The sequence below is a fragment of the Carlito syrichta genome, unplaced genomic scaffold (assembly GCF_000164805.1).
Source record: "Carlito syrichta isolate Samal-C Ts95f unplaced genomic scaffold, Tarsius_syrichta-2.0.1 Scaffold303736, whole genome shotgun sequence".
Taxonomy (NCBI): Eukaryota; Metazoa; Chordata; class Mammalia; order Primates; family Tarsiidae; genus Carlito; species Carlito syrichta.
This window is the reverse complement of record NW_007247832.1, coordinates 1,536,837-1,608,925: the sequence shown is the minus strand read 5'-3', so window position 1 is coordinate 1,608,925 and position 72,089 is coordinate 1,536,837. Positions and strand designations below refer to the sequence as shown.

The 72,089-nt window shown below is 42.4% G+C and overlaps 2 protein-coding genes across 2 annotated transcripts; one reads left to right on the top strand and one right to left on the bottom strand.

Moving 5' to 3' along the window:
* Positions 1-2,798: 2,798 nt before the first annotated feature.
* On the top strand, positions 2,799-3,435 carry SAP25 (Sin3A associated protein 25). The gene is given in 3 exon segments (XM_021712930.1): positions 2,799-3,060; positions 3,117-3,178; positions 3,181-3,435. Coding segments are annotated over 3 exon segments (549 nt in total). The 5' UTR covers positions 2,799-2,828.
* A 20,120-nt stretch (positions 3,436-23,555) lies between these two features.
* LOC103261544 (RNA polymerase I subunit D) lies at positions 23,556-49,609 on the bottom strand. Its single transcript, XM_021712929.1, is given in 4 exon segments — positions 23,556-24,753; positions 24,756-24,844; positions 46,266-46,340; positions 49,368-49,609. Coding segments are annotated over 4 exon segments (747 nt in total). The 3' UTR covers positions 23,556-24,412.
* Between the last annotated feature and the right edge of the window lie 22,480 nt (positions 49,610-72,089).

Below are 72,089 nucleotides of genomic sequence, written 5' to 3'. Positions count from 1 at the left end.
AGTATTAATATTCATAGTATCTATCTCTGGCTATATGAATTTCTGGGCAAAATTCACTAATAGTTCCATTAAAGACTAAATTATCAAGTTAACTTCCAATACCTTGCATATAAAATGAAAATAGGGAGGAAAAAGAAAAGTTAGTATATATAAATTAACCATGCATATAACAAGAAAATATGCAAAGCTACTACAGTCTGCTTTTCCACAGTTAGGCATGAAGTTGGAATTGATATCCATAGTTTCCTTCCTCAACGACTCATTCCATATTTCTCTTGCTTTAAGTCAGAATCTCATTTGCTCTGTGTTCTTTACTTGGCAAAACAAGCCAAATAAGTATTCCTGAAAGTCCCAAGCTCTCAGTCATCCTCCCTTGTGGTTCCTGTAGTGTCCACTAACCTTTACCATTAGACATGGAAATATGAGGAGGCACCCCAGAGAGTTTTCTGGGTTCCACACGTAGTCTTCCTTGCCTCTAATTTCAGACTGGTCATCAGAATCAACCACTTCAACCATTAAGCTAATACCACCACCCCTTCCTTTCATGTATGTTGTTTCACAGGCAAAAGAAGCCCCATATGGCTCTATGGCAGTCTCATCTTCCAATTCAGTGGAACCATTTTTGTCTTCCACTTCTCAGGCGGAAGCATTCTCCCACTTCCTGACCACTACACCATGGAGACTAAAATCTTCAAACAAACAAACTGAAAGCTGACAGGATGGGAAACAAAAATTCCATGAGAAGGTGGGGTGTAAAAGTGAGAGGATTCACCATCACTTCCACTTCTTACTTTCATTTCCAAACCTGTGCCTGCTGTCTTGGGAGCAGTGGGGAAGGTGGTGGGGGAGGGCAGAATGGTACCACATAGTGGTCTCTAATTCAAAGCATAAACCACATTCTATAAAAATAGGACCCCACTCTTTTAGGGTATTTTCTCCCAGCTAGTGTCATCCCTAAAGCAACAATTCCTGTTTATTTATGTATTTATTAGACTTCATATGTACTTTAGCCAAGGACCAGGGATTCTTTCTAGACTTTTAAGAAAGAGGAAGTATTAACACATTTGTAGGAGAAGTAACCAATGAAAAGGTTGAGACAAGAGAAATTGACCTTAGAGGAACTCACCTTAATTTGATCTCAAATTAAACATTTCTAAAGCCAGGCTATTAATTGTCAACTCCTTTCTGTTTTCTAGTCTTCTGGTTCTCAGCATCCATTTACCTAGCTGCTCAGGTCAACATCTTAGAAATCATTCTGAATTCCTTTTTTCCTTTAGCCTCATATCTAATACATAAGAAAATTTAGTTAATTTTACCTCCAAACTACATTCTGGTCCCTGAAGCTCTGTTCATCTTTTCAACGTTTTCTCTCTATTTTTCATATTGGGTGGTTTGTATTGTTCTATCTTCTGGTTCACTGATTTTTTTTTCATCTGGCTCCTCCATTCTGTTATCAAATTCATCTATTAATTTTAAATATTAGTTATTATATTTTTCATTTTTAAAATTTCCATTTGGTTCCTATTGATATCTTTTATTTCCTTGCTGAGACATCATATTTTTTCATTTGCTTCAAGTTTACAATTGTATTTTGAGGCTTTTAGGATGGCTGCTTAAAAGTCTTCGTAAAATGATTCGAATACCTATGTTGGTGTTGGCATTAATTGAAGTGGTTTGTTTTTTTTTTCATTTAGTTTGAGATTTCCCTGGTTCTTGGTACAATGAACAATAGTTTAGTAAAACCTGGAAATTTAGGATATTGGTTATACAACTCTAACTTATTTAAACCCTCTATTTTAGCTGGTTTCATCTGATACCATTCTGTCAAAGGAGGGTGCTTCCTCATTACTGCAGGTGAGGGTCGAAGTCCAGGTTCCTCACTCCACTTCCATTGACATCCAATATTACTGTGGCATAGGTGGGGGTGGGGATTGTGGCATCACACTAGGCCTCCATTTTGATACCATCTCAATAGGGAAAAGGAAAGTTGCCTCATACTAGGAGATGATGGCAGAAGTCCAGACTCCCCATATGGTCTCCAATGACACTACCAGGAGTGAAGAGCTCATTGCCACCCAGTGGGGATAAATGTCTCAGCTCCTTGGTCTTCTTTGACATCTGAAGCTGGATAGAGAGCAGTAAATATGATGAGTTTTCATGGCAGCTTTATTATAAAACTTGGAGAATGACATTTTAAAAATACTGAATATTCCAGTTCTTTATCATGGTAAGTTTCCATTTAAATCTTTGAGATTTGAGAAATCTCAATCATATTTTGTAGTTTTCAGTGTACACATCTTGCATATCTTCTATCAGCTTTATCCCCATATGTTTCAAATTTTGATGCTATTTAATTTTTTAAAAATTTCTTTTTCTGATTGTTCATTGTCAGTATTAACAATATAAATAATCTTGTGTATTAGTATTATATTCTACAACACCTTGCTAAGCTTGTTCAATAGTTCTGGTACATATTCATAGATTATAAAGGATATTCTACATAGAAAAGCATGCCAATTGAAAATCAAGAGACTTAGCTGGGGAGATTTGCCAGGCATCGGTGTCTCTGTGAGGCTCTCAGAGGTAGGCTCGGGGCACTGAGGGAGCCCAAGGCGCACCTGGAAAGGCGGTGGGGACACAGCGGCACTGCCCTGCACCCTAGACATGGCATGTTGCCCTGGCTGCCAGGCCCCACAGTGAGCTGTGACCCTGGGGAGGCCTGGAGCTCAGGAGAGGAAGCCTGGTGGGGGGGCAGGAACACCTCCACAGGAAAATGTCTCCCCAGGTTCCCTTCACCTCAGTTGGCATGGGAAGTAGCCCCTTCAAGAATGACCCTGCTAGCACCCTGGGATCCCAACTACCAGGTCAAAACAGGACCTTGGCTGGCATGCAGGGCCAGCTGTGGCTCTGGCACCTCCTTCTCAGGCTGGACACTGTGTCATCCCTCGTTCTGGCCTCTGTACAAGGCAGCCTCAGGCAGGGGCTTCAGGACCCTGGTCCCTGCAGCAGGGCATCAGAATAGAGGGCAGGAGCCCAGGGACACACCAGCTCCACAAGGAAGTAGCATCGAGGTGTGGGAAACCCGGGCCGCTGTCCTCGTGGTGTCTTCTCCCCAGGGGCCCTGATGATATGCTGGGAAAGTGTCTTTCTCTTGGACCCTCTGCTGCCCCTTGGGGGTAGCGTGTTTCCCTGTACCTGTCCAAGGCCTCCCAGCAGGTGATGGGTTCCTTGAAGCTGCTGCTCCCACCCCCTGCCATGTCCCCCTGGGTGGTTCCCAGCCCGTCCCTGGGCAGCTCCACAGTCATGCTCACAGGGCCCAAGTTTATTGCCCTCACTGGCCTGCTATAGATGAGCCGGGGGAGCCCAAGCCCAGCTCCTCAGCCTCCATGGCTTCCATGCCCTTGGCTGACCCCCCCCCCCAGACCCTATCTCTGACCACCCAGGCCCTGGTGGTAGCCCCAGCTGTCCCCTCTCTTCCATGGACCCCAGACACCCATTGTCCATAGCCCCCTGAGACAGAGTGGGCATGTTGAGTTGACAATGAAACTGTTGGTTGGCAAGAAAGAAAGAAAGAAAGATCAAGAGAGTTTTAATTCTTCTGTTCTGCTATATATATACTATTTATTTCTCTTTCTTAAGTTACTGCATTTGGCTACACCCTTCAGGATAGAAGTAGTAAGAATTAACATCCTTGCCTTACTTATAATCTTAAGGGGAGAATATTTAGGCTTTCGCCATTAAGTAAAAGTAAGGGAAGATGTAGTTTAGATATTGCTTTTCCTTTTTGTACATTTTCTTAAGAAATACAAAGTGGATTGCCTTACTTGACTCTGGTATGGCCATGTGCTCTTTGAGCTTTAGCTGTTGCCATGTTTCCTGGCTTTGGCCCCCCTCCCCTACCTTGGGGAAGTGAATCTCTCTCTTACTTTCTAAATAAACTATATTTCCTAATCTAAAAAAAAAAAAAAAAGAGAAAATAAATACAAAGTGTGTAACCTTGTACCAGAAAATATATCTAGAAAAACTTCAAAATAATATGCAAAAACAACAGTGCCTCATCGTGACCCTAGTCAGTTCTTTTCCCTCACAAGGGGTTCAAGGTAGTGGTGATTACAGCAGGGGACTCAGGTTCCATAGCTGGGAAACTCTCCCTAGAGGACCCTGTGTGCAAGGAAGGGCATGGCTGGTGAGGTTGCTGGGAATATGAAGATGAAAACCTTGGCAAGGATATTTCATTTTCAAGATATTTTAGCTGGGTAAAGAAACGGGTTGAAAATTGTGTTTTTCTTTCTGTACTTAAAGATGCTGTTTCACTGTCTTTTGGCTTCCATTGTTTGTGATGAGATCTGCTTTTAACCTTACTGTTGTTTCTCCGAATGTACTGTCTTTTTTTAATTTGACTGCTTTTAATATTGTCTCTTCATCATTGGTTTAAAGCAATTTATTTTTATGTGTCTTGATGTAGTTTTCTTTTATGCCTTTATGTTTTCAATTCTTGGAATTCTAGTTTTCATTCTATTTGGAAAATTTATGATCATTACATCTTCAAATATTTTTCTCTACCCTTCCCCGTTTTTTGGGAACCCCAATTGCAAGTGTATTTGGTTACTTGAATTTGTTCCAGAGCTCACTACTGTTCTATTTTTACTCTGTGTAGTTCATTTTGAATAGTTTCTATCGCTATGTCTTAAAGTTCATCAATATTTTCTTTTGCAATACCTAATATACCATTAATCCCATCCAATGGAGTTTTCATTTCAGACATTGTAGTTTCACCTCTATCTACTTGTTTTGGGTCTTTTGTATGCTTTCCATGTCTCTACTTAACATATTCAATCTTTCCTCTAGTTATGAGCATATGGAATAATATTTATTGTACTTAGCTACTAGTTCTGTCGTCTCTGACATTACTGGGTCCTTTTTTACCAATTCATCTTTCTCCTCACGATGGCTTGTATTTTTCCACTTTTTTGCATGTGATCTAATTTTTGATTGAGTGCCAGACATTGTGAATTTTATCTGGTGGTGCTGTGCATCATTTGATTCCTGTGATCACTGTTGAATTTTGTTCTAAAATGTGATTAGGTTGCTTGGAAACAGTGTGTTCCTTCTGGGTCTTGTTTTAAATCTTTGTTGGATTCAGAGTGCTATTTAGTCTAGGGTTAAATTTGCCCTTCTACTGAGGCAAAAGGCTTTTAAGTACTCTGTCTGATGTTTTGTGAATTGTTGGCTTTTCCATGGTGGCTAGAAAAAAAGGCACAGGTGTGTGAGCTCTGAAGAAGGTTTCATTTCACCCTCTCATGGACTGCTTGTCCTAGCCTTGAGTAGTTTACTTACAAACATTCACTGATCTGTATTCAACTGAATATTTGATAGTGACCCTCTCCTTTATGAACTCTCCTCTCCAGTACTTTCCCTTGTAAACTCTAGCTGCCTTGACCTCCTCAGACTCCCAAGCAGTTTTGTCTCCCCAGCTCATGAGAACTTCAGAGGCTCTGCCTGGATTCCCATTTCCTATACTGTGGCCTAGAAACTTCCTCCATGCATGGTACAGTTATAGGGTTGACCTCGTTTTTCTATCACTCAGGGGTCATTATCCTTTGTTGCCTGCTGTCCAGTATCTTGAGAACTGTTCTTTCACATGTGTCTTTGTATTGCTGTTGTGTATATGGGAAGGTAAATCTGGTCCCTATGACTCTATTTGCCCAGAAGCAGAAGTTCACCTCAGTTTTTAATATATTAATTTCACAGTTCTCTTTCACACTTGAGTACAACCCAAAAAACCACATCCTCACCGTAACTTTCAATAAGTAAACTAGCTTATATGTAAGTAAACTGGTAGCATAAACTTGAAAAGCAAATGAGGTTATATTTTTAAAAGCAGAGGGTATGGTAGTAAATCAGGTAAAGTGTACACATACAAAGATAGGTAATGCAATATTCTTTCAGAGTTTTCAGAATATCTGACATAAAAGTTATTTTCCCTCATCATTCCTTCCCTGTCCACATATACATACATCTACACTACACAATATTCCTTGACTATAATTATACGACGGGGGACTCAAAAAAAACCCCTGAAATCTATTTATTTTTAAAATGTGTATTTATTCTCACATGTTTAAACTTCCATCACCTTCAAAGTATACGTCATTGGATGTAATATGCCTATCAAAATGCTTTTTCCACTGCTCAAAACAGTTTTTGAACTAGTTATTTTTGATGCTTTTTAGTGCTTCTGCCATTTTTTATTTCACCTCTTTCACATTGGCAAAATGTTTCCCTTTGAGGACCTTTTTCATCTGGGGACATTTTTTAAAAAGTCACTCAGGTGAGATCAGGTGAATAGGGAGGGTGAGTTTTTTCTCAAAAACTTCTGAACACTCCGTGTGGTGTGCACAAGTGTGTTATCAAGGTGGAAGAACAAGTTGCCACAACTGGGAACGTTTCTTCCGCAAATTGTGACACAACCTTCTCAAAACTTCCAGATAAAAACTTTGGTTGACTGTTTAATCCAGAGGAACAAATTCCAAGTGTCTTGCCCTCCAAAAGAGAATTCTTGTTTTTGCAGGGGAGGGGGCTCCCCCTCGTACCTTTACACAGAGTATAGTTGCTCTTCCTCAGTATAAGAAAAAACTCGGGGAGGTGGACAAGTTGAGTAGGAGGAAAATAAGACCTTTTTATCAGGCAGCAACAAAATTCAACCATAAGTAAGAGAAGGACTTTCACATCTCATAGCTGATATTGATTGGCTGAGTGATTTTCCAGTTCATACAAGTAGTCCTGAGGCTATTTGTCCTGCATCTCACCCAGTTCTTCAACACTTCATATTAGTTTTTCCTCAGTCACAGATGCCATTGGGTAACTGTCTTTACCCTTCCCACACTGACGCTGCATTTGTCTTTGAAAGGGTGAAAAGTCTGAAGACATTCCTTGTTGGCTTTTCGCCCTTTCAGTCTTAATGCAGGAGAAAACCTTGAGCCATGGAGAGAATAGTCAGACTATAATTAAAACTTTAACATAGTGCATCAACTGGGTAATGCAATAATTTGCACTCCCTTACAAAAATCAAGACAAAATCAAAATGCTTGGTGGACTTCTTTGAATCTTGGAGACAATATGCATACATATATATCTAGAATGACTAATTTGCCTGGAACTGTGCAAGGTTATGCCTGTTGTCTTGATTTTTGATGTAATCTTAAAGAGTGCCCCTTTCACTTAAAAGTTCCTGGACTTGGACAATAAACAACACTGTTCCCTACTCTACCATACTTGAGTGTACTTCTCTACCCATTTACCAATAAATCTGTAAAACTGGCACTTCTGAGTGGCACCAAGAACAAGAGCAGGTTTTCCTGCTAGTTCAGGGTGCAATGTGGCCATCACCCTCAGGTCTAGTCAAGAGGTGTATGAATAAATCTCTTAGAGTGCACAGAGTATAAGAAATTGGTGTCCCATATGAGTGTTTGCCAGAGGGAGCCCATGGCAGAAGAGGTTCCCAATAACCAGGTGGAAAATTTGACTCACTGTGTAGACCTCTGTGAGCACCTGTCTCCTACCTCTCAGTGGACTTGTGTAGAAAATGACCATGATAGCTGGAATGGAGGTTAGGCAAGCATGGACATTGCCATAAATGCTGATCTGGCTGCCAGTACCACTACCACTGTGGAATGTCCAGCCTGCTCACCATAGAGGTCAATATGCAGCCCCAACTGAGCGCCACGCCTTGAAGGGAGCAGCCAACCTCCTAGCAGCTGGTTGATTGCACTGGACTCCTTCCATAATGCAGAGGGCAGGAGTTTGTCCTCATTGGAGTAGACACTTATTCTAGGTATAGATATGCCTTTTATGTCCACCACTCTTCTGGTGTCTCTCCTCATGGACTCACTGCACATCTTATTCATCACCATGTTATTCTTTACAAGTTTGCTTCTGGCAGAAATTTATTTTACAGCAAAAAAGGTGAGACGATATGCTCAAGGGATTCACTATTCTTACAACAGACCCCATCAGCTAGAAGTCACTGGTCTTGGAGAATGGCGGAGTGACCTTTTGAAGACTCTTTAGGATACCAGTTGGGAGAGTCACAAGTGAAGTTAGAATTTTCTTCTTTAGAAGAATAGCCAATCTGTGGTGTAGTTTCTCCCAGAAGCAGAAACAAATGGGTTCAAGACTGAAGGGGAGAAAATAGAAGTGGGAACTACCACTGTGGCAGATGATGACCCGCTTGCCACTTGTTGCTTCCTGTCCTGTGTGGTAGGTCCTGCTTCTTTAGAGGCCTGGCAATGAAAGAAAGCAGGTTTCCAGAGGGGGGTCAGTCATGGAGTCAGTGACACGGCCACATGGCCACTGTTGCTGCTGAACCAACTGCCGTGACGTGGAGGAGCTGTGTTGGCCGAGATGTTGCTACTAGTTAGCAGGGGAACTAAGACTACTGCTGAGCTTCAGGGCAGAGAGGAGATCTTCCCCTGAAAACCTGGAACTTGAGTTCTTTCCTCATACAGCTAAGACCAGCTGGAAAAGTTCCTGAAAGACCCACTATCCCATAAGGGCATTTCAGCTTACTCCCATGAACCATTGCTCCTCCCAGACTTCCCAGAAGCCATTTCAGCACAGGCAACAGCCATAGAACACCCGATCCTTATCTCTACTACTTCTTCCAGAAGACTCAAACACAGGACATGATGCACCCCTAATGCAGCCCCTTCCATGAGCCCACCCTCCTGACCTACCACCAGCGAACGTTTTAACAATAGAAACATCAACTGCAAGAGATGTCCACATTGCCAGCTGGGCAGTGAGGGAGGTAGCTCCCAAATCCTGTCCAATCGCCTACTTGTTCAGACCTTTCCCTGACACAACTGGATTGTCTATGAACAGGTGATGAGATCAAGTTTTGGGTGCAGGAAACTTACTAGGGATCATCACCCATGAAAGGAAGCAGGTATAAGGAGGCTTGAAGTAGAAAAAGAGGAAGAAGCTGAACGCCACGCAGGCCAGTCAGAGCCCCTGCCAACTCAGTGGGGAACTCAGAGGAAGAACTGTCCACCACCAGGGGCAGAAATAGTTGCTCAGCCACCAGACACAGGCCACACCCGGAGGGACATGTCTTTCTCTGTAGCGCAGGTGAACCCTGTGGAGTGGGAGGTGGAAGTTACTTGCAGATTGCCGGCCAGCCTGTCCTTCTTGGGGACTTCTGGATGGCATCTCCATCAGGTCTACAATTTTATGTCCACACCAAGGTCTTCTATTGATGGACTAATGGACTTTTCCTACTACGAAGCAATTATAAATTATGAACCTTAGGAACACTTTTGTACAAGTTTTACTGTGGACAAATGCTTTTGTTTCTCTTGGGTAAATATTTAGGATTGGAATTACTGGATCATAAGGTAGGTGTATGTTTAGTTTTGTAAGAAACTGCTAGGCTGGCCATGGTGGCTCATGTCTGTAAACCCAGCATTTTGAGAGGCTGAGGTGGGAAGATTGCTTGAGTCCAGGAGTCTGAGACCAGTCTGGGCAACATAGCAAGACCTCGCCTCTACAAAATAATTTTTTAAAAAAATAGCTGGGCTTGGTGATGTGGGCCTGTAGTCCCAGCTACTTGGGAGGCTGAGGTGGAAGGATTACCTGAGCCCAGGAGTTTGAGACCAGCTTGGGCAACATAGAAACCTCAACTCTACAAAATAATTTTTTTTTTTTAGTTGGAGTCTCACTCTGTCACCCAGACTGGAGTGCAGTGGCACGCTCCTGGCCACCACAGCCTCGACCCGCTGGGCTCCGGTGATCCTTCTGCCTCAGCCTTCCAAGTAGCTGGAACTACAGGTGCAATAATTTTTTTTTTTAGTTGGGATTCTCATTCTGTCACCCAGGTTGGAGTGCAGTCGTATGCTCACTACCACCACAGCCTTGACCTGCTGGGCTCAGGCGATGCCTCTGCCTCAGCCTTCCAGGTAGCTGGAACTGCAGATGTGCACCACCATGCCTGGCTAAGTTTTTGACTTATTGTAGAGGCGAGGTCTCGCCATGTTGCTCGGGCTGGTCTTGAACCCCTGAATTCAGGCAATCCTCTCATCTCTGCCTCCCAATATGCTGTCATTACAGGTGTGAGCCACCATGCCCAGCTTACAAAATAATTTTTTTAAAAATAGCTGGGAGTGGCAGTGTGGACCTGTAGTCCCAGCTACTCAGGAGGCTGAGGTGGAAGGATTGCCTGATCCCAGGACGTCGAGGCTGTGATGAGCTGTATTCATGCCACTGCACTCCAGTCTGGTGACAGAGTAAGACTTGCACTAACACCAAAAAAAAAAAAAAAAAAAGAAAGAAAGAAAAAAGAAGGAAAAAGAAAAAGAAAGAGAGAGAAAAAGAAAAAGTGTGCTAAAGTGGTTTTGCCATTTTATCATTTTATGCTCCCACCAACAATATATAATAATTCTGCTTGGGCTACCTCTTCACTACAATTTGGAGTTGACACTTTCGTTTTAGCTCTTCCAGTGGGTGTGCAGTATCTCATTTTTACTCTAATTTGCAATTCCTTGATGACTAATGATGTTGAGCACTTTAGTTAAAAGAGTCATGCATTACTTGACATCAGGGATTTGTTCTGAGAAATGCATTGTTATGCAATTTTGTCACTGTGTGAACATCACAAAATACTTACACAAACCTAGATTTTCCAGCCTGCTACACACGACGTTTTATGGTCTAGCTGATCGGTCCTAGGCTGCACACCTCTACTCAATACTGTAGGTAGTTGTAAGACAATGGTAAGTATTGTATGTCTAGACATAGAAAATTTAAGGCGAAAATACAGTATAAAATATAAAAACAGGTTCACTCCTACAGGATACTTACCCGGAATGGAGCTTGCAGGACTAACTGGAAGTTGCTTTGGGCGAGTTGTGTGTGAGTGGTGTGTGACTGTGAAGGCCTAAGACATTATCGTGCACTAATGTAGATTTTATAAACACTACATACTTAGGTGGCACCAAATGTATTTTTTAAAAAGAGTTTTCTTTCTTCAGTATAATAAATTAACCTTAGGGTACTGTAACTTTTTTACATTATAAACTTTTTGTTTTAACTTTTTGACTCTGTTTTGTAATAACACAGCTTAAAACTCACATTGTACAGTTGTATAAAACTCTTTCTTTTTTTTATAGCTTTATTCCTAAAAAGCTTTTTTCTTTTGCTTTTGAAACTTTTAGAATCAGAACTAAGACACAGACACACACATCAGCCTGGGCCTACATAGTGCTGGGATCATCAATATCACTGTCTTCCATATCTTGTCCCCTGGGAAGGTCTTCAGGGGCAATGACATGCATGGAGCTGCCATCGCATATGACAACAATGCCTCCTTCTGGGACACCTCCTTCTGAAAAACGGAGGCTGTCGTACACAACTTTTTTTTATAAGTAGAAATACACTCTAAAATAATGGTTAAAAATGTAGTGTAGTAAATACATAAACCAGCAATACAGTCATTTATTATCACTTCAAGTATTATATGTGGTATACACACAGTTGTATGTGCCATGCTTTTATATGACTGGCAGTGAGGTAGGTGTCTTCCCACCAGCATTGCCACAAACACGTGAGTAATTCCACCACTTTGAGCCCTTGTGAGCATGTGAGAGGAAAAAGAACGGAGTGGGTGGGGATACGTCACAGTATTTGCTCCCTATATATTGTTTGCTTTTTTACAGATTGTTTTTTGTTACAAAGTCTTACACTTTTATATTTCAAGAGTACGTACAGGTTGAACTAACTTGTACTCCCACCAACAGTGTAGAAGTGTTCCCTTTTCTTCACACCCATGCCAGCATCTGTTGTTATTTGATTTATTAATGATGGCCATTCTTACTGGAGTTAGGTGGTATCTCATTGTCATTTCGATTTGCATTTCTCTGATGGTTAGTGAGGCTGAGCATTTTTTCTTGTATCTCTTGGCTGCTTGTATGTCTTCTTTTGACAAGTGTCTATTCATGTCCTCTGCCCATTTTTTAATAGGGTTGTTTGTTTGTTTCCTTTCAGCTCATTTGAGTTCCTTGTAGATCCTGGATGTTAGGCCTTGCCAGATACAAAATTAGCAAATACTTTTTTCCCATTCTGTGGCTTGTCTCCCTACTCTCTTGATGGTTTATTTTGCTATGCAAAAGCTTTTCCATTTTATGAGGTCCCAGCAGTGTGGCAACTCCTAATAGAACTAAAAATTGACCTTCCATACAATCCAACAATACCTGAAGGAACATTTTAAATCATTGTACAAAAAAGACACCTGCACACACATGTTTATAGCTGCACTATTCACAATAGCAAAAATATGGAACCGACCCACTGCCCATCAAAAGTGGACTGGATAAAGAAAATGTGGTTCATATACATGATGGAATACTGTGCAGTCATAAAAAAGGACAAAATCACGGACTTTGAGAAAATTGGATGGAGTTGGAGACAATCCTACTTAATGATCTATCACAGAAACAAATAACTGAATACCACATGTTCTCACTCATAAGTGGGACCTGAACATTAATCACATTAGCACAAGGGAGGGATCAGCAGTCTCTGGACACTGTCAGGGAAGGGGAAGGGGGGGCGGATGTAACAACACAAAGGATACCTGGTCTTAACCAGGGAAAGTGAGGGCCAGCTGGAGGCGCAAACTTCACCTGCATGCAGCCTACTTGTGTGGTTAATCCTTACTTGTACCCCACATCTTATAATAAAATTAAAATTTAAAAGGGGTATGAGCCAGACTCACTGGCTCAGCCTGTAATCCTGTGCCTTTGGGAGGCTGAGGTGAGTGGATTGCCTGAGTCTGCGGGTTCGAGACCCGCCTGGGCAACTTGGCAAGACCTCATCTCTACAATAAATCAAAATGAGCCGGGCGTGGTAGCACACGCCTGTAGTTCCAGCTACTTGGAAGGCTGAGGCGGAAGGATCGCCGGAGCCCAGCGGGTCGAGGCTGCGGTGGCCGGGAGTGGTCACTGCACTCCAGTCTGGGCGACAGAGTGAGGCTCCAACTCAAAAATAGAAAAAAAAAAAAAAGGAGTATGTACAAAAAGAAATGTATTAATTATACCCTCCCATCTCCATCCCAGAGACAACCACTGCTACCACCAGTCTGATAGCTAGTTCCAGATGGTGTTTTATGTACTCACACCTACACCATGCCCTTCCACACACACAAGTACACACATGAATACTTGAGAAATCACACACCAATGCCGTTGTATTTTGCTTAGTTTCCCAGTTTGCTTTTTTCATAAGACAATACATCATTTGTATATGAATGCATGTCTTAGTTCATTGTATGTTACTATAAAGGAATACCTGAGGCTGGGTAATTTATAAAGAAAAAGGGTTTACTTGACTCATGGTTCTGCAGGCTGTGCCAGAAGTGTGGTGCCAGAATTAGCTTCTGGTGAGTGCCTCAAGCTGCTTCCATTCATGATGGAAGTTCAAGGGGAGCTGGAGTGTGCAGAGATCACATAGTGAGAGGGGAAGTGAGAGAGAGAGAGAGAGAGAGAGAGAGAGAGAGAGAGAGAGAGAGAGGAAGGAGGTGCCAGGTTCTTTTGAACACCCAGCTCTCACAGTAGCTAAGAGAGTAAGAACTCACTTACTCACTTACCCTTCTTTCTCTGGGAGGGCATTCATCTATTCATGAGGGATCTGCCCCCGTGATCCTAACACTTCCTATTAGATCCCACCTCTAATACTGGGGATCAAATTTCAGCATGAGGTTTGAAGAATCAAATATCCAAACTACAGCAGCATATACAAGGGGGGACCGAAAAAAACCCTGGAATTATTTTTTGGAGGGCTGGCCACTTGTAATACAGGCTTCCTCTGCTAAGCAAGTGCTCTAGGAACCCAATTGGCATCAGTGTACCAGCCAGATTTGCTAGTAGAGGTTGAGTTTGGCTTCAGTGAATTTTTTTGGGAGATTTCTTCAACATGTCTGCCCGTGTCATGATGGATAATTATACATGCACCTGCCCACACTGTGCTGAGTATTCAGCATTTTTTGACCGAAAATGGCATAATAGGCATTTTTTGACCGAAAATGGCAAATAGGCACCCTCCCTATTCACCTGATCTTATCCCGAGGAACTTTTTTCCCCCCAGTGTGAAAAAAGTCCTCAAAGGGAAATATTTTGCTGATGGTGAAACAAGAAACAACAGAAACACTAAAAGGCATCAAAATTGATGAATTAAAAAATGGTTTTGAGCAGTGGAAAAAGTGTCTCAAGAGGTGTATTGCATCAAATGGAGAGTACTTTGTAGGTGACTGAAGCTTAAACATGTAAGAATAAACACAATTTCTTATAGATAAATTTCATTTTGGGGGTCCCCGCTTACATATCTACTTAATTCATTTATTTAAAAACCTTTACTTTCAGAATAATGGCCATGTTCAAAATTCAGATAGGAACAGCAAAAAAGGAGGCCTGTCTCCCACCCCCAACCCTCCCCCACTCTATTTACAGTTTCTTGAGTATTGGGCTAGAGGTATTCTACGCTTATGCAAGAATGCTCCATTTTATTTTCCTACACAAATGGTAATATACACACCATTCTGTATCTTGCTATTTTTCTTAAAGTATCTAGGAGCTTCTTTTTTTTTTCTTTGAATTTTTACATAGTTATAGTAGCTAAGGTTCTTTGGCTGCAAGCAATAGAAATCCATGCAATGAACTGAAGCACAAAGGGGATTCTTTGGAAGCATGCTGGTGAATGGTTCACTACCAAGCAGTGGGAAAGACAGGAGATGGATTCTCTGGGGAGCTTGGCAACAGTAACACAGGACCGTCTCTTTCTTTCAGAAACTCACGTCCAATGACTTCAGCTCCAACTGCCTTCTCTCTCTGCAGGTTTCTGTTCAGGTTTCTCTTCAGGTTCCAAACCCTGAGAGACTCTGTCGACCCAACCTAAGCCTTCTTTAATCAGGTCTGCATTCTCTGATGAAACTTTGTTGGTGTTAGGGTGACGTAGTCTGTCCGACTGGCCCAGCCTGGTTCATGTGCCCAGTTCTTTGCCTGGGATAGCAGTTACATGAAGACTGGGAAGTGGTACTGGGCAGAGGAGATCGTTTCAGTTTACCCTTAGATTGTACACACACACACACACACACACACACACACACACACACACACACACTCATTTCTTCACCAGTGGGAGAACCAGCATCACACCCAACTACTGCGTCTAGAAATGACATCGTTGAGAGAGGACTGGATTTAAAAAAACGTGATACATATACACGATTGAATATTACGCAGCCATAAAGGACAAAATTATGAACTTTACAGTATCTTGAATGGACTTAGAATGTATAATACTCAGTGATCTATCGCAGAAACAAAGAACTGAGTACCACACATTCTCACTCATAAGCGGACCTTGAATGATTATCATAATACTATAAGGGATTGGCAGTAGTGGGAATCTGCCAGTGGAGGGGGGGCACATCTCATCAACAAGGGTACCTGCATAATGACCATTTGCATACCTCACCCTGAACTGTACCCCATATCTTTAAAATAAAAATAAATAAATAAAAACAAGAAGTGACACCCTGACACCAATGGTCTCCAATATTTAAGCTGATTCATTTAACACTGGCTCTGACTCAGTGTCTACTCCTTTAGGAGAAACTAAACCACAGCCAACATACTGACTGTATGATAGTAAGGGAACGGAGGAAGCTAGAGCAGGGAAAATCATTTAAGTCATGAAAAGATATACGAGGGGCACCCCCCAAAAAACCTGGAATAATCTTTTTCTGGAGGGTGGGCCCATTCAAAAAAAAAACCTCAGAATTTGTTCTTCTGGATCAAACAGTCAACCAAAGTTTTTATCTGGAAGTTTTAAGAAAGTCATGATTTGCAGAAGAAATGTCCTGAGTCGTGGCAAAAAGGTAAATAGTTTTCCACCATGAAAATCACCAGCCCACACTGCACCGACCAAAAACGACATGACCCCCATGTCCTACCCTCCCTATTCACCGGATCTCTTCCCTTCCCAAGCGACTTTTTTGTTGTTGTTGTTTCCTTGGATGAAAAAACTCCTCAAAGGGAAACATTTAGCTGATATGGAAGAGGCAAAACAAAAAACAGTGGAAGGACTAAAAGGCATCAACACGGACGAGTTCAAAAACTGTTCTGAATGGTGGAAAAAGCATCTTGATAGGAGTATTGCATCCAACAGAGAGTACTTTGAAGATGACTGAAGTTTAAACATGTAATAATAAATACACAATTTTTTATAAATACATTTTGTTTTCTGGATGGTTCTCCCCTCGAGGTCTTTGTTTCTCCAACTGGGCATGACAGCCCAGCTGGCGTTTCTGAGTTCTCTCCTCCACTGTCCCTTCCACGATCTAGTTACCTTCAGCCAGCACCTTAGCGGGTCTGGACTCATTGTCGAGGGGCCCAGCCTCACCTTCATTCAGGAGGCGAAGTCCATGGCAGGGGTGCCGCTTAGAACCTACGTGAGGGATCTGCAAGAGGGCTCCCAAATATGGGTGCCAATGGAGGCAAAATCCAGCTTGCACTCAGCTGGCCGAGCATAAAGCCGCCAGACTGCAGCCACTCACAGAGTATCTTGCTGTCATTCACACAGAGGTGTTTGGGCGTGGCACTCCCAACGGTCACATGGCTATCTGATACTTTGGTCTTCCACTATCCCGAGCATGAGCCCTCATGGAGTTGTACCAGGATTTCACTTAAGCTTCCTCTACCTCCCAAGATAGAGTACCAGTCCTTCCCCGCTCCCTCCCTTTCTCTCTCCCTCCCTCCACTCCTTCACTCCTTTTCTTCTTTTTCCTCTCCTCCTCCTCCTCTTCTTATTCAACAGGGTCTTGCTCTATCACCTAGATTGTAGTGTGCTGGCATAACCATAACTTACTGCAGCCTCAAACTCCTGGGCTCAAGCAGGCCTTCTGCCTCAGCCTCCCAAGTAGCTGGTGTTACAGGCACTCACTACCACATCTGGCTAATTTTTTGTAGAGATAGGGTCTTGCTATGTTGCCCAGGCTGGTCTCAAACTCCTGGCCTCTGGTGATCCTCCTGTCTTGGCCTCCCAAAATACTGGGATGACAGGCATAAGCCATCATGCATGGTCCAATCCTATTTTCTTTTCACATCCGGGTCAAATTTCCTGTTCCACAATGTGACTCTAAAGAAGAGGCAGAAACGATCACGTGGTCTTCTTAACTTCCAGTTCCGTGGCACTGCTGTTATAACCCCTTTCTCCACTGGGCTCTAAAACAGACCTACGGAGCTTGGAGTTGTAGGGAAAGTGAGCACATGCTTTCAAAAGTACATTATTAATTTTAATTTTGAGATTTGCCATAGCCTCCTCCTGGTTTCTAGATCAGTTATGCTCTGGTCGCTATTATTGGTTACTAGTTCAGAGCATACATCACACCCTGTAAAAGAGCACCCAGGGTCACTGTGTTGGGAGTTGGAGGAGTGAACATAGCTAACATGTAAGAAAAGAGATTTGTGATGTATTCACATTTTTACATTAATGCTGTTATTGTTCTATGTGTTCATATCGTTCTAAAGCAGAATAATTAAACCAAGAACAAAAAGCCAAGTGGTTAAGTAAGAAGAGACAGTTTTAGCAAACATCTTGATGTAGATAGGTATTACATTGCCTGCAGGGATAGCCATTGCAAAGCACCACAGACTGGGTGGCTTAAACCACAGAAATGTGTTTTCACCTGGGTCTGGAGGTTGGAAGTCCAAGGTCAAGCATCTGCAGGGTTGCTTTCTCCTGAGACCTCTCTCCCAGGGGCCTTTTCTCTGTGGGATCTTTTCTCTGTGTGCACAAGCCCCTGGTGTCCCTTGTTGCATTCTAATATCTTTTTATAAGGACACAAGTCAGACTAAATCAAGACCCACCCTAGAGGCCTCATTTTACCTTGATCACTTCTTTACAGAGGTGATCTCCAAACAGTCCTAGATTCTGAGGTACTGGAGATTAGGGCTTTAGTATATAAATCTGGAAGGGACACAATTCAGACCATCACAGATCCACACTGAAACCAAACGCGGAACCCAACTGTGGAGATCTTAGAAACAGGATTACTTTGTTAACAAAAGAACATTTTAAAGATCTCTGAAGGCTGGGCTTGGTGGCTCTGCCTGTAATCCCAGCACTTTGGGAGGCCGAGGTGAGTGAATTGCCTGAGCCTACGGGTTTGAGACCCACCTGGGCAACTTGGCGAGACTTCGTCTCTACAATAAATGAAATTAAAAAAAAAATTAGCCAGGCATGGTAGCACACGCCTGTAGTTCTGGCTACTTGGAAGGCTGAGGTGGAAGGATCCCTGGAGCCCAACAGGTTGAGGCTGCGGTGGCCGGGAGCATGGCACTGCACTCCAGTCTGGGGAACAGAGTGAAACGTTAACTCAAAAAAAAAAAAAAAAAAAGATCACTGAAAATATTGAAGCATTTTCCCTTCTCACAGATTGTTTTCTGAAAGTGTCTGCACGACTACATTCTTGCCAGCAGGATTACTTAAAAGGAAAACAAAACCTCAAAATCTTTGCTAATTTAATAGGTGAAAGATCATTTTAATTTGCATTGATTGATTGATTGATTTAAGATTCAGGGGGTCCATGTGCTGGGTATGTTTTGTGATGGCGAGGTTTGGCTTCTATTAAGGCTGTCACCCAAGTGGTGGGCGTGGCTCTCAGTGGGTAGTTTTTCAACCCTTACTTCTTACTCCCTTTTCCTGTTAGGAGTCCCCAGTGTTTCTTGTTCCCATCTTTATTTCCATGTGTACCCAGTATTTAACTCCCACTTATAAGTGAGAACATGCAGTACTCGTTTTTCTGTTTCTTGTTTACTGTTGCTTTGAATATTTTTTTCTCTTTTATTTATTTATCTATTTTAAAGATGTGGGGTACAATTCAGGATTAGGCATACAAGTGGTCATTGTACAGGTAAAGTTTTGACCTCTCTTTGGTCCCCATTTCATCTGGTTTGAGGTCAGGTACCCTTACTGATGTTGTGTTCCCCCAGCCCATCCACCCCAGCAGTATCCCGCTACTGCCAATCCCTTTCATATAGTGTTAGGGTAAATGTTCAGGGTCTGCTTATGAGTGAGAATATGTAGTACTCTGTTCTCTGTTTCTGTGAGAGATCACTGAGTATGAAAGATTCGAATATTTTTCATATGCTTACTGGGTCTTTGTATTTTCTTTTCCATGAACATTTCATCTTTACTAATTTAAAAAAATGTGTTCGTAGTGTATTTCTAGTCATTTTGCAAGAGCTGTTTATATATTAAATGCTGCCTCTTGGGTATGTTAATATTTTTGAGATTCACATACATATTTTTAAGAGTCATCAGTGAAAGCAAAAGAACCTGCATTGCTTTTGTGCTGATGAATAACCGTCTACTGCTCACCAGTATGGAAGACTGGAATACCTTCAGGCAGGGCCGTAAAAGATTTCAGAAAGCAAATATTGCACTAAGCAAATATTCCATACCTTTAAATACAGAAGACACGAACACGGCCTAGGATTTGGGGACAGGGGTTCAATTGTCCAGGTCTGGCTGGACCCTGCATGCGCTTGTCACATACACCTGGTTCTCTCAGTGTTCACTGAGTGAGTGTGTGAGAGAATGGATGGGTGCACCAATGGTTTCTTCTTCATGCAGGATATTGGATTAAACATGTATCTTGTGGTTTTCCCTTTGTAAACAGGTGCTGAGCTTGGAAAGACCATTCAGCACATTGATAGGCCTGTAACATGGAGTAGATAGAGTCTTGCAATTGACAGTAAACACTCATTTATCTCGAGGGAGCCAACCCTGAGGAATTAATGGGAAAGGACAATTGAGGAAGGACGGGAACCACCACTGAGGGCAGGTTATACATTTATCTGGAGGAGAAATCTCTCCCTCAGCATTTCATAAGATGTATTACATCTGGAATTGTTTCATGTGGGGAGTTTTTATAAGTTATTAAAACCAAAGGTGAAGGTGATAGGGTTATACAGACGGGAGAAATGGTTTATCTTACCAATTATTAATGATGAGGATACATTTATATTAGCCTTTTCATGGTCTTGCCCACTGAGATTTATAACATAGTTCCCATTTAGCAAACTTTTTTTTTTTTGAGATAGGGTTTCACTCTGAGTGCAGTGACATGTCATGACTCACCTCAGCCTTAAACTCCTGGTCTCAAGGGATCCTCCCACTTCAGCCTCCAGGGTAGCTGAGACTCCAACACACAAAACCATGTCTGGCTAATTTTTCATTTTCTGTAGAGATGGGGTCTCACCGTGTTGCCTGGGCTGGTCTTGAACTCCTGGTCTCAATCGATCCTCCTGCCTTGGCCTCCCAAAGTGCTGGGATTACAGGAGTGAGCCACCAGGCCTGGCCTGCACATCAGTTTTCTCTGTATCTAGACTCAGATGAACCCTGTGGCAGGGGTGCCCCTGTGATCTGGGGACTGGCCTTTCCAATGTGGTAGAAGTTTCTCTAATTCTCGAACTATAGAATGTTTCTATGTTACCAAAGAAGACCTGTCTCTAAAATTTCTTCACTCCCAAATCTCCTCACTATTCTTTCTTTCTTTCTTTTTTTGAGTCAAAGTCTCACTCTGTTGCCTAGGCTGGAGTGAGGTGGCACGCTCACGGCCACTGCAGCCTCAACCTGCTGGGCTCAGGTGATCCTTCCACCTCAGCCTTCCAAGTAACTGGAACTACAGGCGAGCACACGACCAAGCCTGACTAATTTTTTGATTTATTGTAGAGACGGGGTCTTGCCAAGTTGCCCAGGCTGGTCTCAAAGCCCTGAGTTCAGGCAATTCTCTAGCCTTGGCCTCCCAAAGTGCTGGGATTATAGGCTTCAGCCACCGCACCTGGCATTCACTATTCTAATGTATGGACAAAAAGAGAAGTCAAATATCAATTAACCTAAAATACTGGCTTAACCTGAGGGTTTAGTTTCCCATAGATATTTTCCACTAACTGCTGTTTAACCATTTCAGCACTTACCAACGGCTGTGAGAGTTCTCTTGGATTCAGATGGCTGTCTACACTGGCCCTTGGGAAGCAGTTTCCAGTTCATCCATTCCTTGCTGGGGCTTCCACATTTAGGTCTATGGCAGTAAATTTCACCCCTTAAAATTGGGAACCCATTGGGGCATATATACATTGAGAAACCCCAGTCCTGTGTTTTGGGGGAGCTGGGTTTGGATCAAGTTTGGCATAGGGTACAGGGAAGAGTCTGGGTTTTTTAGTCAGACAGTCCTGGCTTCAGATGGCATTTCTGCCACTCCCTAGCTGTGATTTCTGGGCAAACATTTTAACCTATCCTAAGTGTCCCTTATTCATAAAGTGGGGGTGAGGGTAATGGCACCTCCTTCAGAAGGTTATGGGATAACTCCATGAACACAGGTAGAATGTCCATAGGTGGTAGACAATCTGTGTTACTGTCCACATGGCTCCCTTATACCCTCCCAGTACTTCCTGGTGGGAACACTTTTGGGTTTCCTAGATTCAGCCTTCCTGAAAGGGGAGGGGAGGGGAGGTCCTTATACCAGAGGCTGGAACACAGAACACGCCTTAGGAAAGCGGTGATATTGCATCAGGAATTCACCTCATGTAACATCTATTGATAAGTACTGCTTCCCTACCAGATGCTTTTATGATTCACAGATGATGACATGACCTCTAGGAGCAACAAATATGGATGCAATTAATTATACTATAAGAATATAAGTGTCATGCCAAGTCAGTTCAATAACTGATGAGAGAATGATACATTCTACTCAGTAGATTTGGTGGTCAGCCCCCGAAAAACAAAAACAAAAACCAAACAAACAAAAACACAGGGAACTTCAAAACTCCACTGCCTTCTTCCAGAATCAGATCTGAGGAAATATCCCTTAGAGCTCAGCCCACTCTAAGTAAAACTCCCCACTGTGGGTCCCTCCCTGTCATGCACAGGCAGTTCAGGTGACATGACCAGGAACCATAGCATTTCACATACATTTTTTAGAGAGATTGGTTTTTTTCCTCCCTCCCTTCCTCCCTCCCTTTCTTCCTCTTTCTCTTTTCCTTTCTCCCTCTTTTTTTCCTTTTTTTGTTGTGTTGGAGTCTCACTCTATTGCCCAGGTTGGAGTGCTGTGGCACGACTATGGCTATCATAGCCTCTACTTCCTGTACTCAGGCAATCCTTTTGCCTCAGCCTTCCAAGTAGCTGGAACTACAGGCACAAGCCACCATGCCCGGCTAATTTTTTGATTTATTGTAGAGACAAGGTCTTGCCAAGTTGTCCAGGTTGGTCTCAAACCCCTGAGCTCAGTCAATCCTGTCACCTCCACCTCCCAAAGTACTGGAATTTTGGGAGATGAGCCACTGTGTCCGGCTAAGATAATGTTTTCTAAAATGAGGTAAAACAAATTTTGCTAAGTTGCATTTAAGTCTTGTTGCTTTCTAACAGAAACAGGAGATACAGTTCCTAAAACTTAGGACTGCCTGCATTCTTTTCTGTACTTAATTCAAAGTAAGAGGCTCAGCCCAGATGTCTTCGTTTGCAGGTAAGAAAAAATGCAGTCCAGAAAAGTGACCCAGATAAGGCCCATGGCTAGCCTGAAGCAGAGGCAGGACTAAGATTCGGTTTCTCTAACCTTTATCCCAGGCTTTGTGGTCTCTAAATATAGTCATACTGGAGACTGGACAGGAACATGGAGGCTGACGGGAGCGCTCAGCAGTATCAGTGTGTGAACCACAGAAGCAGGTACAGGCTGGAGCGTGTGTCCTGGGATCAACCTGTCCCTAATACCTACAGTATACGTAGGGAAGGAGAATGGACACTTTGCTCTTGATTATTTACATACAGGAAGCCATGGCTGCTCTCGATAGAAGCTTTAATGTTCCAAAGTGGAACCGTGCTTTTCAAAGGGAAAATGCTTTGGAGGCCATGTGTCCTTCAACACACCTCATATAAGAAAGGCAAGGGTGGTTAGGCTAAAAAACATCCCTTAATTTTGAGTGTAAAAATAGGCTTATCCCTTCCTAAGGGACAATGAACTTGCCACTTTGTTATAAATACACAGCGCATAGACAAAGGATACAATTCAGCTTTATTTTTACTTAATTATAACAAGAATCTTAAAAAAACTCCACGACTCTGTGCTAGTTCTAATAAATATCTAAATATAAACAGTTCAAATGTAGCACAAGTAATCTAGGCTAATGCGTAACTAGATGTGAATGAAGTCAGATGACGTAAATGATTCATTCCTTTTGTGTGTTTCCAGCAATTTGTGCTGGGTTGCAAAGTCACAAGACCAGTCCCTGGGGTCTGGGGTGGGACGACGGACCTGGGAGGCTTTGGGTTTGAGCAGACAGAGGGTGAGGCGAGCAGCTTGTAGGGGACGCCATCTATTCTTTCTAGTTTCCCCCCAAAGCTGACCTTTTTGGATGAATTTCTCTAGCACGTAGAAAAGGCTTTTCTTGGCTGCCAGCAAGCAGGGAGCAGGGCTGTGGCACGGTGAATATCTGGGGCAGCTAGGCATAGACTTGGACGCTTTGGAAAACTAGGGAGGGGACAGGGGGACAGAGACTTCTTCCTTATATGGACGGAGGAGGAGGGCGCTTGGTGACATTTTTCCTGAGTATGAAGGAGTAATACAAGATTGAAAGGTTTGTAACCATATGTTAAAACAGATACTGAGGACCAGTACTGGTGGGGAGAGGAAAGGTGTTGTAAATATACTTTTGTTTAAAATGAAGATTTCTGGAACAACTATCCCAATAGTGGTATCGTAAGTCTTTAACTAAATAAGGTCTAGACTAAAATAACTATATTAATTTTAACTTGTGAGGGTTCTTTTTAAAGCACCACTTAAAACCCATATGCTAAAAAATTAAATTTAGAAAAATTGTTTTATCTGAGAGATGAGTTTGCGAATGCACAGGAAAACACAGAGCCAACTTTTTAACCTTGAGTAATTGCCATGGTGCACACGGTCAAAGCCACTTTGAGGATTTTCTACATTTTCACTTAAAGGAGAACAAATTATGGTTACCAAAGAGTTTCTGGACAAAGACTCAGACCATAAAGAGCTACAACTTTCATCAACAGGGTCACTGGCCAGGTGATTTTTAAATTTTGAATCTGACACCCCAAACAGGATTTATAAGAATTTTTTATTTTTGTGAGAAATGACCAAAAAAAAAAAAAAAAAAAGTGGGAATTCATTTGAACAATTTCCGAAAACTTTAAATTATAGATTTGTCTATTTCAAAACTCACTCCAACCAAGATAGAAGAGAAACAAGACACGCATATGACACAGCTGAAGCAGCCTAAACTCGCCAAGACATCTTCCTTTGGACTGTTGCCTTCAAGAGCCGCTAGGTCATTTTTCACCTGTTGCCAGCAGCTTCTTCAAAAAAAACAAAGGATCTGCTGTAAGTCACTCTCAAATGCTCACCCGGCCAGAGGAGGCCTGTCTTCCACAGCCTTCTCTGCACGGCCTTGTCCCAGATGGGGCACCCAGGCTCGTGCCTGGGGGGCTGGCCCTGGCCCCTGCCTCGCCCCTGGTTGGGCTTCTGGTACTTGTCCTGGGTGCTGCGCTTCCTTGGTGAGGAGCAAGGGGCCTTGCCTCAGGCATGGAGGCAGGGCTCCTGAGAATGGCTTCTGGGCTTCTACGGGCTTTCTTCTTTCTGTGCCTGGCTCTTGGCAGGTTCCTGATTGCCCTCTTTTGTTCATGGTCTTGCTCCTTGTGGGAGGGCAGTGTGTTCTTAATTGTGTTAATTAGAAATCTTTTATTGGTGCCAGCGAGAGGACACTTCAACCTGGGCGTGGGGGAGAGAAAAGGAAACCGTCACACATTAAACAGCTAACTCTAAGGCTGAACGACTGTCATGATGAGGCCCCAAGACATCAACGTCCAAGTGCGGAGTTCCTGAATTTGTCAGCATTCCTTGCATGCCACCTAGTGTAAACTCTGAGTACAAGAGGAAAATTCAAGACACGGGATTCCTGATACTGACGGGATCCTGCCTCGATACTTGAAAACCTTTACTGGGACTATATTTCTTACTCAAGTTTATGTGGACAGGCATCGACAACAATGTGAATTCATGGAATCATGTAACATTTTCTTCTGAAATAACAGATGTCCGATTAGACCATAATGTATTTCAAAAATTTATTGTGGCTTGCTTTTTATTACCAAAGAGTGAAAATAAGTCTCCTTCCAAAGAACCAAAACGTGTACCTATATCTTGCTATATCTTAAATATAGGAGCTAAACAATCTACTGTAGAAATAAAAATGTGTGTAAAGAATCCATGAATATTCAATAATCTCCTTTTTCTTAAAAAAAAAAATCTTACACTTTGGTTTCAGGACTCAGTCTGCACTTTGTTGGGAGCACTTTACTCATACCCTTGGGTGGATTTCTGAGCAGTGTGTTTTTAAGAAGCTTCATAATTCAAGTTTACCCCAATAGAGGTTGTGACAATGAAATTGCTGAGGTATACTTACATACTACAATATTTATTCTATTTTTCAGGTGCAATACATCCTTCATTTTTGCAATAAAAACCCCTATACAAGGAAAGCCTGTGTATCTCTCGTGGTCCTGAGCAGCCTGCCCTGTGAGGGATTATTTTAGGAAGATGTTGATCCCCAAATCAGCATGGTTGGTGTTACACAAACATAAAGGCAGGCCAGCTATCTTTCTATACACCTTTGATTGACAGGGAGTCCTATGCAATGCTTCCAGAATCAACACATCAGCGTTCCACGCCAGCACTGCACAGTCTGCCATTGTAGACGTGAAACTCAAACAATCCTCCACCCACACTAATATGAAGGTCAGACCAGAATGGCATTGAGTCTGGAAGTAAAAGGAGGAAAACAAAGAAAAGAAAATGCCTCCTGCTGTAAATGAGTAGCTCTTGAGGCCCTGGGGACAGAGAAGATATCTGGAAGAATCAAAGGTTACTCCGCTGAGGTGTGTGTGCCTGTTTGAAGACGCTCAGGCCAGGATGTGAGGGGAGATGAACTCAACCAAAGGAAAAGAAATTGAGAGAGAAAAAGGCAGTAGAGTAGGCAGTGGCCACTCAGAGTGGGGGGCAGTGATGGGGGTGGAAGCCACAGCGAGTGAGACGAGGCATCAAGATGAAAGGCAATCACAAAAAGAAAGGAGAAAATAATTCTGCAAGTCCTGGGGGTACCAAGGTAAGGCTTCCCCAAGCTTTCCAAAAAAGTATTCATACACTGGTATCATGCCACCTCAGTAGTCCCCAGGTAATGCCGCTTATACCTCCTGGGGCACATCAGCATCACAACACTCCTGTGCAATGAGGAGTGGCAGCCAAGTGCTCCCAAGGGCGCGACAGGGCACTGCCCAAGGTGGGCCCTGCCTTGGTGAAGACACTTGAGTTGCCTTGAGTGGACAACGACATGGGCCAGACAGCGTGATGCTCAGTGCCTGGGAAGACCACCCCCCCCCCTTACTTGGGAGCAAAATCATTGTATGAGTCAATGGGCCCCATCTATGTCCTGAATAGATAAGGCTAGCGGTAGCTAGTGATAAACGCCAGCTGCAGGGGAATCCTGGGGGATTTTCACTGAGTGGGCCATCACAGTGCTGGTAAAACTGTCCATTCCTCTCTGGGTTAAACAATGAGGAAAGGTGAATGTTCCCAGATAGCACACTGCACCAGGCTCACAAGGCAAAACCTTTGGTAGCTCCTGGCAAATTCCATTTGACTTTGCTGTCTTCAGAGTTATTCAGAGAATGAGAGGGCTTTGCAGAATAATTCCACAAGAAAATGGGCATTTACACTCTTTTAACATCAAAGATGTGATGTTTAAGGTTGGTTGTGCCTGGGATTCTATTCAAGGTGAAAAGCCAAGGATGGCTTGGAGAGAGCCGGGTTTATGGGGTGAATGGGAGAGGGGATTGAAAGTTAGCCCTTCCCTGCAACCACCATACATTTTAGAAGTGACAAGTGCTCCTTCAGACTCTAGTAATACATGGTGCAGGGCAATGAGACAGGTGAGTAGTCGTCAGCAGATGTGACGTTACCTCTAGTAAATGATCTTGTATTAAGACATTCTAAAACCTGCCCTGCATAGATCCAAGTGCTAGGTCAGTAACATCAAACCAACATCGGGGGAAATAATGGGCAGAGCTGCTCTGGTCTTTAACGTAGAAATTAATTTTGCCAACTCTCAGGTAGTTGTTTCATTGCTAAGAAATCTTACTACAAGGCTAGGCAGAGTGGCTCATGCCTGTAATCCTAGCACTTTGGGAGGCTGACACAGGAGGATGACTTGAGGCCAGGAGTTTGAGACAAGCCTGAGCAGCATAGCAAGACCCTGTCTCTACAAAAAATAATTAGCAGAGTGTAGTGGCATGTTCCTGGGGTTCTAACTACTTGGGGAGCTGAGAGGATCACTTGAGCCCAAGAGTTGGAAGCTGCATTGAGCTATGATCACGCCACTGCGTTCCAACCTGGGTGACAGAGTGAGACCTTTCTCTAACACACATGCCACCCTGGAATCATACCATCTACCAGATGGAAGCTGAGGCATGTTATCCAACCTTTGACATGGTAGGGCAGAACAGCGCGATGCTGAGCGCCTGGGGAAGACTATCCCTACCTTACTGTGGGAACAAAATCATTTTATGAGTCAATGAGGCACATCACTGTCCTGAGTAGATAAGGCTATGCATAGCCAGTGGGGCATGTTGCTTCTTAGCTGTGAAATGGGGATCATGATAATGTAGATCAGATGAGTGAGAACTTGTGAGGTGCTGCAAACAACAGTGCCTGACATACACATTCTAAAACCTGCCCTACATAGATCCAAGGAGGTACCTATAGAAAGGAGGTACCTATAGAAACCTAGAATAAACTTAGTTTAGCATGGTCTTTTTGCCTCAGCACAACCATTTTTGCTTAGACCTTAGACTTTACCCCTGACACGCTTTGAATCTAGCACAGGTTAGACATAGATAGATACATTTCCAATAGGCAGATTTTAGGAAATGTTCAGACATTCTACTACAGGCCAAGCTGGCAGCCTCCCCTACCAACTCAGCAAATCTCCATCAGATGCAAGATAAGGATGGCCCAACAATTCAATTCATGATTTAGCATAATCATCTCTAAGAAACTTTCAGGCCTCTTAGCTGGCTGAAGCCATAGAAATGATAATAAAAACAGCTTTTAGTCAAAGAACTTGTGGATTGGAAAGTCTGACATGTCTCTTGCAGGAAAAAACCCTCCCCTTGTCTCCTACCTAGCCCACCACCATGGCAGCAATCATGTGACTAACCCACCCTTCTGCCTGCTGTCTATCACCTGATATCAGTACCACCCCTTTGTGATGATGTGGAGCAGACCACCACCCAATCACTTTAATGACCTTCCCCCATCCAAGGGAAATGGTTAAAAGGACTCAACCATGACTAGCCACCACCACTGCCTTACTAGACTCTGGTGTGGCCATGTGCTCTTTGAGCTATGGGTGTCGCCATGCGTCCTGTCTTTGGCCCCCCTCCTTACCTTGGGGAGGTGAATCTCCTCTTTCTCTAATTTACTTTCTAAATAAACTGTATTTTCAAATCTAACTTCTGTGCAATTCTTTGCATCTTTCACATGACATCGGATTGACACCAGACACCCCGCACTCCCAGCGGGCCTGACCTAACATTCTGGAGGCTTCACTGAGAGTGTGCCCTAGCACACACGCACTTAGTAATTTTCAGCTTTCGTTCATAGCCCACTGTTTAACAAGCTGTGTCATCACAGACAAGTCACTTCACTCCTCTCTGTGTTGGTTTCCCCCATTTGTAAAGTGGGAATAATAGAAGTATCTGCCTTATAAAGCCATTGTGTGAATTTAAAGGGATACTACATAGAGCATTTAGCATGGTGTCTGGCATATAGCAAGTCTTCAATAAATTACCTACAGGTCCATAAATTCTTATCCCTAAGTCCAAATTTTAAAAAACCTATTAAAATCAAATTATTTTTATAATACCAAAATTTGCTTGGCAGCAAAACTTGACCTGACCTGACATTGGGTTATTTATATACAGTCTTTATCCAATTTAGTGTAAACATGTATAAGTTTTGCTGAAGAAATGATACTATGTTGAACAAGTATGGTAGAGGGAGGGACGGTACATGCTATCTGCACTGTAGTGACTTTCTAAAATGTGAAAACACCTAAACCTGGATACTTATCTGGATCCAAGGACTTTAGACAAGGGCTTGTGACCCTACATTCTTCTTACTGCTTTTATGACAAGGAGAATACATACACTCAAAGAGAGTTAATGTATCTGGGCTTTTTCTTTTCTTATTTTTTTTTTTGAGTCAGAGTCTCACTCTGTTGTCTAGGTTGGAGTGCAGTGGCACATTCACAGCACCGCAGCATCGACCTGCTGGGCTCAGGCGATCCTTCTGCCTCAGCCTTCCAAGTAGCTGGAACCATAGGTGTACAACGCCACATCCGGCAAATTATTTTTTTGATTTACTGTCTAGACGAGGTCTTACCAAATTGCCCATGCTGATCTCAAACCCTGGACTCAGGCAATCCTCTCACCTCAACCTCCCAAAGTGCTAGGATTACAGGCATAAGCCACCGTACCCAAATGGCAACTCAAGATATCATCCTAGAGCCTCAAATCACCCGTGATAAAGTTAATAAAAAACAGAGCAGACCATCTGAAGTTTCTCAGTGGAAAAAAAAAAGTTAGCCAGGCTCAGTGGCTCAGCCTGTAATCCCAGCACTTTGGGAGGGTGAGGTGAGTGGTTGCCTGAGTCCGCGGGTTCAAGACCCGCTGGGTAACTTGGCGAGACCTCATCTCTACAATAAATCAAAAATTAGCCGGGTGTGGTAGCGCGCGCCTATAGTTCCAGCTACTTGGAAGGCTGAGGCGGAAGGATCGCCAGAGCCCAGCAGGTCGAGGCTGCAGTGGCCAGGAGCGGCCACTGCACTCCAGTCTGGGAGACAGAGTGAGACTCCAACTCAAAAAAATAAATAGTTTAAGGAAAAAAAAATCTTAAGCCACCACTGGAAGTGAATGAGACATTTGACAGACACTTTCATAAACATGGTTAAAATAAAAATGGTTTGACTTCTGGATGTGGAAGTCTGGCTTTCTGAGATCTCTCATTTCTCCATTGATTCCAGGATCAATGGGGCTACTTAGACATTCCCTCCGAGCTTACCAATTGCACGTCCAGCTGTCCTGGAAACTCCAGGACTCAGTCTCCTCAGAAGCAAAACTAAGGCTGAAACCAGCAGGTGACCACTAGCTCAGCTGTGTATGCTAACCCTTTAGAACTAAGCACTCTCCTCTCCTGTGTCATATTAGGACATCACTAATTTCCTCATGTCATGTTTCTCAGCTCTTCCCTACTGCCTTTCTTTCTTTCTCTGTATCTGAGATGCCATGACAAGCTGGCATCAGATGCTCAACCACTCCACGGGCCTTCTTCATAGCAGCTGAGGCAGCAATCGGAGCATAGGCCACAGCTGCCTGCTGGGTTTGCACCGTCTGTTGCTGTCTCTGCCTCAAAGGTGTGCTGGGGGCAGGGGCCGGAGGAGGCCGCAGGACAGGGCAGCTGCCTTCCTGTCTTAGCACTGACCTGAGAATATCGACTTTCTCGTGCTAGCTAGTTAGTTTTACTTCTGGTTCTAGAAATTATACTAGTTCACATGGAAGGAGCCAGATTTAATGTGCTAACAGTATGAATGGATATATCGAAAACCCTACATTTCATGAGGCTGGTTAAAACTGCTTTAGATAGTACCCAGGACACACCGTCAGAGTCAAGACCCGGCATTTTGTCTGTTAATCTTTAGAAAGGAAGTGGTGGCCGGGATCGGTGGCTCAGCCTGTAATCCCAGCACTTTGGGAGGTCAAGGTGAGTGGATTGCCTGAGCCTGCAGGTTCAAGACCAGCCCGGGCAACTTGGTGAGACCTTGTCTCTATACTAAAAAATAAAAAATTAGCCAGGTGAGGTAGCACGTGCCTGTAGTTCCGGCTACCTGGAAGGTGACATGGAAGGAATGCTGGAGCCCAGCAGGTCGACGCTGGGGTGGCCGTGAGCATGCCACTGCACTCTAGCCTCAGCCATGGGGCAAGACTCCAATTCAACACCAACAACAAAAGGGAAGCAGTTCCCTTCCCTTCTAAACCTATGGGCCCAGAATGTTCCACATGCCACAGAGGAAGGAGACACACTAAGATGGAGCAGGGAGAGGATGATAAGCCTTTTGCCTTTTTTTTTGAGTTGGAGTCTCACTCTGTCCCAGAGGCTGGAGTGCAGTGGCACGCTCATGGTCACCGCAGTCTCGAACTGCTCAGTTGATCCTTCCACCTCAGCCTTCCAAATAGCAGGAACCATACCTGGCTAATTTTTTGAATTATTTTAGAGATGAGGTCTTGCCAAGTTGCCCAGGCTGGTCTCGAACCCCTGGGGTCAGGCAATCCTCTTCTTTTTTTTTTTTTAAGTAGGTACATATATAAGATAATTTGCAAAAACAAGGCCCTTGTTACCATACTCAACCTATGAAGAACAGTACATGGTAAAATAAACCCAGAAACAGAAAGGGGGACGATGACTGTGAGGGACTTTTCTGATTTTTCTACCATTTGTCTCTCTTGCTGAGGGATGAAGGTGGTAGTGTCTCCTTTTCTACAGATTTCTACAGCCGCCTTTGGCTTCTGAAATAGTTTCACGAGTAGGACCCATCAAAGAATGACAAAGGATCGCGAGCCATATCACCCTGTTCCACTATATGACCAATGTCACCTGGTTTCATCTCGACACTCAGCATCCACTTGATGAACATACCACAGAGGAAAAGTACTTGTTCACAATCCCGAGCTGCTGAGACAAGGGCTGGGGTGGGGCCAGAATCGAACTGTCACAGCACTGTCCTGAGGGGCAGAGGCATAGAGTGGAGAGGGACTGGCTGCTGCCTATCCAGATGGCTAATTAACAGAGCAGTCGGGAAGGCCACCGCAGGCAGAAAGCCTGTCAGTGTGCCTGCAGTCGCAGAGTCTCCAGCCAGGCAGGCGTGAAGTGGCAGACGCACATGCAGTGACAAGTTCTGCCCAGAAGTGTCACTGACATGGACAAGGACAAAGGGGGAGAATTCCTTAAACCACTTGGCTTTGATATGTGGGAAGCAGAACAGGCCAAGGGAATTAGGATTCATAAGAATGGGGGCTGGCTGGATGCGGTGGCTGACACCTGTCATTCCAGCACTTTGGGAGGCAGAGGCAAGAGGACTGCCTAGCCCAGGGGCTCAAGACCAGCCTGGGAAACTTAGTGCATGCCTGTAGTTCCAGTTACTTGGAAGGCTGAGGCGGAAGGATCGCCTGAGCCCGGCAGGTCGAGGCTGCAATGGCAGTGAGCATACTACTGCACTACAGCCTGAGACTGACTCAAAAATAAATACATACATACATAAAAGAACAGTGGTTATGGTTGGGGACAGAGATGCCAGGAAGTCACGGAAGCAAGGTCCAGGTGATGCAGTCAGCTCACCCCTCACCCATGCCCACACCCGAACACGGCACATCACCTCTGTCCCGCACGTGTCTCCGCGTGACTGCACAGAAATCTAGAGTGATGCTTCTGGGAAGACTGAGGCAGCAGCATGTCCCCAGCTCCCCATGCAGCAAGGGGACACTTCTCATCTTGAGACTATGCTGATTGCAACCCACCGTGTTGTGTGATACCGCCACAAACACCCATGGCGCTTTTATACTTTGGCAATCAAATGACCCAGTATGTGGCCACGGAAAGATGCTTTTATGGCCTTATAATCCCCATTGCCAAATGGGTAAGCCCTAATTACTCTGCGGACAGCAGTCCTGAGGCTCACGGGGGTGGTCAATGACTGTCTCCAGCACTGGACCTGAAAGTCACAAAGGAGAGTTGATGTGTGTGTCTATGCGTGTATGTATCTATATATGTGTGTCTGTGCATGTCTGTGTATCTGTGTCTATATGCGTGTATCTGTCTGCGTGTCTGTGTCTATATATGTGTCTACGTTGTGTATGTGTCTATGTATGTCTGTGCCTATGCCTGTATGAATCTATGTGTGTGTCTCTGTGTGTATCTATGTGTGTGTATGTGTCTGTGTATCTATGTGTGTATATATATATAATATATATAATATTTATTTTTCAAAATCCGAGACTCTTTCATATGCGAAGCATCACGTGAGGCCCTGGGGCACAGCCACACTCCAGGCTGTGTGTCCACATATCTTTGTTCTTCAGAGACTAGCGAGAGGAGCAGAGGTGGGAAAGTCAAGGTTCAGAAGCAGACATGTGAGCTGGGGTGCACTGGGGTGGACTGCTAGGCTCCCCCCTTGGTCTCCAAAACACAAATTGTGTACGTGGATGTGTGATCAATAGTAACACATTCAGGCTCCTCTGCTCCCTTTCACCACTGAATATGAAAAGAATGTGGGGGCAGGGGGCGTGAGCACTGGCAGTCCAGCGTGTTATCAGACCACAATCCACGGAGACAGGGCACAGCATGAGGAGAGTAAGCCACCGATGGGAAAGCATGATTATGGTCCCACCAGCAATGAGCTAGCTGGGTCCTCAGGAAGGCTAGGCTGAGGTCCTAAAATCTTGCCAGGAGCCATATCCATGAACCATCAGAGATGTGGGTCCCCCCCTCCCTCCTCACTGATTCTAGCACAGTCAGCGGACATGCTGCACCAGGGTCACCTGTGCGGCGGTATCCACCAGGGGATTAACATTTGAAGGCCAGGAAAGTGAGTCTTCTTGACTGCTGCCGGTGACCAGCCTCTTTAATTTACCCACTGGTGCTCAGGGAATATTTAAAAATTTTAAAATAACACATCTGGATAAAGACTGGAGGAATTATTGGCATTCCAATAATCAAAAGTTGAAGACACAGAATAGAAGCACAATGTGGGCGATTTCCCCTCTTGCCTCCAGACTGACCCCAACCCAAACTGACCCCAACCCAAACAATGTCATCCCCCCAGAACTGGGTTAAGAGGACAGAAGAGTCCTTCCCTCTCCATCTAACCTTTGCAACTTTCTGTGCTAAAATATAAGTCTTTCCAAGTAGAAGGCTGAAGGTCCACAGGTCCTGGACTCACAGATTCTATCGGGCTACAGATAAGCTGAAGTGAATATGACCAGAATAAAAACCGTTTTGTAGACAATGATGCTGGGCACATCTCTGAAATTTATGCTTATAAATTCCTGTATGTTGACAAAAAGGAAGTCAGACAAGCCAATATTTCAGCTTCCCCAAGGTCTCTGTCGACAACAGCTTCTAAAGAGATTCTTTGGCTGAAATACATCCAGGGAAGGATACAGTCCCAAATGGTCTCTTTATAAATTAAAAAACAGCATCCCACTCGCATTTTCTCTGGTTCAGCAGTCTCCTTCTGGCATTTTCTCAACTGTCTCACTAAGAAAGTGCTTATGGAATATCCAAAATGAAAAAATAGCGTCACTGACTCTAGTTCTATTTAAAATTTTAAAGCAAATAGAAAGGTCTTCTAGATGCTTAGAAAAACAGATCATGGCCCACTAGTAAGCAACAGACAGTTGACTCCTCTAAGATCTGTCTGAGAAGGCCCACTGGAATGGGTCTTGGGACTCCCATGGCTAGACACTAAGTGCTACCTCAGTGCAGAGAAGCTGTCTGCCCTGGCTGGGTGGTGGGATCACTCTGGATTTTTCAGGGAAGGTTGGTTTCACTCTTTTTAATAAACAGAGATTAGTAAAATTTGTTTCAAATTTGTATGCACTTTAGAATCACTTGGGTACCTTTCAAAAACTCCAAAGCCCAATCCACACCCCGAGCTAATCACCATTGGTAGGGGGACACAGGCAACAGTATTTTTGGAAGCTCTCCAGGTGACTCTAAATGTGCAGATACATTTGGGATCCAATGATTAGTGGTTAAAAGTTCCTACTCACACACACCTGTATTTCAACAGATGGAAACCAAGTGTTCTTCTGGAATGAGCAGGATACAGAGAGATGCTCTCCGCCGCAGAACCAGTGAGCGGAAGCGAGCCACAGCCATCCTGGGTTCAGATGTGCTTCCAAAGTCGTATCTGCTTGGGTGTGCTGGACCAAAAGCTGGCCCTGGACTTACCAAGTACCTAGTGATTCCTGCTTCTAGAGTACCACAGACAATTAAAGAGATAGAGAAGAGCAGATAAGCCCAGTGAAGTCTCCATGTGGCTGACTTGTTAAGAGAAGTGCTTTCCAAACTTGGTTGATGAGATCTTCTGGGAGTTTTTAAAAAGTCTGTAGGGGCCGGGCACAGTGGCTTACACCTATAATTCCAGCACTTTAGGAGGCTGAGTTAAGAGGATCACTTGAGCCCAAGAGTTCGAGACCAGCCTAGGTAACATTTTGAGACCTTGTCTCTACAAAAACAAATTTTTAATTAGCTAGGTGTGGTGTTGCACACTTGCAATCCCAGCTACTCAGGAGGCTGAAGTGAAAGGACTGCCTTAGACTATGAGGTCAAAACTGCGGTGAGCAGTGATGCCTCCACTCCAGCCAGGGTAGGCATCAGAGACCCACCCCAAACAAAAAAATATGTAGGACCCATCTTAGACTTCTTCATCAGAATATCCTAGGGTGAAGTAGGCTACTCTGTGTAATTTTTAAAACCTCTCCCAAATTTTCCTAATTTAGAGGATTGCCTGAGCTCACGGGTTCGAGACCAGCCTGGGCAACTTGGTGATACCTCATCTCTACAGTAACTTTTTAAAAATTGCCGGGCATGGTGGTACGTGCCTGTGGGTTCCAGCTACTAGGAAGGCTGAGGCAGAAGTGTCGCCTGAGTCCAGCAGGTCGAGGCTGTGGTGGCTGTGAATATGCCACCGCACTCCAGCCTGGTGACAGAGTGAGATTCCCACTCAAAAAAAAAGTAAATAAAGAAGTTGTAATAGAATATATACATTTAGTATGTTACTGTAAAAGATCCCCAGTAGAGGATCACAAGGGAGCCCCCATGCTCTTCTTAGAAGTCACTATCACAGGGCTTTCTTGAGAGGTCTCACACCCTTCTCCAACCCAGGAGGGTCAGACACATTGATTCACAATGCAGTATCTCACACACTGGGCATCTTCCCACAAGAATTTGTACAGTGCTGACCGATTCTTTTTACTGACTATATAGTATTCCATAGTAAGATGTACCACAGTTTATTTAACCATTTTCCTAGCTATGGACACTTAGACATCTTCCAATTTTTTTACTAACAAAATGTGCTACATTTATTCTGTACTTAACAGGTCAGTGCACAATGAGGAAGTTCTTTGTTTTTTGTTTTTTTCTGAGTTGGAATCTCACTTCGTCGTCCAGGCTGAAGTACAGTGGCACGCTCACGGCCAACCCAGTCTCAACCTGCTGGGCTCTGGCAATCCTTCTGCCTCAGCCTTCCAAGTAGCTGGAACCACAGGTGTGCACCACCACACCCAGCTAATTTTTGATTTATTGTAGAGACAAGGTCCCGTTAAGTTGCCCAGGCTGGTCTTGAACCAGTGGGCTCAGACAATCCACTTGGCTCGGTCTCGCAAAGTGCTGGGATTGCAGGCTGAGCCACTGAGCCTGGCTGAGGAGGTTCTTTGTAAGAAAGATCACTGGGAATGGGGACACCAAGAGAAAGGGCACAGAGAGAAATGTGACCCAACATCTTGCTGGTTGTCTCAGGCAGAGCAAACCACAACCTGACCTGCAGTGCAACCAGGCACCCCTTCCATGTGTCTTCGCCTGTATTGGATGACTGCCTGCTTCATTTCTTTTCTTTTCCCTTTTTTTTTTTTTGGTCAGAATCTCATTCTGTTGCCCAGGCTGGAGTGCAGTGGCATCCTCACGGCAACCACAGTCTTGACTTGCTGGGCCCAGGTGATCCTTCCGCCTCAGCTTTCCAAGTAGCTGGAACCACAGGCACACGCTACCCTCAAACCTCTGGACTCAGGCAATCCTCTCGCCTCTGCCTCCCAAGGTGTTGGGATTACAGTCGTGAGCCACCGTACCCAGCTTGTCTGTTTCATTTCTGCCAGTCTAATAGTTAACAAAAATGGTATCTTGCTACTTAAGAGGAATATAAACACCTATGCATACACTGCCATCCTCACTAGATTGTAAATTCTAAGAGGGCAGCAATCTTTGTCATTCTGTTTATAGACATACCCGAGAGCTAAAACAGTACCTAGCTCTGCTAAGTGCTCAATAAACATGTTAGTTACCTGCTTACTGGCCATTTGTAGTTTTGATTCTGAAAACGTCATGTATATAAGAGACACATGTATATTATTTTCTTTTTATAAATTGATTTGCAGGGGCTTTTTCAACATGAAGGGTATTAGTGCTTTGTCTGCTATATGTGGCAAATAATTCTAACCAGTCTATCACTTGTCTTTTAGTAAATTTTTTTACCTTTTAGTAAATTTTAGTAAAGCTTTTTGTATGGTATCTTTTACTATGAAGAAATTTACTCTTATTATGACACAGTCAAAAATGTCAATTTTTTGGCTCATAGCTTCTAGGTTTTGTGTCTGGTTAAGAAGGGTTTATACTCTCTCCTAGCCAATATTATAAAATATGATCCTCTATTTTCTTCTACAAGAACCGAAGTTTGTATGTTTAGTGTTTTAGTCTTCCTGGAGTTAATTTTTAGCATCATAGGTAGTCAATTGTATTTCTACCAATTACTGAATAAATACATCCTTTCTCCACCAAGATGATTGATGTTGTTACCACACAGAGAGTTCCTAACCATATCCAGGTCTCGATTCTCGATCCTTTCTCACTAGTTTGTTTAGTTGCATGCTAATCTCATACTAATTTAAATACTGTACATGTGTACACTATTATTATATCTAAGCAGGCAATACTCTCATCTCATCCTCCCCCCAAAAAATCTTTGCTGAAAAAAAAGTACTTTGATAATGGAGAGATCTAGCAGTCAGCAATCACCACCTTAACCAAAGGCAACCTGATAGTCCTCCTGACCTGGTGTGATTGAGTTGTGTAAAAATATCACCTATGTAATATTCTTGTCAAACATGTCTAACCTGAATCGAGTCATGAAAACGTAATCAGGCAAATCCAGAATGTAGGATACTTTTTATTGGACCCCGAATTGGCCCCATTGAAAACAAAAAGCAACCATCGGCAAAAGATGTTTTGGGGCTATGAGGTGATGACATGAAATTAAAGTGAGCTTTCTTAGGTATGCTAATGACCATGTGATTACATAGGAGGAGATTTTGAGATCTGCATGCTGAACACTTTAGGGCTGAAATGTCAAGATGCCCGCAATTAATTTTCAAATGGTTTAGCCCCAAATTAGACATTTGTGCATTACATGTGAATATGCATCCTATCACAAAATATATATATACACATACACTTCCCTCTTTTCTCATTACATTTTCTACTTGGCTATTGACTGCAGAAATGAGTAACTGATTTTGAATGTTTCTCTTGTGCTGAGCCATGACACAGGCGTCCCATCTTGGACAAGGGACCCTTGTGTCCCCTCCTTCTCAAGGCTTATGCTTTGCTGTTTTTCTCATTTTGCTGCACTTGCCTGTGGCAGCCTCTGTGAGCAGCAGTTCTCCAAGTGGGGTCTGTGAGCCCTGAGGGTCCTCAGATCTTCTTTTACACCATCAGATCTTTGCCCTGATGGTGTAAAAGCAATAAGTAACACTGTGGCAAGGATCAAGGTGATGGTGGCAACTGTACCAGGAGCCGCTGCATTCTGTACCACCACACACCACCAGTTACAACAGGTCAGTTTCCCTACAATGATTAGCTTGGTTAAGTTTTGACCCTTGAGCATTTGTTCTTTAAATAATATGTGTGTAGAACTACATAGAAAGCACTTCTGCTGCCTGGGGAGTGCAGTGGCTGCCTCCAGGAACAGTCTCTGAGTTACTGAGCTGTGGGATGGACGAGCTGGTTACGCAGACACGGGTGAGCCCATCACGTCAAGGCAGACGGCTCACAGCATTCATTGCCAACATGAAACTGGTGCGATCAGATGAAAGGAAGTTAGAATTCTGGAAAACTGTACATGTTTGACAGGTTCCCAACACTTAAAAGACTTATCTGATGAGATTGGGGTGATATTTACAAATGTGATTTTAAAAATATTATATAATGGCATGTGTCAACATTTGGAAGATCCTCATAACTCAGTGAACCAGTATTTTCCAGATGACCAATGATGATGTTACAAAATCACGTGAGTAGAGGATCTGGTCCAAGTACCAGGTAGAACAAGGAATTTCATGTAAAAGAATATAAAAAGCTCGCATTACTAAGAGAAGTATTAGGAAACTACTTCTTGTTGAAGTTACTTGCAAAGTGTTGCTGTAGTGGCAAAGAACTGCTACAGTGTTTTGAAAAGGTTATTGGGATATTTTGTTTTTCTTTTTGAGCCAGAGTCTCTCTCTGCCACCCAGGCTGAAGTGCAGCCCCACGCTCACGGCCCCCAGCGGCGACTTGCTGGGCTCAGGTGATCCTTCTGCCTTAGCCTTCCAAGTAGCTGGAACTACAGGCACGCACCACCACACCCAGCTAATTTTATTTTTTATTTACTGTAGACATGAGATCTCACCAAGTTGCCCAGGCTGGTTTCAAAGTCCTAGGCTCAGGTAATCCTCTCACCTCTGTCTCCCAAAGTGCTGGGATTACAGGCATGAGCCACTGTGCCAGGCCGTGATATTTCTTTCTTTTAAAAATACATATCTGAACTAGCTGGGATTTTCTTCATAAACTTAACTGAAATAATATAGTACAACAGATTGAATTCAGAAGCAGATATGTGAATCTAGGTGTCTTTTATAAGCCAGTCATCAGAGAGGTTCGCAAAATTATACGTAATATCACTCTACTCAGCACTTTTTTTTTTTTTTTGCAAATATAGTTATTTTTCATAAAAACATGAGGGAAGCCCCCCCAAAACTGGAATTATCTTTTGGAGGGAGGGCCCCTTGTAATACAGGCTTCCCCTGCTATATATGTGTTCTCAGAACCCATCGGCATCAGTGTACCAGTTAGTGTTGTTGTGAGAGGCTGCGTTTGACTTCAGTAAACTTTTTTTTGGAGGTTCTTCCAATGTGTTTGCCCATTTCACGATGGATAATTTATGAGTGCACCTGCCCCCACCATGCTATGTGCTCAGCAGTTTTGGACCAAAAACGACAAGACCCCTGTGTCCTACCCTCCCTGTTCACCCCATCTGGCCCTGAGCGGCTATTTTTGGTTTCTCCAATGAAAAAAGTCCTCAAAGGGAAACATTTTGCCCATGTGGAAGAGGTGAGACAAAAAAGGGCAGAAGCACTGCAAGGCATCAAAATGGATGTGTTCAAAAACTTTTGAGTGGTGGAAAAAGTATCTCAATAAGTGTATTGCATCCAACGGACAGTACTTTGAAGGTGACTGAAGTTTAAACAGGTAAGAATAAATACATTATAAATAAATTCTGGGTTTTTTGGGTCCCCCCCTATATATTATTTATCTCAACATGTAATTAATTAATTATTATCTTAAAACAAATTTCCTAAAAAATCGCTTGACTTTAATTCTGGATATTTATAGTGATAGATATAAGTCACATACACAAAAGCTCTTTGAGGTCTTCAATAATTTTTAAGAGGGTAAAGTATCTGAAGACCAAAAAGAGAGCCAACAGGAATCGTTGGAGAGCCACTGTTAGTAGACAATTGAAAAAAATGACAACGCCAACAAGAATTGTTGTCCTGTAGACGGATGGGAAGTGTAAGTTTCACTTTAGCATTACCGTGGGCTAAGTCTGCTCCCAGGACCCACCGTCACAACCTGGAGCATCTTACTTGGCCTGCCATCTTTCATCCATTTCTTTTTCAACATGCTTCTCCCTCCCTCCTGGGACGAGGCTACTACTTGTCCCTTAATGTCTGTTCTTCTTTTCTTCTGCAGTAAAAGAACCCCAGATTTATATCCAGCACATGGTTGCCTAGGGGAAAAAAGGCTGAAATTTCTGGCCTTGCAGCTAGATGTCAACATGAGACTAAACTCTGGCCAACGGGGTATCTGTAGAAATAGTGCACGCAACTTGCAGCAGGTGTTCTTTTTTTTTTTTAATAATTTAATTTTTTTTTGAGTTGGAGTCTTACTCTGTCACCCAGGCTGGAGTGCAGTGGCATGCTCACGGCCACTGCAACCTCGACCTTCTGGGCTCAGGTGATCCTTCTGCCTCAGTCTTCCATGGAGCTGGAACCACAGGCATGCGCCACCACGCCTGGCTAAGTCTTTTGATTTATTGTATAGTCGGGGTCTCACCTTGTTGTTCAGGCTGGTCTCAAACCCCTGAGCTCAGCCAATCCTTTCACCTTTGCCTCACAAAGTGCTGGGTTTACAGGTGTGAGCCACCACTCCTGGCCCCAGCAAGTGTTCTTAAAGGAAAGGGGCATACCTGCCTTCTCTTCTTCCTTTCTGCCAAGTGGAATGTGGATTTAATATCTGCTGCTATATTAGACCACGTAGAGAAGACACCCTATGGTTGGGAGATTTGGAAAACTGAAAGGAGTCTGGGTCTCCAGTGACTCTGGAACTGCCAACCTAACTGGTGTGATACCCAAGGAATATATCAACACCCCTCCTCCCACAAATGTCAAGTCAGCCTGGTACATGTGGTAACATTCCCCAGGGAAGCAGAGCTAACATTGATATACTCGTTCTTTTACTATCAGAAAGTCCTACTAAGCCAGTAAGTGGTTTAGCACTAAGGTTGTCAGGAAAAATGACTTCCATCTGGGGAGCTGCCTGGAACTACTGCATCCTCTTGAATGCTGCTTATATAGCAAGGACCATGACTGATATTTTCTTATTCACTTGACAAATGCATGATTTATCTCTATGCTGATTCCCTCACATAAGTATTAGATTGGGTCAAAGACTGCTGTCAGCCCAAGGAAGGTTCCACCTTACACCCGAAACCAAAGCACCCTGCCACCAACAAAGTTTTTCCTAATCTGATTCACATTAGAAGATGCACCTTATTTCTCTGAAGGACAGAGGAGGGCTGGAACGAAGATAAGAACAGATTTACCTAATATTACTAATTGCTGCATTCCAGGAACTGTGCTGGGTGTTTTCACACACATCTCTCCAAATTTTCACAACCATCTTCCCAGGAGGTAAGTATTTTACTGAATCTAAGATGATTATATATGTGACATACAGAATGACTCACTCACATTGGATTATTTCATTTTATAATTTTGCCCACAAATACATTAGAATAAAGCTTTGAAAGGCAATGGCTTTTAAAAACTAATAACGCCAATACCATTATCACATCTTAAAAAAAGTCAGTATCAGTTCCTTAGTATCACCCATCAAATACCCTCAATTGTTTTATAAATGCCTTTTTACAGTTAGTCTGGATAAAGATCCAAACAAAGCATACATTTTATATGATATGCCTCAAATCTATTAATTCACAGTATATTCCTAATTCTTTTTTCCTTGTAATTCATTTGTTAAGGAAACTGGGTTATCTGTCCTAAAGACTTCCCCACACTTTGGATTTTTGTGATTACAGCCTTACGGTGTCATTTAATTTGTTCCTCTGTCCTCTATGCTCCTGGTAGACTAGTAGTTCTAAATAGAGACTTGATCAGATTCAGATTCAATTTTTTTGAGAAGGATGCCTCATAGGTGGTGGTCTGCTCTTTGTATCGTATCTTTTTGTGGTGTAAACCTTGATCAATGTGTTCAGGTGTTGTCAACCTGACTCTTTCATCAGAAAGTTACCCGTCAACTTATCACCTGACAGATTCAGAGGCCATTAATGACTTTTGTCTGGATCCAATCTATCATTAGGAATTATACAATGACATATTTTTTAAAAATCAGGTTTACAGAGTATAATTTACATAAAATAAAATGTATCCTTTCAAGTGAACAGTTCTATGGGTTTTGATGAATGTATCATATCAGGTAATCATCACTACAATCAAGACATAAGACATTCCATTACTCAGAACGTTCTGCAGTAAATCTCTTCTCATACCTCCAGCTCCTGGCAATTGATAGTCTATTTTCTGTTCCTATTGTCTTGGCTTTTCTAGAATGCCATATAAATGGAATCATGTACCATGTAACGTTTTGTGTCTGGCTTCTTTCACATAGCATATAAAACTTTTGAGATTCGTCGATGCAGTGAATATCAGTAGTTCTGCTTCTTTTTACTGTTAAGCAGTATTGCATTTATGGATATAACCACAATTTACTTATTCATTCATCAGTTCATGGGCATCTGGGCTATTTCCAGTTTGGGGATATTATGAATAAAGCCGCTATGAGCCTTACTGTACAGATTTTTGTATGGATTTAAGTTTTCAATTCTCTTTGGTAATTTCTAAAAGGAAGATTCTATATTCTATAACAGTGAGTGCATATTTATAAGAAACTGCCAACTACGTTTCAAACTGGATGTATTATTTCACATTTCTACTAAGAATATGTGAATTTTAGTTGCTCCAAATCCTTATCTTTTTTTGGTATAGTCAGTTTATTTTTTAATTTTACCGATCTAGTACATATGTAGTAGTAATTAATTTTAATTTGTATTTTCCTAATAACTAATTATTTGGACATCTTTTCAAATGCTTATTGACCAATCCTATATCATCTTTGGTGAAGTATCTATTTAATTTTTTTGTCCATTTTACATTGGATTGTTTACCTTCTTATTACTGAGTTTTTAAGAATTCAAATGATGACAATCTTATTCTACAATTCTTCTACATTTATTAGTTGCAATTCTTCCATTACATTTTCTTTCATCAATTATTTGGTACCTTAAGGTATAATTTATACAGGAAACAAGATGAATGTTTAATTCTTCCTCTCTACTTACCAGTTTTCCCCCAGAAGGAATACTAGGTCTGTCATTGTGATTATCATGATGACGTTATGGATTTTAACATATTTTAGGTGTTCAATTACTCTAGTTTTTTTAATGATCAAAGTATTCCATCTTTGACTAATGAGAGGTCTTTCAAGTTGGATCCCAAGTCGTTCTGACATGACATTAGTCTTTAACAGTTTCTTTGCTTTCAGGTGTGATAAGATTTTCCAGCTTATACATTTCCTGCTCATGTAGTAAAAAGTTTGGCCTTGCTCAAAGACAACTGGTCTTTGTCCTCAGCTTCTGGAAGGCAACTATGTCATACGTCATACCTGATAGACATGTCTTTATTAAGGGTGGAGCTGGCCATACCTAAGAATCTTGGCATGGGAGCTGGCCAAGTATGTGATTTAAGGTGACAGCTTTGGGTTCCATGGCATCACTCAACATGGAAACTGATATCAACTACATAATAAATCAGTCAGTCAACCTAGGTAATGGAGCCCGAGTAAAAACTCTGAACACTGAGGCTCGAATGAACTTCCCTGGGTGGCAATAGTCTATGCATACTGTCACACACTGATGTTGAGAGGGTGGCCTGTCTTGACTTCCTAGGGGCAGAGGACAACAGAGACTTTGCACTGGGAACCTTTCCACACTCTGCCCTTTCGTGTATCTTACAGTGGCCTTCCCTGTATAATAAATCATATACTTTCCCTGTAATAAACTGTAACTATGAGTATAATCAATTTTAGTGAATTGTGTGAGTTCTTCCAGTGAGTTATTGAAACTGAGGGTGGTAGTTTGGAGAGCCTCCTGAACTTGCAGTTGATGTGAAAAGTGAGGCTAGTTTTGGGTGCTGTGACCTCTTCTAACCTTGCAGTTTAGCTAACTCTGGGCACTGCTTCAGTTGTTGTCTTAAAGATCCCTGCCTCCTTTCAGTGAGAAATGGTATTTACATAATAATCTGGGTACCAGGGGTGCTCACTGCTACTGGTAGCTCATCTTTGTTTCTAAAACTTTCCTGTGAACAGGGATAGAAAAAGCTTTTCTCACATATTCTTTTTAAGAAACCTAGCAGAACTTCATACCAGTATTTCCAATTCAAATTTAAGATTACAGGTAAGTTTTACTTCTTTGATTTTGTATGTGTCTCTTTTACACTGAAAATATTGGCATTTATATATAGAAAATATGTATTTATTTTATTCTACTTTATTACATTTTGAGAATAGCATTACCAATATTACTGCTAATAATATGTTGACTTTTTTGAAAATATAATAAAAGTTCAGGTCGCTTGAGATAGTTTCTTTTCGTGTGGCTAAGCCATCCACTCAATGGCTTATTTAGGTCCATTTGCTGTATTTTGCTTGATTTTTAGGAATTACTTTCCCCCCTCTATTTTGACTTAATTTTGTTTTATATTTTATGTAAACCATATGCATGATTCTAAAATCATACAAGACAAGATCTATTCAGAAGTCTGGTTTCCACTCTCATCCTATTTTTACATTTTACTCTTTCTAATGACCCATGGTATTCCACCTTAGAGACATTTTAACTGCAGATAAAAGATCCCAAATCAGCTTGTTTATTGAATGCAAATGTTATTGCTAAAATGGTAGCTGAAAGAGTAGAATTAATTCTTACGGTTAAATTCTTCCTTTATGTATAGTATTAAGCTTTAACAAGCCCAATTTTGTATAGAAACTGCAAAGGTAAATTTAAGTTCTACATGGCTGAGCTATCACCATAATCAAAATACAGTTAAAATTAATATTTTTTATTTTTTGAAACAGTGGCTCACTATGTTGCCCAGACTGGTCTTGAACTCTTGGCTTCAAGAGATTCCCCACACCTTGGCCTTCCAAAGCACTGATATTACAGGCACGAGCTACTATGTTTAGCCCTAACATTATTTTTTTTTAATTTTAACTTACTAAGGACTTCAATTAAAACAAATTCTCAACTGGTGAACACTAATATGATATGGTTCTTACACAGGTGCCTTTGGGCATAGTAGTATCTGCACGTCTCGTGGGGAAGTCTGAGCCCAAGGGATGAGAAACCCCGCCCCTGCCCTCCACACATACACAATGCCCTCCTCTTCATCCTGTGCAGGCCCCCCGCATCCGGTTCTCACAGGGGGCCTCACTCCACACTGCAGAGGTGGTTTCCGCTACATTGCTGGCTTCACACTTCCTCTCTGCACTAAAGAGTCACACGCTTACATCTCCTGCTTAGACTTTTCTCTGTAATGTTTTTTTAAGTGTTAGGGACGGTTACTCCAGAACTTACCAGCCCATGGGTCCCATCGTTTCTGCTCTAGTTTTCCCACGTTTTGCCTCCTTAAGCAGTTCCTCAATTGCTTTCCTGATGGGAAAAAGGAAGACATTTGAGAGGCAGTCACCCCACCAAATTCTGAAAACCAATTTATTCCAGGCATATGGTCTTGGGTAAGGAACTGACTTTTGAAGCATGATTGCTGGGGCAAACATTTTGTTAAATGGTTGACAGTTTTGAACACAAAAAAATTGAAAAAGAGAACTGTATATAATGAGAAGAAACACTGAAAAGAAAATGAAAGAGAAAAAAATGACAAACTGGAAAAATACTTGTAATATGAGACAGTTAAATCATACATCCTTTTTTTGTTTTGTTTTGTTTTTTGAGTTGGAGTCTTACTCTGTCGCCCAGACTGGAGTACAGTGGCATGCTCCCGGCCACCGCAGCCTCGACCTGCTGGGGTCTGGCGATCCTTCCGCCTCAGCCTTGCAAGTAGCTGGAACTACAGGTGCGCACTACCAAGCCCGGCTAATTTTTTGATTTATTGTGAAGATGAGGTTTTGCCAAGTTGCCCAGGCGGGTCTCGAACCCACAGGCTCAGGCAATCCACTCACCTAAGCCTCCCAAAGCGCGGGATTACAGGCTGGGTCACCGAGCCTGGCTCCTTTTTTTTAAAAAGTCAGACTCTCATTTTGCCACCCAGGCTGTAGTGCAGTAGCATGTTCACAGTCACCACAGCCTCAACTTGTTGGGCTCAGATGATCCTCCCACCTCAGGCTTCCAAGTAGCTGGAACCACATGCATGCCACACCTGGCTAATTTTTTAATTTATTGTAGAGTAGGGGTTCTTGCCAAGTTGCCTAGGCTGGTCTTGAGCCCCTGGGCTCAGGCAATCCTCTCGCCTCTGTCTCCCAAAGGGCTGGGATTACTGGTGTAAGCCACCATGCCTGGCCATACATCCTTTAAAATTTTTTTTTTTAAATTTTAAAGATGTGGGGTACAATTCAGCATTAGGCATACAAATGTTCATTATGCAGGTACCCTTGTTGATGAGGTGTGCCCCTCCCTCCCCTGGCAGTTTCCCGCTACTGCCAATCCCTTTCTGATAGTATTATGATAATTGTTCAAGGTCTGGTTATGAGTGAGAACATATGGTACTCTGTTCTTTGTTTCTGTGATAGATCACTATGAGAGACTCTAAATCCATCCCATATATCCTTAATATAAGAATTCTGCATATTTTCTTATGAATTTAAATAATAACCAAAAGACATGAATGGCCAAATATGTATGTATATATCTATATTTTAAAGGTTCAGTCCACTATTATTATTATTTTTGGGTTGGAGTCTCACTCTGTTGCCCAGACTGGAGTGCAGTGGCACGCTCCTGGCCACCGCAGCCTCGACCTGCTGGGCTCCGGCGATCCTTCCGCCTCAGCCTTCCAAGTAGCCGAAGTACAGGCACGCACTACCAAGACCAGCTAACAGTCCACTATTATTTATTTAAAGACATATCAATGAACCCTACAAGGAAGTCTGTTTTTGCTCATCAGTTAGTAGGGGAGTAGAATTAGACACCTCCTCTCTGTGAATTGGGATTGAACTAACATTGCTGGAGGACAAGTTGGCAACGTAATAGAGCCTTAACAGTATTTATGGGTGGACCTAGAAATTCTACTTTATCCTAAGAAAATATTCAAATAAGTGCAAAACTATGCTACAGGATGCTTAAAGCAACGTGCTAATAATTAAAGAAAAAGAACAGAAGACTTAAACATTTTCTAATAAAGGACTGGTTAAATCAACCATGGCACATCTGCATAAGTGGAAGATTAGGCAATTGTTAAAAACAAACACAATGAATATTTGGCACAAAAAGATATTCATAACATGTTCAGTATATAAAGCTGGTTACAAAACAGTGTGTATATGATAATCTTGTCTTACATTTATTTGTATGCATATATTGCATAGAAAAACATTTGGAGGGATGTTACCAAAATGGTAAGATGAGTTTTCAGGAGATATTTCTTTTTTTGTTTACTTCCCTGCATTTTCTATTTTTTTTTCCATAATGAGCATGTATTATTTGTATAATTTTAAAAAAGCTTTAAAAACGCAGTAAAGTTATTTATCAATCATATTCTGAGAGTTTCCTGTGGGTAAGATACCGTGCAAGGTTCTATGGGCAGCAACATAGGAAGACAGTCCTTCCCGAGTTAATATTACTTATGATACATAAATAACAAAGGGAAGAAAAAGAGAGGCATATGCTTGGAAACAAATATAGTTCAAAGGCACAACCACAAATCCAATCACAAAGTTCTGAAACTGAATAACTATATAAACTGAACATTAGAATATGTAATTACACTATTATATTTTACGATATGCTGATATGCTATTTACATAATCCTCAAATGATATTCACATTCTGTTTATAAAAATGTTTTATTTTATACTGTTTTTATTTAATCAAAGTAAAGCATGCACATAGCTTAAAGAGACAAATATTATTTAAAAGATAATAAAATACAGCAGTCTTCTATGTCATCCTTCTCTACCCACCAAAGAAAAACATTTTCAATTCTTTTGTTATCCATTTCTCCTGGTGTTCTCCTCTATATTTCTAATGCTATGCTGTCAAACTATTTTACCCTTTGACAAGAAGATTACATCTGCTTATATCTGTTTAACTTACATTTAAAAAATAAACTCTTATTGAGATCTTTATTTATTTATTTATTTTGAGTTGGAGTCTTACTCAGTCGCCCAGACTGGAGTGCAGTGGCCGCTCCCAGCCACCGCAGTCTCGACCTGTTGGGCTCTGGCAATCCTTCTGCCTCAGCCTTCCAAGTAGCTGGAACTACAGGGGCGCGCTACCATGCCCGGCTAATTTTTTGGATTTACTGTAGAGATGAGGTGTCGCCAAGTTGCCCAGGCGGGTCTCGAACCCACAGGCTCAGGCAATCCACTCACCTTGGCCTCCCAAAGCGCAGGATTACAGGCTGAGCCACCACCATCTTTTCAGTTAACTCAGCAGCCTGATGTCTTCTGATGCCCGGGAGGGCCCAGCGAGGTCCATGAAGAGCGGAAGTTGCGGTCTACCTACTGACCGGCGCTTTCTTGGCCCTGGATTTGCTCAGTCAGATAATGTTTCCCAGCCCAGTCTGCGGTATTGCAAAGAAGTAAGTGCATCCGATATCCACGTCCTTCTTCTAACTGTCTGAGGTGAAATGAATTCCGCAGGGATGGGAGATCCCCAAAGAAGGGGCAGGCACTGGGAGGGTGGCACAGGGTCAGCTGGTCTTCTTCTGGTTGGTAAGGGGCCCCAGTCACAGGCCACAGTGCCATAGCCAGTGTGGGGCTCTTAAAAATAATAATATGGCCTGCTGACATCATCTGGGGACCTTGTCTCATACTTTGTTCATGAAAAATGTGTCCTATTTAGCTCCAAAACAGAGATCCCTTTTCACCCTTATAGATGCAAGTTAAAAAATGAAAGCGTGCAGATATTCTAAATACACTTCTCCCCGTCCCATAAATTAGTATGGTAGTTTCTAAATGGAAAACAGATCATCAATCAGACTTAGACCCACTGTGTGCTCTCCTCCAGACATAAGAAACAGCCACACATCATTGGGAAAAAAAACTTGTTTGGGCAGTTCCCCAGTTATGAGCAAAATATGTATCAATTACAAATAAACGAGAATGCATTTTCCCATAAAAACTGTTAAAACGACTGCCTAGCTTTCTGGACTAAACTACAAAGGCTTATTTGAGTTGGAACACACTTGAAATGCTGTACATTTGCAGAAAACGATACTCAGTTAAGACTCTTGCAGAGACCCTGAAGGCATAGTCCATGGACTTTCAGAACTATGAAGTTTTTCACTGATTCGTCTTAATTCGTCTCTCGTTTTGATTTCATTTGAAACTCTCCAGCACTGTTATTCACTTTACCTGGCATGATTAAGGATGCCTTCTGCTTTTCAGGTACAACCAAAGAGCAAAGAAGGCATATGTATGAGAAAGACTGTCTGAGGTGAAATGAATTCATCAGGGATGGGAGTTTCCCAAAGGAGGGGGGCAGGCACCAGGAGGGTGGCACAGGGTCAGCTGGTCTTCCGGTTGGTAAGGGGGTCCAGTCACAGGCCACAGCCAGTGTGGGGCACAGCATCCCATCCTATGGGGGGTGTATCTCCAAGTTAGGTATCTGTAACTGATTTAACAACAACTGATGTTAAGAGCTTCAAGTTTACAAAGTACCATCCTATCTGAACATGATAACACACTTATTACCACCGGTTTATAGATGAGGAAAGTGATATTCAGAGACATTGACTAACTTGCCCTGAGTAACACAGCAGATAATCAGGAGAAGGAGGAAAACAAGAGGAACGAAACAAACAAAACTTGACCCATGTTTCCAGGCCAAATGTCATCTGACCTTTCTATTACACCATCCTCCCTACAAACACTTGCACGTGAAACCCTGGAGAAACTGTTTTCTCCTTACCATTAAAAGGCGAAAAATAAAATAAATGGAGAGAAAGGCCTAACAGAGAGCCGCTGTTCCTGCATTCATCAAGAGAGACCTGGGGACAGGCTGGGCCTGGAGAAGCGAAAGGCATGACGGGGGACTGGTCCCCACTGGGTCCTAAGAATGTTGAGCATTCGCGCCTTTCCACCCACAATGCTCCTGCACAGCTCCCTTTGCAGGGCTTTATTTCCAAACAGCAAAACAATAATTTCTAGATTTCTACAACAATCATGTATTCTGACCTTGAAATAGTATCATGACCTTCAAAATTCCAGGGGGGATATGTCACTTTGTAGCCTCTATTGTTTCTTCTGGAACTCTCACTAAGGAATTCTTGGGTGAGGAAACAGCAAATCCAGTTCCTATTGCACATGATCAAAGAGGCCAATACTTACATTATCAAAGACTATGAGACATCAATGAGAGCGAAACAGGATAGTTTTTAATGAGCTGGTGAAACAAGTATAAACTGCAAATAAAACATAGGAAAAGCAAACAGTAGGAGAATATGTGATTTAAGTTCATACAAAACTTGAACAATTAATAAATTATTAAGACCTCTGTCTTGGTCCACTAGTTTTTCTACTTGGTTTCTTTGGGTATCGTAAAAGTTCCTTTGTAAAACAAATTAATTGTATTAGAATATAAAGTTCTATGGAAAGAAAACCAAGAGAGCTGGATCATTAAGCTGATAGTTTTCTGGGCACAGGAACAAACCACAATCAATTTCCAATGATCCATGCCTGTATCATCTACAGCCAATTTTCCATCCCTGCCCAGCTTCCTCAGGTTTGCCCACTCATTCCATTAGCAAGCTGGTACATGCTTAAGGAATGTCAACTGATCATAATAGCAGCTTAAATAAAACCCAAGTGGGAATGAAAATATGGTGCAAAATCATCTGAAAATTCAAAGTCAAACAAATTAGTTTGGCATTATCTGGGTTTGTGTTTCTTTTTATTTACATACATCAACTGAGAGTTATAATGATGCCAGAATGGAGAAGGGGTAGCATGCAGCTTAATGCAACTGAAATGAAGCAGCAGAAATTGAAAGGCAGATAATAACAGACCATAGGGAGATGGGAATTTTAAAGGAATAACTCAGAGTCTAAATAACTGCTCAAAATGAGAGTGACTGTCATACAGGCTACACACACCTTCTTGCCATGAAGGAAACTAGGACACAAAGCGGAATGTTAGCAGCTTTCTCATTTATGTTACCTGTGATCAACTACTGTAAAGAACAGTATCTGTCACATAATGGATGGAAAAACATGCTCAAAAAAGGCAACACATAGCCTAAGATTACTCTCTTCTTGATGTGTTCAAACAAGCATGACTTGGTGACAAGACGACAGACTTAGAAAACAGACAGAGGTAAGTATGGCCCCATGGCTGCTGCTGACTGGGAATTCATCTAAAAGGCCCATCATCAGAGCCAAAGGCAAACAGTTTACAACTGACTTATCCACATATATGTAAGAGAAACTTTGCTGTAGTTGTCTAAATTTCTTTTCCTGATGGAGTAATAAGGCTGAGAGAAAAATGAAACAAGCTGCTTGATCTTCATTAAAACTCTGATGTCAGACCATAGATTAAACATAAATATGAAACCAGGTGCAGTGGCTCACGTCTGTCATCCCAGTACTTTGGGAGGCAGTGGTGAGAGGATTGTCTGAGTCCAGGGTTCGAGACCAACCTGGACAACTTGGCGAGACTTCATTTCTACAACAAATCAAAACAGGTAGGTAGGCATGGTGGCACACACCTGTAGTTCCAGCCACCTGAAAGACTGAGGTGGAAGGATCACCCGAGCCCGGATCGAGGCTGCGGTGGCCATGAGTGCAGTCTGGGAAACAGAGCAAGACATCTACTCAAAAAAAAAAAAAAAAAAAAAAGAGGGCAGATGATTGGATCACTGCTGGACAGCTGCAAACAGCTGCTTGCAGGCTCATGACTGGCCAGTGGTAACCAGTGGTTTAACAATCACGTGGAGGGCAACCCCGTCGGATGCCCTCTCACTGTGAGAGCTTTTCTGTCCTCTCAATAAATCCTGCTTTAATAATAATAATAATGTGGAGCTGTCGAAACCACAGGACAAAATTTGGGTTCTGTGTGACTTAGTATTTTGATTATAGATATAAACAAAGAAATTCAGGATATCCTCATTTAATTTCAGTAAGATATCAAATAGTCTAGTGTCATCTATTAGCTATAAGGAAAGGTAAGAACATTCAAACTGCAGAAAAGGTTTCTGAAGACAAGGTAAATTCAATAAGAACATTGAGGTTATTTGGGAAGTAAAAAGAATTACTCATTAACATAAGCTGGAAGAAAAAAACACAATTCTTTAAATCTTGTTAAATTTAGCTAATCTATGAGGGGAGAACCCCAAAACCCCAAAATTATCTTTTGGAGGGTGCACCATTTATAGTACACTTGGAATTTGTTCCTCTGGATCAAATGGTCAAGTTTTTATCTGAAAGCTCTGAGACAGCGGCATCACAATTTGGGAGGAAACATCCTGAGTTGTGGCAAACAGGTAACTGGTGCTTCCACTATGACAACACACCTGCCCACGCTGTGCTGAGTATTCAACAGTTTGGACCAAAAATGGCATGCCCCCTCCATGTTTCATCCTCCCTATTCACCCGATCCCGCCCCGAGTGTACTTTTGTTTTCATTTCTCTGGATGAAAAAGGTCCTCAAAAGGAAATGTTTCTCCGATGTGGAAGAGGTGAAACAAAAAATGGCAGAAGCACTAAAAGGTATCAAAACTGACGAGTTCAAAACAGTTTTGAGCAGTGGAAAAGGCATCTTGATAGGTGTACTGCATCAAACGGAGAGGACTTTGAAGGTGACTGACGCTTAAGCATGTAGGAATAAATACACACTTTTTAATAAGTAAATTACAGGTGTTTTGGGGTCCCCCCCAAGTATCAAGCACTTACTTGATTTATAAGGTACTGTGATTTATATCTTACTTGAAGAGGCTTACTATTATGGACTGTATATCAAATAAAGACCCATATTTGTACTTTAAAAACAAGTATTGGATTATGTGGAGAACAGTGTGGAGAGGGAACTCCAATATATCTTTATTTATGACACAACAAACATGGAGAGTCATGAGAACAGGTGGTGAAGTTCTGAAAATAACTCATGCCTGGAAAAGATGAGGGTGATGGCAGAACATGCGTTTGGAAGGAGGATCAGCAAGCCCCTTTGATTTCATGCTGTGGACCACAGAGGAAAAAGAAAGCAACGGTGGAAAAATCAGACAAAAATCAGACTGCCTTTTTGAATGATGGTAATAATCACCTTAGTTACCTCACAGGGTTGTTCTGGGGATGAAATACAGTGCTTTATCTGGATGTGAGTGTTCTGTACTTTATAAGAAGCATAAGAAATATGACAGATATTTCTTACTTGATTATACTCCCAGAGCTCCGGAACTTGTCTTTTTCAACCTAGTTTTCCCCATGCCTGGTGCGTGGAAGGTACTAAGTTAAGATCTGGAAAATAAGTGGGTTCTGAGTGTGTGAGGGATATGATACAAGTGCAAGGAATTAAAAGCATCTGTAGCCAGGATAGGAGATGATGGCTGAGAAGGAAGAAGAGGAAAGACAAGAAAGGTCAAAAGAAGACGAAAGAGAAAAAGTAAGACAGTGTGTCCCTGGGCGAATAAATGCAATGAAAGAAATGGGCTCCAGGCCCCCAAGCGAGCAATTCTCTGAAGTGGCCAGACAGACAGGAGCACAGCAGAGACACGTGCCCTTAGTGTCATCAGCACTAGGGCATCCTGGGAAACATGGGTACAAGACAGAGTGAGGCAGGGCTGGAACCTCTTTCATTGGGATTGAGGCCTAGGAGGTCTTGACTAGGAGTCCTACCCTTGGTGAGCCCCTGAGCACCCATGTCTCGTGACACCTTCTGCTTCATTGCACAAGTGGGAGAAGGCCTGCCTAATTCGCATACATTCACACCCTCTCAACTCCATCCGAGTCGGAGGTGCTGATGCAGAGACTGAGCGGTCACAGTGGGGCTGCTGGGTGTTCCAGAACCTTGGTTCTGACAGTCCCGAGGCCTACTAAGGCTCACACCCCCTGACTGTGCAGCCCCCCATTCGCCATGGCATGCATGGTGGAGCTCTGCGTAGGCCTGTCCTCTGTTCAAATTGTCCTCCGTCCACAGCCTTGTCACAAGACACTCAGCTCCAATATGACTCGCTCCACCAGGCCTGTCCTGACCTCCCTGCTTGCTTCACCGACAGACTTAACCGCTCTTCTTGCAGGCCCACCGAGGGCAACTGAAGTCCCACATAACAGATTTCCAGGATTTAAAAACTATAATAAGCTAAAAATGTTAAATGAAATATATTCCTTCCTCCTATCATGATAAACACTCCTTCATCACAACAAATATCTAAAAACATGTAAAGCCACATATTTTTTTAATGGCGAAAAGTCAGCTAAATATCACAGATGATAGAATTGGCAATGCACACATTGATAATTCTGTCACTAAAGTCAATAATATTTGGCTGAATATGGAAGGGCACACATAATTCAAACAGAAGTATTCCATAAAATTTACCTTCTTGCATTGATTTTTAGCAAAATCCCTAATTATATTGTTATAATCAAGATTTTCACATAAATTAAAAATAGGTCTTTTGCTTGCAAATTGTAGTAAAAAGGGCCTTGTCAACTTTGATTTGAGGCTTTTCTGGAAACACCAGATGTAGAGAAATTAACATAGAAATTTAGGATATGGCCTAATTTCATCAAGCAAAAGCCAAGAGAGGATTGTGAATCTGGGGGTTCGATATTTCAGATGAGATGTGAAAGCATGATTCAAGCATTTGTTGAACATGCAGCACCCTTTTTTTGTAAGCATAAGAGTGTATAGTCGACACTCTGTATCTGTAGATTTAACCAACCACGGATTGAAAACATTTTAAAGAAAAGCAATAAAAAATAACAGCACAATAATAAAAATATACAAATAAAAACAATATAACAATTATTGGCATAGCATTTACACTGCATTAGGTGTTAGTAATCTAGAGATGACTTAAAGTTCATGGGAGGCTGTGTGTAGGTTATATGCAAGTATTTCACCATTTTATCTACGTAACAGACTTGAGCATCTGTGCATTTTGGTGTCCTGGGACAATCCCCCATGGACACTGAGGGAGGACTATATGTTCTCCAAATCATAATAATCTAAAAGTATTAAAAAATAAAATGTAACTATTCAGCATAGACCCTATTTTAATATATTTGTCAAAATGCAAATTACCTTAAAATGAAAAAAACTGAAAACCTAAATTTTGAATATATTCAACTTTTCCTGTAAAATATTAAGATGACGTATGAATAGGTATCAAACTTCTTGCATGCTCCAGATAGACCTGCACAAATACAAATATGAGGGTAATATGATTTAATATTACAAAATGTTTCTCAGTCTTTAGAGGCAACTATTACAAGTACTGAGCTAAGTCACCAGTATCTCCGGAACTAGGAATTTAAATCCTATGACAAGAAAGAAAACAGAAGCTCAGGGCTAGTGGAAAACGATATTTTCATAGTGTAGGATCTATCACATTCATGCCAAGAAGGCAGCTTTGACAAGTTAGTGTATCATTTCTTGTCTAAACATCTCTGCGGCTCAAATCCTTCCCATATTCCACAGCAGTGTCTGCTTGAGCGTAAAGAGTGGTACAATCTTCATGTATTCAAATACTTCCCTTCAGGCAAGGACGCAGGTGTACGCATGAGAAGGGGTTAGAATTGCCCTGATCATCGGATCCCCTGTGACAGAGGATCCCCTGTAAGTTTGTGACACATGGAGCTACCCCCTTGCCTAAGTTCCAGGCAATTTTCCTTTGGACACTGATATAATGTCCCCACTGGGGACATAATGAAAAATAAGACAGTGGCAACAGTATTTTGGTACCATGGACCTTCCAGCGAGTCCTCACAACTCCTCATGTAGCTACCATTTCCTACACAAGGAGATAAGAAGGAAATAAGGAAAAGCCAAGCAACTTACCCAAGGCCATGACAGCCAGTACGTGATGGGATGGGATGTGAACCCCGGCAGACTGTCTCGAGGCCCAAGAGCGTAACCCTCACACTACAGACAGATCAAGGGATGGTGGCAATAAGTTCCTGAACTTACCACACAACAAGCCTGCTTTAGCAAAGACAGAATTCTAGTCCCTTCACATGGACGTCAACATTCTCAAATCTCTGTAACTGCCCATTTATAGGTGACTGCTGAGGCTGGGTTATTATTACAGAGAGATGACTTCTTCAGTTAATTGTTAATATGTGGGTGGATTCTTAAAAGTTTAACTCTTAAAGGGTAACCTTCTTTCTCAGTTCATAAGACCTTTCCCTCATTGAGGTAAACTAACCTAATTTTCATAGAAGTTTTTTTTTTTTTTAAACAAATATTTATACCTAAATCCTGATACAGAAAACAGCAATTCATTTTTAGATTATAAGACCTGAGTAAATGTGCCATGGTAAATTCCGTATAAATTATGAAGAAAATGATCTCTTAAACTAAAAGTAACTTTGTGGGGTATGTGATAGGGTTACTTAGGGAATAGTAAACCCTGAATAGAAAAGCCCAAGAATTGTAAAATACCAGGAAGAGCAGATCTGTTTGAAAGGTCAACTGTTGGGTTTAACAATATTACAGTATATATGCTCTTCTGAAATATGAATTGGGGGAATAAATCCAGACAGAGAATATATGGTCAAATAATTCTTAAGGTCTTTTACTCAATGAAAAGCATTTTGTCATCTCTTTACGAGAACAGATGCTTTGGAGAACAAAACTGATGAAAAGAAAACTGCAGAAGAAAAGGGGTTTAAAGTCTAGAAAGATGGGTGTGGAAGGAAGCCAATGTCTGGGCAAAGAAAAGCCAACATGGCAGCTGCTCGAATTTAGTAAGGGACAGGAAAAATGGCAGAAGACCAAGAAGAACTATAAAGTGAAATTCAAATGCTTACCAAGTAGCTGTTCGAAATGCAAACAGGAAAAAGAAAGAAAATCACAGAAACTGTATGAAAGAAAATATTACAGTATAAAGCCTCTGAAGTTTGCCTCTACAGCTTTCTTTAATGAGGGTGGAAGTCTGGCATACTGGCCTTTGAGAAACACGCCACATACCAGGAAAGCCACCTCACCAAAAGCTTGGTCTGTAAATCACTCTCTTAATCCTAAAAGAGCTTTATTTTATACAAATCATCTGCAGTTCTCTGTCGACTTCTGAACAATACCTCAGAGTTCTTGGATCTCAGCCCCAAGGATGGCCTATTCAGCAGAAAGTCTGGTCACCCTGCTGAAGCTATTTTCTTCAGTTGTGTCAAGGCTGCAGTAATCTGCCAGAAAAAAAGCTGTCCACCCCTTGTAGATTTCAGTGTCTGATTCATAAAATGATTATACACAGAGCTAAGAGCCAAGGAATAGGAAAAAAGAAGATAAAAGAAAGTTCCAGAATGTGTAGGATTTTGGCATCTAATCGTTTTATGCTCTTTAAAAAGTGTTTTCATTTTAAAACACAAGCAGAAACTAGTTTCTTGAAGGTGCTATTTCAAGAGAAATAATTTACCTGTCATCATGTGAATTAAGCAATTTTTAACCCCAGGAAGAAAGCATATTTATACTTCTAACTCTGAGAAGCCCAACAATACCTAGTGAGGTGCAAGCAAGAGAAAACCCACCATCCACGGCCACCAGCACAGGCTCAGTGACGGCCCTGGGGCTGCCCAGTGCGAGGCAGCATCCCGCCTTACAGGCAAAGCAAGCGATAATGAAGTGCTGGTGAGACAGAGGTGTGGCCCCCTCTAGAGCGAGGTGCTTTCTCCTGCAGTGTGAACCGCCACACCTGGCCTCGGCCTGACCAGGTGTCTTCTGTCTGTCTTTCACACTCTAGGCACTGAACGCCGCTTCGAGGGGTATGGTAGTTTCCGCTACAAAACTGGCAGGGAGAGATTTCGAAAGAATAGTTCATGTATACACAGACAATATTTTCTACATTAATAATTAAGTATAAAAATATACTACACAAAAATGATTTATATGAGTGCAGCAGCTCATGCAACTGTAGTTCCAACTACTTGGGAGGCTGAGGAAGGAGGATCACTCGAGTCCAGGAGTTCAAGGCCAGCCTGAGCAACATAACTAGATCCAGTTTTTTAAACAAAAAAAAAAGTAAGAAAATAAATTCTTATTAAAACCATCAGTAAATTCTTGACTCAAACTCTGCAGTGTCAAGTTTCAAGTTGTTTTTCACACGCTAATTTATATAGCAATGAAATTAAGTAGGACAAGGCAACTTAAAATCCTGTTTTATAATTTTAAAAAATTCTTAGTTAATACATATACAAGTGCTTTGGAAAACCTCTATATTTCCATAGTGTAGTAGTTAATAGAATCCAGCAGTTAAACACACACACACCTAAAAATGAGAGCAGCTTCCTTTGAGAAAAATGTTTATAAAAGAGTTCAGTGTACCAAACTTTGAAGTGACTAAGTCAGCTAAAATTGCCCAACTGTGCCAATAAGGGTTTATATGTACTTCCAAAGCCCCCAGAGTCACTTCTTAGCTGGTCAAGTTGAAGAGCTCTGGGGTCCTGTAAACACATCCTTACATATGCTGAGTTCAGTGGCCCAGGAGGCACCAGAAAGATGACAGAAGGATAAGGAGCCAGCTCCTAGAGACTAATCTCTATATGTGAAAAGCCCAAGGCTTGGAAAACTCCGTTACTGAGTAATCCAACCTTTATGTTTATATCATACCACAGCACATCAGCTGCCAAAAGAAAGACATCATGGGGAGTAAATACTATGGGGGAAAGCACTGCAGACAGCCAAGAACCAGCAACTCCGACGCAGAACTTATTATATTCAGAGACGCATACATCACATACATGCGATGATATGTACAAGAAGGGAAATATGAAATCATAACATGTTCTAGAGTCAATATGTTTTAAAATTAATTTTTATTTTTTTGGAGATAGTCTCGCTCTAGTCACCCAGGCTGGAGTGCAGCGGTACAATCATAGCTCACTGTAACCTCAAACTCCTGGACTCAAGTGTCCTCTTGCCTCAGCCCCCGACTGGTTGTGACGATAGGCATGTGCCACCACAACCAGCCTATTTGTTTATTTATTTATTATTTTTTGTAGAGATGGGGTCTCACTATGTAGTCCAGGCTGGTCTCTAACTCCTGGCCTCAAGTGATCCTGCCACCTCGGCCTCAGAAAGTGCTGGGATTACAGGCATGAGCCATTGCACCCAGCCCTTTCAGCCAATTTATGCATTGGTTGATAAAACATGAAGAACTTAAACACATTTTTCTTCCTGTCCCTCTATGAATGCTGTGCTTTAAGTTGTTGTACATCTTGGAATCATTGCATCCACTATAGCAACACAAACAATCATTAGAGGTAGAAGAGCAGAACTGAGTTAAAAATAGAACAGGTATCTAGTTGAGACTGCAGGGGAGAATTCTAGAGATAGATCGTGCTGATTATCCAACAGCGTAATTTGGTTTCCTCCCAAAGTCTAACACACTCCTATGCTTACACAAAAAGAACACTGCATTTCCAACACAAATGCTTGAACCATACTTCCACATTTCATCTGAAGTATCAGTTCCCTATGTTTACAGTCCTCTCTTGGTATTTACTTGATAGAAATTGGACCATATACTAAACGTCTCCATTAATTCCTACACACTCAGTATTTTTAGAGAGGCCCCATCAAGACTCTTTTTACTATAATTTTCAAGGATAAAAACCAAAATACTCAGGTGAAGGCCCATTAGATACACTACTATATTTATTTGAAAAGTCAGGGCCAGGCGCAGTGGCTCAGCCTGTAATCCCCTTTGGGAGACCGAGGTGAGAGGATTGCCTGAGTCTGGGGGTTCAAGACAGGCCTGGGCAACTTGGTGAGACCTTGTCTCTACAATAAATCACAAAAACTAGCCAGGCGTGGTGGTGTGCATCTGTAGTTCCAGCAACTTGGAAGGCTGAGGCGGAAGGATAGCCTGAGCCCAGCAGGTCAAGGCTGCGGTGGCCGTGAGCATTCCACTGCACTCCAGCCTGTCGACAAGAGTGAGACTCCAACTCAAAAAACAAAAGCAAAAACAAAACAAAAGTCAGGTAAACTTTTCTCAGATGTTAGAGTTAGAGGTTATCTAGCTGAACTCTGTCACATAAAGCCAAGGAAATTATGGTTTAGAGAGTTAACAAATTGCCTAACACAAAATAATTATCTGACTTTTTGGGGAAAATGTAAATCAAAATTATTAATATTTAATTTTTCCTCCCAGAACCCAGATAGAATGCATGGTCACCCTAGGAAGGAATCATGGGAGGATAAACTAGAATTGTAGTATTTCAGCCCAGGGTCATTACTTTTAGAGGACAACATGGTGAGGACCAACACTGACACTATCCCAATGCTATGCGACGTGTCTGTGATCATTGTGAGCTGGCACACACAAGCTTAAAGCAGAATTTCTTACCTGAAAAAGCCAGACTGAACAGAATTACTCAGTAGTTGTTGTCTTTACTATTATAGTCCCTAACACATCTCTTGATGTTTTTAGAAGAGAGATCATACTGCTCCCACCTTACAGTTTTGAATCCAGGTCAAGTCACCTAAGAAAATGAGGAAGTAGCTACAATAATGAGAATATGAGTTCCAGTTCTGTTACTTACTAGCTCTGTGATCTTGTGACATTCAAGATGACATCTTGACAGTCACAAGATCACAGAGCTATGTGCTCTGTAAAATGAAGATATTTCTGCTATTCATTCAGAGTTCTTAAGGGGATTAAATGCAATTTTATATTTACTATATATATAAAATACATCAATTTTATGTTTAACCATATAGGATTGAAAAATATAAGTTATTAATTCAGGAAATTTTATACTTTTTAAAGAGACAGGGGTTTGCTGTGTTGCCCAGGTTGGTTTTGAACTCCTGAACTGAAGTGATCCTCCCTCCTCAGCCTCCAGAGTAGCTAGGACTTCAAGTATGTACCACCATGCCCAGCAAGAATTTTTTTTTTTGGATAACCATGTTTATACTTATAGTTTTGGCAGTTATAGTAGACAGATATAGTATTGCTAGATGTATATCTGTTTACTAATACTATATAATAATATCTATCATGAGCCTAGCGATTGACAGCATAAAATGTATTACTTCATTGACACTCAGAAGAACCCTCAAAGTTCCTGTTCCCCTTTTATTGGTTACAAAGCAACTAAGACTGTAAGGAGGCTGATTTGTTCAAGGTCAGCCAGGGAGGGGCGTGGCTGACTCTAGTCCAGAGTTTTCTGGTTTCATATCCAGAGTCCTTTAGCTACTACATATCCTGATTTATTCAGTACATGAAGATGTGTTCTATATTTTGAGCATGACCACGTGCTGCTTTGGCACTGCACAGATAAAAAAAGTTAAAATGAACATGTTTAAAGATAATGCTAATGATGTTTAATAACATGGGAAATGGTATTTTAATGAACAATGTATTATCAGTAAGCCTATATCTGGGGTCTTAACCAGATACCTTCTAACTTATTGGCGCTATTCATGGTTAAAATGTACAAAAAAGCAGCCCTGTTCCTAACGTGTTTTAGTTTGGTCAACAATTCTGTCTCTTGAACTGAGCTCTTCAGAGCAGATGTTCTGGCAAAGTGCTGAATTCTTCGCATGTGCCTGAGGCAGGTAACCTGGGCAACATCATGTCCATTACAAGCTGAGTCTAAGGAATCAGGCAGTCCTGGGTTCATGTTACTGACTAGTCATATAACCATAGGCTGGCTACCTAACTTTCCCAGGCCTCAGTGTCCTTTTCTATAAATGGAGAAAAAAACCCTATCTACCTTGAAGGAGGATTAAACTTGTTTTCCTGCTTGGTGAAGCAAATCAGCCTTCTTGCTTTACAGTCACAGTTATGTGTCTGTTAAGCTGTCTGTTTCTGGCCAGGAATAAGCCCTAGGTGGCTTCCTCGTGTCCTGGCTTGTCCTGATGTTTCATTGCTCTCAAATGGAGACCAACTTATCAGAACAAGCAAACAGGAAGGGAACCCTCTGTCTGCTACAAGTCTGGGCAGCAGACGGTGACACACCTGTAAGCTGACACTTATAAAGACATTCCCAGCAGAAGAGTTTCTAGTCATAAGCCCCCAGAATTCCTAATTTTTTCCATCCATTTAGGGACAAAGTACAATCTTTGCCATATAAACAAACAAATGAAATGCAGAAATAAAACCATACAACCAAATCTGGAAGGCTCAGAAGGTCTGATGCCGAACATAAATCTAACTCATTTACTCTGACAAAGAGCATGATGATTGTACCCTTTATTTCTCATCTTCAGGGAATGAGGCAGTAATTGAAGCTATGTCCTCCATTTTATATTAATGCTTTTGAAGAAAAACCCTGTTGAGTATTGCAAGCACCAGGATTTATGTTTAAGTAGGCGGAACAGAGTAAGCAAGCAACCAGATCTGAAACAAGTTCATTGACATGTGATCCTTAACTTGAAATTTGAGTTCCAATTAAATTTATTCTGAGATCCCATGTAACTCGTGAAGTATGGTAGTGAGACATGAACAGTTGTAGACAAGTTGTCACAAGGATCCAAGGGAAAACTCCAAGAGTCTGTTCATTTGATTGTGGAGCTACTGTGATAAAAATGGCACAACGGACATCAAATTATAGAATGCTCCATTTAACTCTTTCTTTTGTCCCTCAAGTGCTTCAAGCCACATAAAAACCAGGACTTCTGGCAATTTTCCACCCACGTGAGGGAAAGTCCACTTCTCAAAGCAAGGGCAAAATACAATGTAAACAACCCTACATCTGTTCACCCTACTAGGCTTTATTTTTTGAAATATTATTTGGTTGGTGATTTCCCCAAATCTGCAGCCATGCAGTCGGTATATAAAGTAAAGCAGATACTCACAAAATCCACACTGTCTGCCTTAGGGCCAGTTCTCACCAAGGAGACCACAGTCTGCCCTGGGACTAGTTCTCACCAACATGAGAGGCACTTACTTGCAGCCCAACCTGGCCTTCCAAATGCAGAGTGCAGCCCTCCTCTATGTGCATGAACACATCCAGTTCTTCTCGGCTCAGGTGACCCCTCTGGAGCTGCCTACCTGGCAGTACCGGTAGGATATTCTTGTTTCCCACTGCATGGTTGCTCCTCTGGGACTCTGCCTTTGCCTGCTCTGGTCATGACGACCTTTGGCCCAAATAAACTCCTAGGTCTGACTCATTTTCAGATGGGCCCAGGCTCTTGTCATCTACATGTGACAGACTATGGAGCTAAAGACACATAGCCACAAATGTGTGGTTTTCAACTCAAATGTTTTTGTTTTGTTCTGTTTTTGAGTCAAGGTCTCATTGTGTTGCCCAGGTTGGAGTGCAGTGGCATCATCACGGCTTACCACAGCCTCAACCTCCTGAACTAATGTGATCCTTCTGCTTCAGCCTCCCAAGTCACTGGTACTAAAGGCATGTGCCACCACACCCAGGAATTTTTTATATTTTTTGTAGAGGCAAGTTCCCAGTATGTTGTCTAGGCTGTTCTTGAACTTCTGGGCTCAAGCAATCTTCCCCCTTGGCCTTCCAAAGTGCTGGGATTACAGGCGTGAGCCACTGTGCCCAGCCTCAAATCTTATAGGACAGCTATTTCAGTTTTTCAAAATCAAGTTCAGCTCTTAGGGTATTTAATTTAAAAACACAGAGTCAATCTGCTATTCATTCACTTGACAAACATTTTTTGAGCATCTACTATAGGCCATGCACTGTTCCAGAGGCTGTGGAAACATCAATGAACATTCTCTGTCCTCTTGGAATTTACGATGTAGTGTATGGGGGTCAGGGGAGGTATAGGCAATATATAATAAATACAATACATAGGTAGATTACAAACAAGGCAATAAGTGCTATTGAAAAAACGACTGCATCATAAAGGTGCTGGGGGAGGGGCTGCAATTTTAATAAGGCGGAAGAGTTGGAAGAAATGACACCCATCCTTCAAAAATTTACTACTATACAGCTCTTTGGTACATTAGATTGCAAACTCTGTGAAGGTAAGAGTCAAATGAGATTCATCTTTGCATCTCTGGTACTCGGAATACAGCAGAACCTTAAATAATGCTGGAAAAAAAATGCATGCATTTAATATTTTTCCAAAGCCATGCTATTTGTACTAAATGGCATAGATTTATGAGATAGCGGGTTACGGAATGAATCTAGTATTTGGCACTGAAGAAACTGCATTTTTTCCAAGCATACCTTGGAATCCAGTCCTTTGAATTCCACTTCATGGTACCCAAAACAATAATTCTACAACTTTTGCTCCTCTAGAATTCTGTGGGCACAATAACCCAAGGAAAATCCATATCACTCTCCCATACTGCTTCTGAAAGTAAGCATCTCTCTGATCCACTTCAAGCAGGAGATACCCTACCTTTTATTTTAGACCAACAGGAGAAAAAATAACAGGGGACGCATGGGATAAAGGAGATGGTGGCAGTGTCAAAGGCTCTTGGGGACAGAGAGAAGACATGAATAAGCAGACTATGACGAATAACCACCTCTATTGAGGCTCTCTACTATGCTTATCACTGTAGCTCTTCCTCCCATTGAAAGCTGTAGTCGTGGTTCCCTGCCTCACTCAAGAACTTGTTGCCTTCTTGAAGCTTGGTTAACTGTGGTGGCTCTCTGAGTATGCAGTTGTTGGCTGTTGAGTGTGCAAAATAATGTCATTACAAATCATCAGTTCTTCTCTGTAATTTACCTCCCTGTTGTGGCAATCATACATTCATTCATTCACCGAATACATATGAACAAAAGCCTACTGTGTGCCGGCCCAGTTTTAAGTGCTGGGGATACAGAGGCAAACACAAATAAAACCCTTGACTTCAGGGAACTTCTATTTAAGTGCAGTTAGAAAATAAACAGATAATCATATTATGTAATACCAGCTGACAACGAGAGCTATAAAGGAATACAGCAGGGCAAGGGGATGGGAAGTGATGGAGTTTGCATGTGGGCACACATGCCATCTTAAAGAAGGCAGCCCCGAAGCTGGTGCCAAGAATGACACCGTCCTGGTATTCAGACCCTCGTGCACTCTCTTGCCTTTAAGTGTGGGCTGGACTTACTGACTCATGTCTAACAACCAGAGCAGAAATGCTGGATATCACTTTGGAGAGTATGCCATAAAAAAACCGGCTTCCATCTTGAGTTCCCTTTCTGACTCTCTTGGATGGCTGGTTCTGGGGAAGCCAGCTGCCACCGCATGAAGCAGCCCCACTGAGTGAGCCTGGGAGCGAATTCTCCCCCACGCCAGCCTCAAAACTATAGCCAGGATGACACCTTGCCTAAATCCTTGTGAGAGACTCTGAGCTAAGCACCGCCCAGCTAAGCACCGCCCAGACTCTTGACCCACAGAAACTGAGAAACGCTTGTTACCTTCAGCGGCTAAGTTTTTGGGTAAACTGAAATGCAGCAATGGATGACTAACACAGTGTCAAGGATGGTCTCTGAGCAAATGGCTTTTGAAAAGGATAGGCTGTGTGAAGATTTAGAAGAGGGGTTCAGGGAAGCCAAGGGCAGGTGCCAAGGCCCTGAAATGGGAACGGGCTGGGCATAAATGAAAGAAGTGAGAAGGCCAGAGTGACAGACAGTCACAGGTGATGGCAGGGGAAGACGGTAGGGCCAGCTTACACGAGCCAGGCCAGAGGGCTCCCACAGGTAATGAGATACAACCGAGACGCAACCAATGTCGCGAAGATCGTTAGTCTAACCACCACTCACCGGCTTGAACACCAACCAACATATCAATAGTTAATAGCTAGTACTCAAGTATTTAAGTCACTAAGGATTATGCTAAGTGCTTTATTTCATTTACTCTTCACAACAGCCTTATGAGGCAGGTGCTGCAATTGGCCCAAGTTTACAGATAAGAGACCTGAGGCTCAGAAAGGCTAAGTCACCGGCCCATACCCACAAAACAAGAAGCCATGAGTCCCCAGGCCCTCTGACTTCAGGGTCCTGACCCTTTGCCTCTACCCAATACTGCTTTGAAAGACTCTCTCACCCTCAAAAAAAAAAAACTCGAACTGTCGTTTAAGCCAACCAGTCCAGTCTCTGCCTGAGAAGACACTCTAGGCGAACTGATTTTCTCTTGCAGTTCTTTTAATAGAATTGATCAAGGCATTATTAGCAATTTTTTTAAAGTTTGACTTAAGGCAGAAGGGAAAGCTTAGCAAAGCATCCATGTAGCTTTTCCTTTTGACATAAGCTAAGTGCCTTGCATACCAATAGGGAATATAGGAACTGCATCAGGTAAAATATCAATATAGGTTATTTTACAGTTTTACGATCAGGTGACCTAGATTAGGCCCTGGCTTCCTAGCAATATTTCAGATACCTGGCACCAAACCAGGTGTCCATCTGCTACAGAACTTGTTTTTCCTCCCTGTTCAACCTTGACCTTGAAACTTGTGGGAAGATTATGAATGTTCCACCAGAATCCTAATTTCCCACTGAAAAGAGGAGAAACATCATTTTGTCTTTGAGTATCTATAATAAAAATGCTATTTTTTTAAATTATTTTTTTTTTAAAGTAATGGTTTTTTTTTTTTTTGAGTTGGAGTCTCACTGTCACCCAGACTGGAGTGCAGGAGCATGCTCCCGGCCACTGCAGCCTCGACCTGCTGGGCTCTGGCGATCCTTCCACCTCAGTCTTCCAAGTGGCCGGAACTACAGGTATGTGCTACCACGCCTGGCTAATATTTTATTTATCGTAGAGATGAGGTCTCGCCAAGTTGCCCAGGCAGGTTTCGAACCCGCAGGCTCAGGCAATCCATTCACCTCGGCCTCCCAAAGCACTGGGATTACAAAAAGTAATGGTTTTAACAGATTGACTGCCTTCCATATAGGAGTCCTCAAATTCATTTACAATGCTGCCTTGGGCTGAAGAAAACAAAACAAAACAAAACAAAAAGGCTACTAAGGTTTTTTGTTTCCAAGTTTTCACCTAGAAGAAATATGAACAAAACCAGCTATCCAACACTATTAACAAGATTATAATAACATTAACAGCTAGCAGTGATCATGATGTACGAGCCAGGGAGTGTACCAAGGACTTTGAATACATTATCTAAATTAACAGTTATAACATCTCTATGAGGTATTATTTTAATCCCAATCTTATAGAAGAGGAAATTTGGCACACGGTGGTCAAACAGCTTGTCCAAAGTCACATGGCTAAACACTCTAGAGCCAGACCAAAGCCCAGACAGTGTGATTCCAATGGCTCTTTTTTTTTTTTTTTTTTTTTTTTTTGTCACCCAGACTGGAGTGCAGTGGCTGCTCCCGGCCACCGTAGCCTCGACCTGCTGGGCTCCGGTGTTCCTTCCGCCTCAGCCTTCCAGGTAGCCGGAATGACAGGCATGCGCTACCACGCCCGGCTGATTTTTTGATTTATCGTAGAGATGAGGTCTCGCCGCCCAGGCGGGTCTCGAACCCGCGGGCTCAGGCAATCCACTCACCTCAGCCTCCCAAAGGTGCAGGATTACAGGCTGAGCCACCAAGCCCGGCCCAACAGCTCTTAATGTCAGTGCTATGTTGCCTCAGTATACTAGGCCCATGCTTATTGAAAATATATCCAGGATCCCCAAACACATCAACTTGTATTCCTAAGAGAGGTATACTTCTTTTCTCAAAAAAATTTTTAAAAGCTCCACTAAAAACAACTCCTCCCAATATACATACACCTATCAGTCAATCCAAAACACTCACAATATCCTCCTATCCCATAAAGTAACTCAATATTCTTATTCTTACTCTTACTGAGTCAGAGTCTTACTCTGTCGCCCAGGCTGGAGTACAGTGGCATGCTCACGGCCACCGCAGCCTCGACCTGCTAGGCTTAGTTGATCCTTCCACCTCTGGCTTCCAAGAAGTTGGAACCACAGGCATGCACCAGCATGCCCGGCTAATTTTTTGTTTTATTTATTGTAAAGATGAGGGCTCACCAAGTTCCCCTGGGCTCAGGCAATCTTTTTGCCTTGGCCTCCTAAAGTGTTGGGATTACAGACATGAGCCACTGCGCCCGGCCTCAATATTCTTTACTGTAATTATTAGGTAAATACATATACATATTCAAAATAGATATAAATTTAGGCACTAATAAACCCTCCCCACACACACAAAGCTGAAATACAAAATTTATTTCTCTAGAAACATTCATAATTTTGCTTTTTCATTGCTGAATAACTTAAGCTCATCTTTTTTTTTTGAGTTGGGGTCTCACTCTGTCACCCAGGTGGCAGTGTAGTGGCACAATCACAGCCCACTGCAGTCTTGACCTCCTGGCTTCAGGGGACCCTTCTGCCTCAGTCTCCTGAGTAGCTGGAACTACAGGCACTTGCTACCATGCCTGGTTTATTTTTTTATCGAGACGAGTTTCCGTCATGTTGTCCAGGTGTGTCTCAAATTCCTGGGCTCAAGCAATCCTCCTGCCTCAGCTCCCAAAGTGCTGAGATTATAGGCATGAGCCACCATGCCTGGTTCAGTTCATCTTTTTTTTTTTTTTGAGTTGGAGTCTCACTCTGTCTCCCAGACTGGAGTGCAGTGGCCGCTCCCGGCCACCGCAACCTCGACCTGCTGGGCTCCGGCGATCCTTCCGCCTCAGCCTTCCGAGTAGCTGGAATTACAGGCATGCGCTACCATGCCCAGCTGATTTTTTGATTTATTGTAGAGATGAGGTCTCGCTGCCCAGGCGGGTCTCAAACCCGCAGGCTCAGGCAATCCACTCACCTCAGCCTCCCAAAGCGTGGGATTACAGGCTGAGCCACCGAGCCCGGCAAGTTCATCTTTTTAAAGATTCTGGGTCTATTCTCTATTATTTTTGGTGTCTCCCTTCTTGTATTTCACTGCTCCAATATCCCCTCCTCAGAAAGGCCTTCGTTAGCTACTCAGCCTCTCGGTGCTTCCTCCACCTCACCTCTCTTTCACTTCCCACTTACATTACCACCTGGAATTGGACGATATATATTTTGCATTTACTTCTTTTATTTTCTATCTCTGCCACGAGAAAATAAACTATACCTGGGCCAACTTGTTTCCTGCTGTATCCGTTGTCCCCAAACTGTGCCTGCATTTAGTATGTACTCAGTGATATTAATGGAATGAATGAATGAAACGCTCCCTGTGAAGTCAGCAACTTGGTAGGAGCAGACAGTAGCAAAAGCCAGGCGGCTCATTGCCCTGACCTCTTCTGCCATCCAGCATTTCCGCCTCTGTAGGCCCCATTCTCAGCCTTGTAAAAGCTGTGGATTCTTCTGATATAGCCGGGGAGGAGGTGAAGATGGCTGTGCCTGCCCGCTGATTCCTGTGAGGACAGGCTGGAGAGGAGATGGTCAATTCTGCCTGACAGGTTCTGGGTTGTGAGAGAGTGGCAGGGAACCCGGGGGGTCAGTGGACCTGGATAGGGACCTCCAGGGACTGGGGTCACTTTAGCTCTTCTCTCGCGTTTGCCCCATACAGACTCTGCCTCCAAGTTACTTTCTTGTTGAGCATGTGTTTCCATTCTTTATCTCCATTCCTATATCCTGCCCTCCCTGCATTACACCTGGACTACAACATGCGTCCTCTCACTCACTGCTGTCTGCGTTTCCTTCCACTCATCCGTTCTACACACAGACTTGGGATGGCTCCTTTACACTGGGAAGGAGGAAACCATTTATCCCTGTTATTTCACAGGTCACCAACTTCAACACACCATGATGTACCAGAAGGCCGGCCACATCTGTCATGGCTGACAGAGTGGATGCTCATGATGGCCCACGGTGCAGTGTGTCTCACCCACTGCATCTGTGCCCAGCACTTTGGTGCTCTACACTGTACCTTCGGGCACTTCATTGTAAATACAACTCAATTTCTTTTTCATGTGCTCTTGTCTGCCTTTTCCAAAATCGCATCTGGCTTTTCAGGACTGACTTGTATTCTCATATTCACCATTTCTCAGGACAGTGCTACTATGAGGTACATACTTGCTGCGTAGGGTTAAACAACTAGAGATCTAATAATATAAATTGAGAATTTCATCATGAGACAAATATAGACCCACAAAGGAACTGTCCCAGAACAGTTTATAAAGTAGCAAAAGAAAACCAACATTAAAAATTTGAGCAGAAAAGGGCTGGATTTAGGATCTCTAAGTACTTGAAAGCAAGAGATTTGGATAAACTTCCTAAGAGCCCAGTTTGAGGGGTGTTGCAAAGATTACCTCTGACTTTAAAGTATGCTAACCAAAAAGATGAACATGGATTTGGGGCCTCAAAGAACTTTGGGGTCATTTTCAACTCTTCTCTCACCTTTAGTGAGCAACTTTTGTTTAGTGATCTGGGGACTATCTACGATCTTAATGTTCAAGGGACATAAAAGGGTGGAAAATGATGGGCCATAGAACTGACATGCAGTTGTCATGTTTCTTGAGATGCAAGGCACTGACAGGCCCATGTTTTACATAATACCTTTTCATCTCTACAGAGATTTTGTATGAACCTGTGCATTATGCCAATTAATTCGAGCGTGCAATTTATAAATAATTAGTTTATAAAGTGCTTTGAAAATGAAAAATGCTAGGCAAGTACTCAGAATTACTATATATTAAAAGCCATTGGTATGTAATCATATTATTTAATAATTGGCTCTTTAAAAGGCATAGTACTTTACAGCTAGACAGAATTTCTGATCATGAATCATTAGCGTTAGAGTGAAATGCTATTAGAGAACAAATCAGAGCTACTGATCAAGCTATTTTTTCACAGTATAAATATCAAAGATTCACTCACCTCCCTCACCCTTTTTAAGACTAACTTAGCCTGCCCTCAGGTCCCTACTGACTTTATTCAACAATTTCTTCCACGTATACAGGACTCTTGATTAACCTGCCTGCCTTATCCAGTTTTTGCCCTTCACCCATCTGCCTTCTCAGAATGTTTTGTATGAACCTGTGAGTTTATGGCCACACTAAAGAGATTCAAGACTATATCCCACATGATCAGTGCCAATAAATCCTTTTAGGTGCAATGAAGTCATAAGATGTAGCAGGCGGTCACTCTGGGGGTGCATCTCCAACATGTACTATTATTAATTACGTCCGTCTACAATTATCTTTCTATACCTCTATGTCTACTCATTAAACTTTT